We start from the raw sequence: 72,089 nt of genomic DNA, 5'->3' as shown, positions 1-72,089 counted from the left end.
GATATATGCCCAAGCCTTAAGGATAAATAGCACAAGGCCAATATAATAAAGAGAAGAGTGGCAATGGTCAACTTAACAAAGATAAAAGTAGCAATGACCAACATAATAAAGAGGAGAGTGACAATGGTTAACTCAATAAAAGAATAGTAGCACTGGCTAACTCAACAAATAGATGAGTAGCAATGGCCAACTCAATAATAAGGAGAGTGGTAATGACCAACTTAATAAAGAGGAGAGTGGTAAGGGCCAACCCAATAAATTGATAAAGGCAAGGGCATGGCTTGTATCCATGACCCCACATAAATTCATAAAGATCACTTGTAATCAACATTATACTATAACCTAAAAGGGCAGATAATTGATGGTAAACCATATAATTGCAGGGAGAATTCACAGTAACACGAAGGCATGTAAAAGGTAAGATAAATATAACAACTTAAATTAATGTAAGCTTAAAGGATAAACTATATCCTTATAGAGGTGAGCGTCTTACCTTGTTCAGCTCTTGAGCATGGAAGCCTAATTGTTAGAGCTATTACCTGAGAATTTTTGACTAGTACTCGCCTTTTCGACAGTTAGACCTGACTCGATCTCAGACCCGAATCAGGGACTCAGTGAGTCACCATCTCATGCACAATACCCAATTCCTCTCTCTTTCTTTTCTTCTTTTCTTTTCTTTTTCTTTCTTTTCTTCCTCTTTCTCCTTCTTTGTTGTGGTTGGGGTGCTACTGATGGTTGGCTGAGCTCCCTCAACTACTCTTCCTCTCTTTCCTTTTCTTTCTCTTTTTCCTTTTCCTTCTTTCTCTCTCTCTCTCTCTCTCCCTCTCTCTCTCTCTCTCTCTCTCTCTCTCTCTTTTCTTCCCACATTTCTCTCTCTCCCTCTCTCTCCTTTCTCCTTCTCGTTTTTCCACCATCAGACGGGTGCACACTTTATAAGAGGAGAGAGTCTCCAGACTCTTCTAGGTGTCCCCGGCATAAACCTATTTACGCAGTAAGCGTACGGAACGTCCTCTCTACGTAGCTCCTATCGCATAAGGTTGTGCGCTACTGCATGATGTCATTTATTTCTCTCCCTTGATTTTCCTTTATTGTGATCCTCGAGTGACCATCAGACAGCAGTTCTTCCTCGTTGAAACTGCTCATCCAGATCATAGCCAGCCCTCTAGTGTCAGTTGATGGATATCTCTGTTTTGATGGCAAGTTTAGCCATGATTGTGTTTAACCCAATCAGATCCCCTTAGATAGCGTTGATTTGTTGTCTGACGCTCTCCAGCCCCTAGGATTGGTGGGTCCTATGATGGTGCACTTCGTCATTTTCTCCATGGCTTACGGAAGGATTCTTTGCTCCTAAATTTACGACATTCTTTCCAAAAGTGCCGCCTACATAAGAGAAAATGGTGAAGTGTCATTTCCTTTCCTTCTTTACGCTCCTTTTGGACGACGTGGAGGGGGTTAGAAAGACCTCTCCTTTGTTATGGATGGTCCTGATTTCCCAGATGGTCAATTAGGGTGGGCTATAGAGATCGCAATTGAATGCTATCCATTCGAGTTCTTGCAGGTGGAAAATTAGGGAACAGAGAGAGTTCTCTCTTTCTCTTAGAAGGCATGGATCATGATCTGCATGGGATTTTATCGGAGGTGGCCGTTGAGTTTAATGGACATTCTAGATCAATCTGTTACTGTCATGCTAGTGGGTCCCGCCACGTCCGAGGTCACCTCCTGTTTGAATTTCTTAAACGAAAAAGGAGGGAAGGAAGAGAGGTTCCCCTTTTTTGGGATTTCATAAGGTCAAACCTAGTTTGACTCAATTTTTTTGGTGTTGTGTACAGTGGGTGTGCGCCCATCGACTGTACTTGGCAGATGTGGGCCCCACATGGATATCTTTAACAAATCCAGTCCATTAGTTCATTTGTAAGATTATATTAGGGTCGAGGATTGAAGATGGGGCAAATCTAAAGCTTAGGTGGACCATATTGGTCGTAATATGGCCATTAAGTGCCAATTATTCTTGATCTAATGGTTGGATCGATTCTAGTTTGTATATTAAGGGTATTAGTAGTCCACTTTTAGTACATTTTAATTTACCTACAATTGTCTTTGAGTTTATTCTTATATTAGAGTGTTTTGATGATGATTGGTTGTATTCTAAACCGTCGATTCAGGATAAGTCATAAATCAATGATCAACAGGTTCCTTAGGATTTCAAGGCATAGGTGTACCGTTAGATTGTTTATGAATCATTGATGTATCATCTTAGGATCTCTTAGAATTATTTAGGTAAATTGAATGATTGATTTAGTAGTCTTATGGTTGGTTTGTATGGCTTTAAGTGGATTATCAATGGTCATGATGAAAGTCAACTAAAGAGTTGATCTTGTGGCTCAAGGATGGGTAGCTTAGTCTATCTAACAAGCATGGTTTGGACTTTCATTGCCATTGGAGTCCTAACAATGGTTTTCTAAAGTTCTATGTTGGTTTAGGATGATGTGCTTGCCTATTTTAAACATCGATAGTAGAATGGCTCAGTCTACAGATGGGAATTTCCTCTTGTGAGGTCCGTATCATAGTCCGTACAGTTTCGTAGGGCTTCCACGGTCCTCCCGGTCAAATTTTGGTAACCCTTGACCTATATCCGACATTTGCACATGATCCTAAGCCGAGTCCTGCATACCAAAGTCGGCTTGACTCGAAACTTGTACCCTAGCGACCACGCTATCGCCACGGTTCCAACGTCGCGACTCACACATCGATCTGATACCCGGGCTAGGAGTTATGGGCCTACGTTCATTTCAAAGAAAACACCACACGTTGTGAATTTTGAGAGAATCTCTACGACCCGTCACATCAAATTAAGTCAAGTACACCACCCATACCCTATTCACCTCACCCTATCCCAAGTATAAGAACCCATTCTCTCTCTTCCCCAAGTCAACTCTCTCTCTCTCTCTCCCTACCCATTCCTCTTTTACACAATTTTCAACTAAACCCATACCTTCCCATCCCCATTCCTTACAACACCCATTCCACCATTCTTTATCAATCAATCAATCCTCTCTCTCTCTCTCTCTCTCTCTCTCTCTCATTCTTTAAGCAATCTCCTAAATCCCAGGAGAGCTTCTAACGTCCAAACTCCCCAAGCTTCCCAAAGCCTAGTGTGGCCCACCCTCTCATCTCCCATCTCAACCATTCATTCTTCATCAACCTCCATTAAAATTGAAGGCACGGAGCATATGAGTCCAAGGAACTAAAGAAGAAGGCCGATAGGTGGGTGATCCACCGTTAATTTCAAATTTTAGGGCCCACTTGATGTGGGACCCATTGATGCATGCATTTATTGAGAGGGCTCAATGGTGGCGGGGTCCCACTCCTTCACATCTCTTTCTCTCTCTCTATTATATGTTGTAGAGGTGTGTGGCCCACCTGGTGTGTGTGTGCGTGTGTGTGTGCGGCCCACCATGAAGTATGTGGTATATCCATGTCGTCCATGCGTCGGATCTACCTTATTGGACTGTCCAGTGGGCTGGATTGTTACTCGTCCGTCTGGACAGACTTGGTTGAAGGAAAAACACAAATATCAATTGGATCTAGAGTAGGTGGGCCACACCACGTGGACCCACCTTGATGCTATGGCCCCATACCGTCCAGATCACCATCCAGATCCCTGGATGGTGGCCTGTTTAGATGCAAGCATCAGCCCAGCGTCCAGCAATCTGGATGTTGAACTATTTTGTTTTAAAAAATAAAATAATAATAATAATGATAATGATAATAATAATAATAATATATGCATGCATATATATATGTATGTATGTATGTATGTATATATAATATAAAATATAAAGTATATATATACATATAATAGTTATATATTATATTATATTGGGTGACGGTGGGGTGGCCCATCTACATGGGACCCACCCTGACATATGTATTATATATCCACCCGTCCTGCCCATCCATCCAGACCGTCCAGCGGTCTGGACATGGGACCACGGTGATGTAAAGGTCTCATCCACACCATCCAGCACGCTCGACGGGTGGGACCCACCTTCTATCAGAAGCAGGTTGACTGGCTTACCACATAACAACCATATAGCTGCTGTCTTGACGACACCTGTTGAGGTGGGCCCCACATGCGGTATGTGTTTCATCCAATCGTCCATCCATCTGATGTGATGGGACACATATGTGGACCGCACTGACGTATGTGTTACATCTGAACCGTCCATCCTTTTGGCTAACATGCCTCGAGGCTTGAGAGTAAAAATAAGACAGATCCAGTTCTCTGGTGGACCACACTACAGAAAACAGTGGATTGAACACCCACCATTGAAACCCCTTTTGAGATTACAGAAGTTTTGAACCAACATGATATTTGTTTTTCCTCTAAATCTAGGTTTTTGTGACCTTATGAACAGCTTGGATGGGAAATAAATGCTATGGTGGGCCCTCTAAATTTTTAACAGTGTGAATCATTATCACCACTGCGATTCGTGGTATAGTCCAGATGATCCTTTGGATATGATTCTTTTTTTTATATGCTCTATAATGATCTCTAACAATGGATGAATGGTGTATTGGAATCGGCCCATTTGACCGGCCCATTCGACTTGGCCCATTCGATTTGGCCCATTGATTCGGTCCATTTGAATCAGCCCATTTGATTCGACCCATTTGATTCGGCCTGATGCTATATATATTGGCCCATAAGTGAGGCCCAATGTGACGCGTATATGCCCCATAAGCGAGGCCTATGATGATGTCTATTAGACCCTCGTATGAGGCTGTGGGCCCATTATATGATTGGCCTTATGAGCGTCATTTCTTGGGAGCAAGGTTGGTTAAAAGTCCACATTGATGGGCAATGATGGTTGGACGTCCACATTATGACCATCCCTTAGGCCTTGTTAGGCCCTTTCTCATCATTCTCTAGTGGGTTAACCCAAACGCTTGGGCCCCATTGATTTTAATTGATCCATCATTGGCCATCCATTTATGGACCCTACCTTGTGTCGAGGTTGATTATCGATTGCTGATACCGGTTACCATTACCAATTATAAGTTTATGCCAGCATAGCATCTTGATACATACCCATACACATCATCTGTATGTTTGTTATGAGATGTGATTGGCCATTGCATATGCCATAGTGAAGGTGATTTATGGGACTCCCTGATAGGCGGAGTTATCTCACATGAGCACACGGTATGTGCAGAATTGATGCATGATTGGACTAAGTGACTCATGCACTTTACATTTGTGCGATTGTGATTATTGTACACCCTAGTGACATCAGGGTTGTGGCCTCCACAGGCACATCGTGGATGGCAGGATCGGACACCAGAAATATTGTTACTAGCATTGGGGCACTATAAATGTCTTTGGGTGAAAATCCCTAAACCTGATGGTACCAGAGGATGACTCCAACGTCGAGACAGAGTGGATACATGAGTGCATGAAGGTCAAATACCTGGAGGTCGTGTCTCCCACTATATCGTGGTCGGTTGGAAAGGGGTGTGGCCTTACCCACTCGAGGGCAGGGGGCATTGTTAGGCTGAGTTTGACCAGCTCATGAATGAGTCCGCTATCGATGTGTCAGATAGGTATTGGTAGACTATTGGCCAGGCGGATAGTGAGGTTTCTTATTTGGAGTGTATTAAACCCCAGTGGTTATCCAAAGTGAGAACTGTACTGATATTTGATGCTCTAGTGATGAGTTGCATTGATATGTGGACTCAGATGAGGATTGGTATGCTTGAGTTGTATCTCGCACCACATGGTCTTGATATAGCTGATAACATTCATATCTTACATCGCATAGCTTTGGAATGGCTAATTGCATTCATGTACTTATCAGCATGATTCCACATTATTCTGACATTGCAGTCTGAGCACGCTCGTATTGCACACACACTTACACTGCTCTCTAAGCTTTTTATAAGCTTATAACCGATTGATGCGTGCAGGTGACGTCAGGATGCAGCCGTAGCTTCACCACAGTAGGAGCATGTAGTCGAGCTTCAGGAGTTTTCATTATTATTATCTTGTATTTCTCTTAATATGCATTATACTTTAAAAGCTTTTGATCATAGTGAATTTTGTGATGGTGTTCTTGTGGTTATTGTTCAAGGGTTATGCTTATGGTTATGCTTATTACAAATTAAAATTGATGTTAAAAATCCTCCTTGTAGCATCCTAGAATCGGAACCTTGTGTATGGGTGCCAGGCTTCGAGAATGGAGTACTATGGAGGCTATTGGCACCGGATTCAGCAATCACAAATTTTCTGAGCCCAATTTTTGAGTTTAGGGCGTGACACCTCAGCAGTTAGAATTCGGCTAGAATGGTTGTGAGTGTTCAATTAAGTTAGGTCAATATTCATACTAGTTAGTTTACATGGTAACACTCGAGAACTTTCAATACTCGAGTATTAAAATGTCTGGGGTGTTACAATCTACCCCACTTAAACATAATTTCGATCTCAAAATTTAGTATTTCTATTATACAAGCCATTTTCGATCCTCTAAGGATTCCCTACGTCCTGTGTTCGAGGTAATATGAATAGATGGTTGTAGTGGGTTTGTGCCCAATACACAGATCCTTTGCTTGCTCAATATTGAGATTTGCTGGTGTCAACTCATAATCCCGTTAAATCTTGATCATTTTCTTGATCAAGGCATTGGGATCATTTGAGATTTTCTAGGACTTAGAATTTGAGTTAAACTGTGCAACTTTGCGTAAACATGGTTCCATCAGTCCATAACCTTGATTTTTCTAAACTCATGGGGGACATCACAAAATCTTATATTCTCGTAAGGGATAAGTCTACATGACCCATGAAGCTTTCACTGTAAACTTTCATTATCTAATTCACTACCCGAATTTACCTTCATCATCCTCACTGATTCATTATGTTTAAATTTTCAATGTATTACTCATGAGGTAGGTCTGTATATGTCTAGGTGTATATAATTGAATATATGAATTGGGACACTACAATTAGACTTTTCAATTATTTTTGCCTATTTAAAGTCCTAATTACCTAACTTAAATAATCATTCAATTTAAATCAAGTTAGGCAATATAACTCTAATGACTTCCAAGCCAGTTAGAGGTTCCATCACAAAGGCTATTAAAGATATGCAGAATATAGCAACTAGCCTAGTGTTGTGATCTTGTGTGTGAAATGTGCTTCCTATCAATTCATGGCATTCATTCAATCATGTATGAGAAGTTAAAACATTTAAGCATATATAAGCATGATTAAACAGATGCATAAATAACAATTCCAAACACAAGCATTTATAGTGGTTCGACTACGTGCCTACTCCACTTCTGGCATCCACACTCAATCACAGAGTGCACCGGATTTCACTATCAATGGTTTTAAAACAGGTTCACTAATAACCTTTATAGTCCTACACTAAGGACACCAATTTATGCTCTCTGCAAGAGCAAAGGTCCTACACTAAGAACCCACATTTAGGCCCACCACACTAGGCACATACCGTTTACGCCCACCGGCCAAGGTCCCGCACAAGGCACCTACATTTAGGCCCATTGGCCAAGGTTCCACACAAGGTACCTACGTTTAGGCCCACCAGCCAAGGTCCCACACAAGGCACCTACGTTTAGGCTCACCAGTCAAGGTCCCACACAAGGCACCTACGTTTAGGCCCACCGGCCAAGGTCCCACACAAAGAACATAAATGAGTTTGTTGATAGCAAACTCTTAGCCTTAATTCTACTCGAGAAAAGAGACTAAACTTTGAACCCTTAACTATAACAATTACTTGTTAGATAGAGTTCTCTTTTATAGCTCATTTTGGGATGCTTGATCTTCACGCTCTCATGCTTAAATCAGCTTCCCGGTGCTCCGCTGATCGCGTAGCTTGGATTTACTTGTTTGGTTTGGCTTCATGATCAAGAACCTTGGATAAAATGTACCTATAAAGGTGACAAAGGTAATGGGAGTTGGTTGAATCTCCTATATAGGATAATGAGTGGATTTCCTAAGGGATTCAACCTATGGATGCTCTAGAGTATCAAAATGCAAAGAGTTTTCCTATTGGTTTATTTTTTGTACTCTAGAGAAGGCACGAGTTCATGTTCTTTATTAATAGGAGCTTTGAATGCACATAGGAGTAAATGATCACAATGAAGAGAACATGAAACTCATATGGATAGAGTCTAAATGGGCTAGGATAAGCTTGGGATATACTAGAGCTCTATGATGCCTTTTTCCACTGATTTTGTAAGTTTTTACAAGCTGCTTTTATAGATAAAAAGTTCCAATAGATAGAAAACGGCTAGTTTACGATGCTACCAAAGCCAACTTCGGTATCACCAAACTTGCTTCGGTGGTAGCAAAATATCTTTCGGTAATATCGAATTAATTCTCCAAGTTGTTGATTGAAAACAGTCTCTTTCGGTGCCACCAAACTTTGTTCATCGGTGGCAGTCGGTGACATTGAATTAACATTGTACTCTTGCTTGATTGTTTTGAGCCCCTTCGGTAATACCGAAGGTATCTTTAGTGGTATCGAAGGTGCTATTCGGTGGCACCTTTGTCGTACCGACAGTGGACAGATTTTCCTGTTTTGTCCAATAAATCATTTACCAACTTGGGACTTGCTAAAGCCAAGACTAAAAGATAAAAAATATAAACTTGTAATTGGATTTGAATAGATGAACTAAGTAGGTTTTCCTATATAGGTTGGGATCATCTATTTGCAAGGTTTAAGATCATAGAAGTAGTCATTTCGCTTCAATATGGCTTCGAAGCTTCTGATCCAATTGTGTCATCACTCTTCATTTGCCAAAAACTCATCCGACTATAAGGCACAACTAGTCACATGATTGACAAACAAGTGTGCAAAGTTTGGTGCACTTACAATCTTCTACTTTATCAATTATGTGACAAAAACAACCTAACCTACGACCGTATCATGGTCCATATCAATGACATACCAAAACAATAAGAATTACATATCAAACATAGAAATTTACAACTCAAGACTTGACATGTAATACAAATCCTTGTTGTTCCCCCTTAGTATCTACCAAGGATAACCTATAACAAGGGAAAAAGCAATTTCTGCAAAAAACAAACATTGTTTTTGTGGGTAGGTTTCTTCTCCCCCTTTTTGTCAGTTATTGGCAAAGGATTTACCAGGAAATAAACTAATAACATAAAGATAATAATCTAGAGGGTAAACAAGATAGATCATATAATGATATAAGCATAGGGATCATCATCCAAATAAAATATATATACATAAATACATACATACATATATATATATATATATATATATATATATATATATATATATATCATCACAAGCAGTCAAATCATATGTTAGAAAGAAAAGATGACCATAAAGAGAGTATCTAACATGAGCACAAAAAATACTATCATAAATTCATCAAAATTACTACCTCAAGATTAGATAGAATAAACCATCATCCAAAAACCAACAAGCCCTTAAGGGCATAATTATCTAAAAAGAAATATATTATGATTCAACAATAACACAGTAACGATCATCGGGACGATCCACCCTCATACGGAGGGACATAAGAATGGCGAGTTAAAAGCAATTCAGTGATGTGCTCCCCAGTATGTTGAAGAGTGTCAAGACACAATTCAATCCCGGAGAGTCAATTTTCGCACTGCCGGAGGCGAGCTTCTATATTTGACTGTCCTTCAAGAAGTTGATGAGCTGGATTGTTTTGGTGAAGGAGGCACCCAGTGTTGACAGATAGTGGACTTTGTGTAGGTACTGGGGTGCGACAAGAGTCCCAGCTAGTGGCTATGGGAGTGTCTCGAGCTTCTTCACCGCTCCTGCATTCCTGATTCTCCTCAAATGTAGTTGCAAACACATTTAGTTGAATTAGAGTTTCCTTGGTAAAGCACGCGACAGGATATACCATATCATGCATAGATGGTAGACTAAGGAATTTTGAGAGTTTGCAGATGACACTTGGAAATGGAAGGCTAGTACAATGAACACCCTTGACAACTATGATCAATTGTTTTAAGATAAGGGTCGGTAGGCATATTTCAATCCCCTGAAAGATGTCATACAAAATGTTTAGAACAAATGAAGAGATTATATCTCCAGAGACTTCAGATGGGTACACATTTGTACTCAAAATGTTACACAATACTTTGGTGGTTAAGTCCAAATGCGATGATGAGAGGAAGTTTCTTTTATTCTAGGGTATTGTGGCACCATTACACAGTACTCGAGTTATTTTATCCCAAACTCCAAGACGATTGAGAGAACAATCAGTTGGGGAAGTTTGTGTTACTTTGAGGTGCAATAGTTGACTTAGCACCAAAGGAGTGACCTCCTTGGTTTAGTTCATGAAGTTGATATTGATGGATGGAGGATCATTATGAGTGTGAAGACAAGAATTTAAAAATTGATGAATCACATCGTATTAAACCTCTCCTCCAAAGTACAGTAAATTGTCTCATCCAATTGATCCTAAGTAGAGATCAATCTCATATGGTTCGATGAGTAGGGATCTAATTAGGTTGTCAAAGATTGTTTTGTTTGACATAGCCATTTCAGTGGGGTTGGAATAAAGAGAATGACAAATGTTAGTTTGTCTACTGGAGTGTTCTCCTTTTGCAGGAGCCTTGCCTTTTTCTTTAACCGTTGTTGTGCTGTAATAATATATTGGAAATATTAATGGAAGGATTAACAAATCTTAACATTATGCATATGAAGTTTCATATTTTTAGATATACCAAGAGAAGTAAATGAAATATTAGAGCAAGAATTAGGTCATGCATATGTAGCTTCAATAGACTAAGATTCCAACTATATAGCAAAAGGCTGGAGTCCTCTAATTTTCTTGAAAATTCAGTTATCAAGGAAATGGATGATTGATGCATCAATATGCCCAAAAACAAGTTCAGTTGTAAAGTATAGTACATAGAAAGAAATCTTAAAACAAAATGATCTTAATACACAGTTAATCTAGGAAAGTCCTTCAATAGTTATTTCTTGGGGGCATGACAGATGTGCCACAATCTATTCCATGAACTGTTGGAGTGAGTGGAGCTTTTCTTCCATTAACTTCATCATCTCACCAAGTCTTGATTGTTCCTCCATAATTTGTACGAGAGTATTATTTTGAGAGGTAGAAATTGTAGGAGTAGAGGTTCGTAGATGAGTATCTAGGCCTTCCTGTATTGTCTCATCCTCCTTGTTTAGAAAGTCTTCTTCTATTGGATTAATAGTTTCATGGATAAAAGAGAGATTCATTTTCCTGATACTCTACAAATTGATTTCTGGCGTTGATATTAGATCATTTTCAGGCACCCTAAACCCATATTGATGGGCCAACTTACACAGCAAATGTCCGCAAGGTATTGCTATGGAGTTAGACTCAAATCCTGACACTATTTCATCGTATATTAAAATAGGCAGGCATAATGGTTCCCCTTTACCAATGTGATATAGGGTCTCCACCATGAATGGTGTAAGCTCAGTATGATTTTCGTATCTAGGATAGATGCTGGAAATACAAATCAAATGGAGTATACGATAATTATGGAACATGTTTGTGGTCCGCACTGTGTTCCCATGATGCCAAGGGACATTCTTCCCATTGCACAAAAATTTAGTCCAAACAGTACTTTTTTGCTTCAGTGGGTAGGTTTAATTTAGTGGGTTATTTGGAGCTCAATGGTATTCCTATAAGGGTTGAAATGCAATATGGGGTGATTTTGACTATTCGACCATTACAATTAACTTAAAAAACCCTTAGAGTGCAATGAGACAAGAATGAAAGTACTAAGGTTTCGTTAACGGGCCCTCCAAACGATAGAACTTGCAGCCATCTTTGTCATGAAAGAATTTCTTGAACTTCAAAATTTTCAAGACATTTCACATTTACTCTTCTTTCACATACAATCCTTCTCTTCAAAAATCTAGTAGCAATGGGACTGGTAGAATCAGGGTTTGAAGAGGACAAGGGTCTAGAAGATTGGTTAGAAGATCGTCCATGCTTTGAAATGCAGAGTTTTTGCATAGTTCTAGTTAAATCTTCTCTGTCATGCTTCCTCTTAGATCTGTTTTCTCTAGACGGTGATGACTCCATTTGGGGAAATGAAGTAGAATGACAAAGACCTATCAAGAGAGGACAAACCTAAGATAAATGATCCTATTTTTGAGATGTATAAAGAAAGCACTAGGAAATACCTTGGTTTTTGCTGATTTTGGTTGTACAACACTTCAACCGAACTTGGGAAGAAATAAGAGTGACAGTCTAAACAAAACTGGGCAATGAGAGATTTTAAGTAGTTTGATGCGACCCGATTTCGGTAGTACCGAAGGTAAGTTCAATGGTACCAAAATAATCTTTGAACTTAGAAGTTGCTATAATAGACTTACCTAATATGCATTATATTCATGATATGATCAGGATGAAAAAAAAAATTAGAGACTGAAGTTCCTCAGATATATCGATTTAGCTCAAGTGGACCACTGAGGTTGCTTTTCAGTATTCTTTAGAGGATGCTATAATGTGAGCCAGCAAACTACACATCTGTCTCTCTTCTTTCATATTTATTTGTTTTTCTTCTATTTTGTTCTTCAGTTTGGGAATGGGAGTAATTGTAGATGCCATAAGTATTTTTAGTGACTTTTGGTCATCTTCACTTTCAGATTCATCTGTGTCATCCTATGTGGTTGTCATAGCTTTGCCTTTTGATTTCTTAGGCACTCAGTGGATATATGTCCATACTTCTGGTAATTATAGCATTGGAGTTCTTTGGACTTCCTAAAGGTTTTACCTATTTGCCATCTGTGGTCCAGTTAAACTCCTTTATATTGTATGGTCTCCCACAGTTCTTGTTGAAGACTTTTTTGAACCATTGAGCCAACAGAGATACCTCTTTATCAACATCTTCCTCTTCATTTTCATCTTCCTCTATTGTATTCATGTTGTTAGAGGTTTTGAGAACAATATTTTTAGATTTTGTGGGTGGTTTGAAGTGTAGTTTAAAAGTCTATAGGGAACCTAATAGTTCTTCTACTTTCATTTCTTCAATATTCCTACACTCTTCGATGGTGGTGACCTTAGAGTTAAAATGTTCCAGTAGGGATCTCAGAATTTTTCTACATATTTTGGGTATCGGAATTCTTTCTCCAAGTCCTCCCATGGAGTTATATATACCATTCAGTCTTATGAAAAACTCCATGAACGTCTCATCTTCTTCCATCTTTATGTGTTCAAACGGAGATGTTAGAAGTTGAAGTCTTGACATTTTCACCATGTTTGTCCCTTCATGGGTAGTTTTCAATAACTCTCATGTTGCCTTAGAGTTTGCATACATGCTTATTTGATGAAATACTACTTATGAAACTCCACAGCAAATTGCATTCATGGCTTTGGCTTCACACATCCTTATCTCTTTGTCATACTGGGTCCACTTGACCTTTGGTTTTGGTTTGGTGATTGTTGTACCATCCTCAAGAATAATTTGTTCTATAGGTGCACTGTATCCATTTTCAACAATCTCCCATACATCATCATCTAAGGCCTAGAGAAAAAATATCATTCTGACCTTCTAGTATGCATAGTTTGTACCATTAAAGATGGGTGATCATGAGACGGATGGTCCCTCTCCTTTCCCCATAATTCTTTCTTTAATCAAGATCTTCCTCTAGGTTGTTAAACCTTTTTCAGAGGAACCTTGCTTTGATGCCAATTAAAATTGTTATTTATACCACTGATACTAAAGAAAGAATCTGAGTTAAGCTCCTAGAGGGGGTGAATAGGACTTTTTAATTATTTTTACCTATTTAAAGTCCTGATCGCCTAACTTAAATAATCATTCAATTTAAATCAAGTTAGGCAATATAACTCTAACGACTTCCAAGCTGGTTAGAGGTTCCAATCACTTAACCTAGTATTGTAAACTTGCGTGTGGAATGTGCTTCCTATCAATTCATAGCATTCATTCAATCATGTATGGGAAGCTAAAACATTCAAGCATATATAAGCATGATTAAACAGATGCACAAATAACAATTCTGAACATAAGCATTTATAGTGGTTCGGCTACGTGCCTACTCTACTCCCGACATTCACACTCAATGCCACAGTGCACTAGATTTCACTATCCATGGTTTTAAAATAGGTTCACCAATAACTTTTATAGTCCCACACTAAGAACACCAATTTATGCTCTCCGCAAGAGAAAATGTCTTACACTAAGAACCCACGTTTAGGCCCACCGACTAAGGTCCCACACTAGGCACTTACCATTTAGGTCCACTGGCCAAGGTCCCACACAAGGCACCTACGTTTAGGCCCATCGGCCAAGGTCTCACACAAGGCACCTACGTTTAGGCCCACTAGCCAAAGTCCCACACAAGACACATACGTTTAGGCCCACCAGCCAAGGTCCCCCACAAGGAACCTAAATGAGTTTGTTGATAGTAAACTCTTAGCCTCAATCCTACTCGAGGAAAGAGACTAAGCTTTAAACTCTTAAGTATGACACTTACTTATCGAATAGAGTTCTCTTTTGTAGTTCATCTTGGGATGCTTAATCTTCACGCTTTTGTGCTTGAATCAGCTTCTTGGTGCTCCCTTAATCACGTAGCTTGGATTTACCTATTTGGTTTGGCTTCACGACCAAGAACCTTGCATAAGATATACCTATAAAGGTGACCAAGGTAATGAGAGTTGGTTGAATCTCCTATCTAGGATAATGAGTGGATTTCCTAAGAGATTCAACCTATGGATGCCCTAGAGTATCAAAAGGCAAAGGGTTTTCCTATTGGTTTGGCTTTTGTACTCTGAAGAAGGCACGAGTTTATGTTCTTCATTAATGCTTTGAATGCTCATAAGAGTGAACGATCACAATGAAGAGAATATGAAACTCATATGGATAGAGTCTAAATGGGCTAGGATAAGCTTAGGAGACACTAGAGACTCTATGATGCATTTTTCCACTGATTTTGCAAGTTGCGAGTTTCTATAAGTTTCTTTTATAGATAAAAAGTTTCAACGGACAGAAAATATCTAGTTTGTGAAGCTGCCGAAGCCAACTTTGGTATAACCCAACTTGCATCGGTGGTATCGAAATATCTTTTAGTAGTACCAAATTAATTCCCCAAGTTATTGATTGAAAACAGTCTCTTTCAGTGGCACCGAACTTTGTTTGTCAGTGGCAGTCAGTGTCGCCAAAATATTCAGTTGATGACACCGAATTAATGTTGTAAGCTCGTTGGATTGTTTTGGGCCCCTTCGGTAACATTAAAGGTATCTTTGGTGGTACCGAAGGTGCTATTCGGTGGCACCTTTGTCCTACCGATAATGGATAGATTTTCCCGTTTTGTCTAATAAATCATTCACCAACTTGGGACTTGCTAAAGCCAAGACTAAAGGATAAAAACTATAAACTTGGAATTGACTTTAAATAGATGACCTAAGTAGGTTTTTCTATTTGGGTTGGGATAATCTATTTGTAAGGTTTAAGATCGTAGAAGCAGTCCTTTGTCTTCAATATGGCTTCGATACTTCTGATCCAGTTGCGTCGCCGGTTTCATTTGCCAAGAATTCATCCGACTACAAGATACAACTCGTCACATAATTGACAAACAAGTGTGACGTTAGATGCACTTACAAAGTTGACATAATCCAAAATATCCCTAGTATGATAAACATAGCATTGAAACTCACTTTACACTACTTTCAAAAACACAATGCTCATAAAAGTCCAACTCGCAAGACTTTTATTCCTTTCTAACTCTACCGAACCGCACTCACTCATGTGATCTAAATACGTACCATAAAGTGTCTGGTCTGCATTACTTGTCATGGCCTCTGTTGCTCCATCTGAAATTATATTCCCTAGAAATTCATACAATCTACCCACTTTTTTTTTTCTTTCATCACAATAAACACCCCTTTTATAATTTTCTTAGCATCACATTCTGTTATTATTTATAATTTTTGGAGTGACGTGCACAGCTACACTTATAAATGTTCGATGCCATCATCACAAAATGAAATATCCAAAATAAAATATCAAAAGGTTAAATAAAAAGAAAGAGACAAGATGCATATAAATTTATGCAGTTAGGTAATATATCTACATCCACAAGACAATAACATAGATTTTTCTTCTTCACTAATATAAGAGAAACTAAATTATAAAGTTTACCTCTTACTCCCACTCTTCACTACATAAAAATTTTCTCACTCGTAAAACCTTTAAAAATACCCTTTCCATCTAGCCATGTTCCCCTCATACAGAAAACACCACAAGAGAGAGCACTTGAAAAACCCGGGAAAGTTCATGGTAGGCGACGTGTAGATATATTACACCATGAGGCATGTAGACATCTCTCACTAAGAGACGTTGCTACCACAATAAAATCCATTTGATGTGCGTTCGTGTTCTTCAAATAGTAAATCTATGAAACCTATCTTATTTGATCATCGGGTGGGCTACACATATACATACTAAATTAACATGAACATGATAGGACACAAGGAATTCTATGCAAAGTAATGCAAAAGAAAAATGATTCACACTACAAGAAATATGGTTTTTATCGACGAAAATAATTTTCGTAGGTAAAGATGACTTTTACCGTAAGTAAGTGTTTTGAATTTTTCAAAATATAAAAATCGAAAACTTTAGATTTCATAGGCAAAAGCCATCTTTACCTACGAAAATTTTCGTAGCTAAAGGGTGTTTTGAATTTTTCTAAAAACAAAGAATCGAAAAGTTTACTTTTACCTAAAAGCCATCTTTACCTATGAAACCTTTCGTAGGGAAAGGGCATTTTGAATTTTTGAAAAAGCAAAAAATCGAAAAGTTTACTTTTACCTAAGCCATCTTTAACTACGAAAAGTTTCGTAGCTAAATGGTGTTTTGAATTTTTCAAATAACAAAAAATTGAAGTTTTCTATCTTTACCTACGAAAATTTTCGTAGGGAAAGGGTGTTTTCAATTTTTGAAAAACCAAAAAATCAAAAAGTTTACTTTTAAAAAGCCATCTTTAATTTTCGTAGGTAAAGGGTGTTTTGAGATTTTCCAAAAGCAAATTATCGAAAAGTTTACTTTTACTTACGAAATCTAATTTCATTGGTAAAAGCCATCTTTACTGACGAAAGTGTTCGTAGGTAAAGGTTGTTTTGAGTTTTTGAAAAAACAAAAAATCCTAAAGTTTACTTTTACCTGCGAAATTTAATTTTGTACGTAAAAGCCATCTTTACCTACGAACATTTTCGTAGGTAAAGGATGTTTTGAATTTTAAGTTACTTTTACCTACAAAATCTAATTTCATCGGTAAAAGCCATATTTACCGACGAAAGTTTTTGTAGGTAAGGGGTGTTCTGAGTTTTTCAAAAAATAAAAAATCCTAAAGTTTACTTTTACCTACGAAATTTACGAAAGTGTTTGTAGGTAAAAGGTGTTTTGAATTTTCAAAAAAATAGAAAATCGGTAAGTGTTAGTAAACTACTTTTACCAACGAAAATATTCGTCGGTAAAAGTATTGTATTTTTTTCCAGAGTATTTCACAATACTTTTTTTGTAGGAAAAAAATTGGATGAGACTTTTACCTACGAAATATTTCGTAGGTAAAAGTCTCTATTTTTTTATTATTACTTTTTTTGTTTAAAATCCCCTAGCACAAAATTCTTGATATACACCTGTTACAATATATTCTTCCTGATATACACCTGTTATATAATATATTTCATCATATTCACATTCATATCCATCTAAACCCAAACTAGGTAAATCCATCCAAACAAAAAATACATTCATCCAAACAATCCTATGGAAATAAAACAAATGAAAAGAGAGACAACATATGAGAGGTGATCCTTATCTCCTTTAATGGATTCAAGCTGCATGTGCCCTACCCAACTTCCTATAAGGAGAAGTTATATGGGTCTTGGAATAATGTTGGTGACAAATCCACCTTGTCTATTAATATTATCATATTGTGTTAGGACATGACTCTAAAAAAAAGATAAATCCAAATCTCAAATAATTTATGCTATAAGAGATAGTGGAGATGGAAATAGATGCATTGTGATGCTTGAGTTCGAGTATGCTTGCCAACAAAGCAAGATTTTCTTGTTTGTTGCCATGTCATTGGGCTACATTATTACATCAATTGGGTTCAGGTTCGAGATCGAGTTTAGGTTTGGGTTTTTAAGTTTAGGTTTAGGTTTAGGTTAGGGAGTTGAGATTAGGATTAAGTGTAGGTTTAAGTTTAGGGATTTGAGAATACATTTAGGTTATAGGTTATAGGTTTAGGTTTAGGTTAAAGTTAGGTTATAGGTTATAAGTTTAGGTTAGGTTATGGGTTATAGGTTATAGGTTAATGTTTAGGTTATAGGTTTAGGTTATAGGTTTAGGTTTAGGTTTAGGTTATAGGTTATAGGTTATAGCTTTAGGGAATTGAGAATAGGTTATGGTTTAAGTTTAGGAAATCGGGTTCGGGTTCGGGTTCGGTATCGGGTTTAGGTTTAGGTTAAGGAGTTGAGATTAAGATTAGGTGTAGGTTTAGGTTTAGGGATTTGAGAATACATTTAGGTTACAGGTTTAGGTTTAGGTTATAAGTCTAGGTTATAAGTTTATGTTTAAGTTAGGTTATAGGTTAAGGTTTAAGGTTTAAGGAATTGAGAATAGGTTAAGGTTTAGGTTTAGGAAATCGGGTTGGGTTTAGGTTTAGGCTAAGGAGTTGAGATTGGGAATAGGTGTAGGTTTAGGTTTAGGGATTTGAGAATACATTTAGGTTTTAGGTTTAGGTTTAGGTTTTAGTTTATAGGTTTAGGTTATAGGTTTAGGTTTAGGTTAAGGTTAGGTTATAGGTTATAAGTTTAGGTTATAGGTTATAGGTTATAGGTTAAGGTTTAGGTTATAGGTTTTGGTTTAGGTTAAGGTTATAGGTTTTGGTTTAGGTTTAGGTTTAGGTTTTAGGTTTAGGTTAAGGTTATAGGTTTAGGTTATAGGTTTAAGTTAGGTTTAAGTTTAGGTTATAGGTTATAGGTTATAGCTTTAGGGAATTGAGAATAGGTTAAGGTTAAGGTTTAGGAAATCGAGTTCGGATTTGGGATCGGGTTTAAGTTTCGGTTTTCAAGTTTAGGTTTAGGTTTAGGTTAGGGAGTTGAGATTAGGATTATGTGTAGGTTTAAGTTTAGGGATTTGAGAATACATTTAGGTTTTAGGTTTAACTTTAGGTTTTAGTTTATAGGTTTAGGTTATATGTTTAGGTTTAGGTTTTAGTTTTAAGTTAAAGTTAGGTTATAGGTTATAAGTTTAGGTTATAGGTTATAGGTTAAGGTTTAAGTTATAGGTTTAGGTTAAGGTTTAGGTTATAGGTTATAGGTTATAGCTTTAGAGAATTGAGAATAGGTTAAGGTTTAGGTTTAGGAAATCGGGTTCGGGTTCGGGTTCTGTATCGGGTTTAGGTTTTGGTTTTCAAGTTTAGGTTTATGTTTAGGTTAGGGAGTTGAGATTACACTTAGGTGTAGGTTTAGATTTAGGGATTTGAGAATACATTTAGGTTATAGGTTTAGGTTTAGGTTTAGGTTATAAGTGTAGGTTATAGGTTTAGGTTTAAGTTAGGTTATAAGTTAAGATTTAGGGAATTGAGAATAGGTTAAGGTTTAGGTTTAGGAAATCGGGTTCGGGTTTGGGTTTAGGTTTGGGTTTTCAAGTTTAGGTTTAGGCTAAGGAGTTGAGATTAGGATTAGGTGTAGGTTTAGGTTTAGGGATTTGAAAATACATTTAGGTTTTAGGTTTAGGTTTAGGTTTTAGTTTATAGGTTTAGGTTATAAGCTTACGTTTAGGTTTTAGGATTAGGTTAAGGTTAGGTTATAGGTTATAAGTTTAGGTTATAGGTTATAGGTTAAGGTTTAGGTTATAGGTTTTGGTTAAGGTTTAGGTTTAGCTTATAGGTTATAGGTTATAGCTTTAGGGAATTAAGAATAGGTTAATGTTTAGGTTTAGGAAATCGAGTTCGGGTTCAGGATCGGGTTTAGGTTTGGGTTTTCAAGTTTAGGTTTAGGTTAAGTAGTTGAGATTAGGATTAGGTGTAGGTTTAGGTTTAAGGATTTGAGATTATATTTAGGTTTTAGGTTTTAGGATTAGGTTAAGGTTATGGGTTTAAGTTAGGTTTAGGTTTGGGTTATAGGTTATAGGTTATAGCTTTAGGGAATTGAAAATAGGTTAAGGTTTAGGTTTGGGTTTTCAAATTTAAGTTTAGGTCTAGGTTATAGGTTTAGGTTTAGGTTTTAGGTTATAGGTTATAAGTTTAGGTTATAGGTTATAGGTTAATGTTTAGGTTATAGGTTTTGATTTTGGTTATAGGTTAAAGGTTTTGGTTATAGGTTATAGCTTTTGGGAATTGAGAATAGGTTAAGGTTTAGGTTTAGGAAATTTGGTTTGAGTTTGGGTTCGGTATTGGGTTTAGGTTTCAGTTTTCAAGTTTAGGCTTTGGTTTAGGTTAGGGAGTTGAGATTAGGATTAGGTGTAGGTTTAGGTTTAGGGATTTGAGAATAGGTTAAGGTCTAGGTTTAGAAAATCGGGTTCGGGTTATAGGTTTAGGTTAGGTTTAGGTTTAGGTTTAGGTTATAGGTTATAGCTTTAGGGAATTGAGAATAGGTTAAGGTTTAGGTTTAGGAAATCGGGTTCGGGTTATTAGTTTAGGTTAGGTTTAGGTTTAGGTTATAGGTTATAGGTTATAGCTTTAGGGAATTGAGAATAGGTTAAGGTTTAGGTTTAGGAAATCGGGTTCGGGTTCGGGATCGGGTTTAAGCTTGGGTTTTTAAGTTTTTGGTTAGGTTTAGGCTTTGGAGTTGAGATTAGGATTAGGTGTGGGTTTAGGTTTAGGGATTTGAGAATACATTTAGGTTTTAGGTTTAGGTTTAGGTTTTAGGCTATAGGTTTAGGTTTAGGTTTTAGGTTTAGGTTAAGGTTAGGTTATAGGTTATAAGTTTAGGTTATAGGTTATAGGTTATAGGTTGAGGTATAGGTTTTAGGTTAAGGTTATAGGTTTTGGTTTATGTTTTAGGTTTAGGTTAAGGATATAGGTTTAAGTTATAGGTTTAGGTTAGGTTTAGGTTTAGGTTATAGGTTAAAGATTATAGGTTTAGGGAATTTAGAATAGGCTATGGTTTAGGTTTAGGTTATAGGTTATAGGTTTAGGGATTTGAGAATACATTTAGGTTATAGGTTCAAGTTTAGGTTTTAAGTTTAGGTGAAGGTTAGGTTATAGGTTATAAGTTTACGTTATAGGTTATCTGTTATAGGTTATAGGTTTTGGTTAAGGTTATAGGTTTAAGGTATAGGTTTAGGTTAGGTTTAGGTTTAGGTTATAGGTTATAGGTTATAGGTTATAGCTTTAGGGAATTGAGAATAGATTAAGGTTTAGGTTTCAGAAATCGGGTTCGGGTTCGGGATCGGGTTTAGGTTTGGGTTTTCAAGTTTAGGTTTTGGTTTAGGTTAGGGAGTTGAGATTAGGATTGGTGTAGGTTTAGGTTTAGGGATTTGAGAATACATTTAGGTTTTAGGTTTCGGTTTAGGTTATAGGTTTAGGTTTAGGTTATAAGTGTAGGTTATAGGTTTAAGTTTAAGTTAAGTTATAGGTTAAGGTTTAGGGAATTGAGAATAGGTTAAGGTTTAGGTTTAGGAAATCGAGTTTAGGTTTAGGATCGGGTTTAGGTTTGTGTTTTCAAGTTTAGGTTTAGGCTAAGGAGTTGAGATTAGGATTAGGTGTAGGTTTAGGTTTAGGGATTTGAGAATATGTTTAGGTTTTAGGTTTAGGTTTAGGTTTTAGTTTATCGGTTTAGGTTATAGGTTTAGGTTTAGGTTTTAGGTTTAGGTTAAGGTTAGGTTATAGGTTATAAGTTTAGGTTATAGGTTATAGGTTTTAGTTTAGGGTTAGGTTTAGGTTTAGTTTATAGGTTATAGGTTATAGCTTTAGGGAATTGAGAATAGGTTTAGGTTATAGGTTTAGGGTGTGGTTTAGGTTAAGGGTGTGGTCCCTGCAAATACATATATAAACATGGCCTGTCCAAATGGCTAGGCTACTCTAATACTATCCATTGGAAATGGACAGCTTCATCATGTTCATAATAACAGTTCCCACCTTTCAGGGACCCCCGCTCAACATCCGGATAGATCTGACGCACATCCGCATCTACTTCATCAATTTCGAGCTAATACATAAACACGGCCTGTCCAAATGGCTAGGCCACTCCGATGTTGTCCATAAGAAATGGATAGCTTCATCATGGTCATAACAATGGTTCCCACCTTCCAAGGACCCCCTATCTAATCCGGATAGCTCCGACGCACATCCGGGTCTGCTCCATCAATTTCAAGCTAATGCATTTAAAAACAATCTAGGCATCTATTTTTTTGTGAATGAGAACCAATCTTGCAGACTATTCATCAGGTAGTCCCTGCAATGGAATATTCCATCTATACAGATGAGGTTGAAAAATGTATAGTAGTTAGACATTGAATGATTAAAAGCATTAACCACTTCTGTTGCTTTTCTGCATATACACAAGATTCATAGGCTGAAAAATTGCCATTGAGTTCGTGTTTTATGTTCGGTTAGTAGAGAAGGACAAGCTCTTTATACCAGATGACTTACAGCTAATGAAAATTTCTGAGTAAATTGTACGAGGTTTATAGTAATTTTAAAGTGCAGAAAATTTCCAAGTATGTGCATTTCAGTCTGAGTTATTTCTCTAATAACAATAGCCTTGGGAGGGTTGATCCGAGGGATGGGTTAATTGCAAAAGGGCTGATTAAAACTACATTGGGTTATCTTGCCGAACATAATGATTTTAAGACCAGCAAGATAACCCAATATAGTTTTAATCGGCCCTTTCGTAGTCAACCCATCCCTCTGATCAACCCTCCCAAGGCTATCGTGATTAGAGAAGGAACTCGGACTGAAATGCATATACTTGGAAATTTTCTGCACTCCAAGATTACTGTAAACCTCATACAATGTATATTTAATGATGTATATAATACAATGTATATAACATGAAATGGTACATGAGTGAGACAAGACAACGTTACCTTTTATATACAAGTTAGAAATTGATAGGTTAAGATTGTCTTATCGAGGAGATTCTTAGGCGTAGTCCATCTGCTGTTGGGACAAACAGGCATGGGTTTGGATTATTAGACCATGGACCCCACTTGTCATTAAAAACTAAGGATTAAAATCAGTGTATTGGGTATCATATCATTCACCACCGATAAGGCGGCCAATACTTCAAACCTTATTCAAAACTATTTTATTCTGTGTAAAGATGTAAACATTTCTACACGATACTTGTGATTGTGGTTTAAATCCAATGTTTGTTGCTACGAAGTGCTAAATTGTGCAGCACATCCATGTACATAGACACCATCTCATAGAAGTTCACCCTTAACCCTCAATGATTGATCATAGCTAATAAAAGAAACAATTTATATGTAGTAAGATATATATAAATCCCTTGTGTAGTATTTGTGGATAATGTGTAGTTGTGTACTATCATTTATACAAGGACATTGCCTGACATAAAAACAAAGAAAATGGAAAATGACCTTTTTGATGAAACATTCACATGTTTCCATACAAATTTATGCCAATGTCAGAATCAAACATATCGAGATGAAGAGGTTTGCTGGAATACATCCCAACTCATTGCAATGTGATGCATCAGGATTTTATCCTTTGAAACTGGATTGTCTTTAAATGGTCCAAACCATTCATACAATCAGCCTCAAATTGTATGGTGGATAGACAACAAATAAAATCTCCTATATTAGATTATTTCAACCATTTGAAATTTGAGTCTTTTACTTTAAAAATGGACAATCACCAAAACCTTTGTGTAATCGAAGAGTTAAATATTCAATCTGATAAACTTTTCAAGCATTCCTCATCCAAGGGGAGCCTAATCACACAAATGGTTTGGGTCATTAAAAAACCTAATTTCAATGGATAAAATCTCGACATATCATTTTGCAATATGCAGGATGCATTCAAGCCAACCTCTAAGACAAAAATATGAAAATGAATCCATTTCTAGAATTTTACATGCTTGAGAAGTTACTGGATCATTTTATAAAAAGTAACAAGGGTAAAAGATGGTAATCTGAAGTCAAAGTGGGATCCACATGAGAAAGATGATAGCTATTTACCATAAAGACAGTATAGTTAAAAAAACAAAGGGAAAATATAAGATGGCTTGAGATGCCTGACTTTATGCATAGCACAAGTTGGAGGCATCTAAATATGCTAAGTTCAACAAAATGAAAGTTAGAAAAAAAAAAGTCTTCTCATAGAAGTCAAAGAAGAAACTAGAAAGGCCAGGCAATTAGACCTCCACTACCACATCATTACTATGGGATTGGGGTCCCTCACTAGTCGCTACTGCATATCAGCATATTATTAACCAATAAACATGATTGTCAATTCCCGATTTCCTAAACCTAAACCTTAAACTATTCTCAATTCCCTAAAGCTATAACCTATAACCTATAACCTAAAACTAAACCTAACCAAAACCTATAACCTAAGCCTATAACCTTAACCTAAACCTAAAACCTAAACCTAAACCTAAACCAAAACCTATAACCTTAACCTAAACCAAAACCTATAACCTATAACCTAAACTTATAACCCATAACCTAACCTTAACCTAAACCTAAACCTAAATCTATAACCTAAACGCATAAACTAAAACTTAAACCTAAACCAAAACCTAAAACCTAAATGTATTCTCAAATCCCTAACCTAAACCTAAACCTAAACATGAAAACCCAAACCTAAACCCGAACCCGATTTCCTAAACCTAAACCTTAAACTATTCTCAATACCCTAAATCTATAACCTATAACCTATAACCTATAACCTAAACCTAAACCTTAACCAAAACCTATAACCTTAACCTAAACCTTAACCTAAACCTAAACCTTAACCTTAACCTTAACCTAAACCTAAACCTATACTTATAAATCCTAATTTATTATATAAAAGTTCATTTACGGTTAAGTTATTTTCTTAATAAGTTTAATGCCTTAATCTATTATTTACGAAACTGCAGGATAAATTTGACTTAGATTTGAGTGTTCCGCACATTTCCTATACTGTCGATGACATGATTAAGGAACAGTTCAAGGAGTACCGCTCCTTATTACATAAGCGGTATAAGCGGTGCATGAGCCAGGAGGAGGGCACACTGTCCGCATGTGACTCGTGATGACTGGCAAATACTCTGCAATAGATTTTCATCTGATTCTTTTCATATAATATTTACATATTTATGATATCTTAAGGTAATAATTAAATTCGTAATTAATAACAATGTATTATGAATAATGTGTTCAGAAGAGGAACAAAATAAATTCTGACAACAGGGGAAAGTTAAAAGTGAACCACGTAGCTGGTTCAAAGTCATTTGTACAAATTCATCACGAGAAATTACTGGTAATTATTAAGTTGATATATTCTTTCCATGCATTTATATTAACTCTATTGTCCTTTCGATTGCGCAGCGAGATTCCGTCACTGGCCAGGAGCCCAAACCAGTAGACCTCTACAGAGGGACTCACTGTCAGCAGGCGACGGGATCTTGGGTAAATCCTAGAGTTGACGAGATTTGGGTAAAAATCCTTACATTGTAAAATTTAATTGCATTAAATTATAACAATGTCATTATTTAGAGAAAATTCATATGTTTTCATTATAGGCGGCGATGGACACCTTACGCAGTTAGCCCACTTCCGATGGTACTCAGCGGAGTGAGCTAGAGATCTTGAGTGAGGTGCTTGACACCCGTTCTGGATATCTGCATGGGCTTGACCATGGTGCCAAGCTTAAGGCACCCGCTAGAGCTGCCTCCAGCTGATCCATCGTTGTTGGTGAGAGCGCCACCTGCCGAGTTGATGTCGCAGAGAGGGAGGTTCAGTAGCTATGGGTCGTCGTCCATGATATCAGAGAGCAGCTAGAGAGGAAGAGTGAGTAGCTGGAGAGGTAGATGGAGGAGTAAGAGAGGAGGATGGAGGAGCTGACGAGGCAGAGGGAGGAGCAGGAGAGGAGGAAAACCTAAACCGAAACCTATAACTTATAACCTAAACCTATAACCTATAACCTTAACCTATAACGAAATATTTGAAATGTTTCAAGCTCTCGCTGCACGCTTACCCATCGATGCCCCACCAACTTCGCCTTCATCTTTGTGATTTTTTGTATTTTATTTATGATGTTAAACTTATATGTATTTATGCGTGATGTAGTTTATGTTTGGATGGATTTACTTATGTACTTTGGGTTTAAATGGATGTGAATGTGAATATGATGAAATATATTACATAACAGGTGTATATTAGGAAGAATATGATGAAATATATTGGAACAGGTGTATATCAGGAAGAATATGATGAAATATATTATAACAGGTGTATACCAGGTGTATATCAGGAATTTTGTGTTGGAATATTAAAAAAAAGACTTTTACCTACGAAAATTTTCGTAGGTAAAAGTCTCAACCACGTTTTTTACCTACGAATATTTTCATAGGTAAAAGTCTCATCGATGTTTTTACCTACGAAAATATTCGTAGGTAAAAGTTCTGTAAATATTTTTAGCTATGGAAATATTCGTAGGTATATGTTTTGTAAATATTTTTACCTATAAAAATATTCATAGGTATATGTTTTGTAAATATTTTTACCTACGAAATAATTCATAGGTAAAAGTTTTGTAAATAGTTTTAGCTACGAAAATATTCGCAGGTATATGTTTTGTAAATATTTTATCCTACGAAAATATTCGTAGGTAAAAGTTTTGTAAATTTTTTAGATACGAAAATATTCGTAGGTAAAAGTTTTGTAATACTTTTTAGCTACGCAAATATTCATAGGTAAAAGTTTTCTAAATATTTTTATCTATGAAAATAATCGTATGTAAAAGTTTTGTAATAATTTTTACCTATGAAAAAATTCGTACGTAAAAGTTTTGTAAATATTTTTAGCTATGAAAATATTTGTAGGTATAAGTTTTGTAAATATTTTTACCTACGAAAATAGTCATAGGTAAAATTTTTGTAAATATGTTTACCTACGAAAAAATTCGTAGGTAAAAGTTTCGTAAATATATTTAGCTATGAAAATATTTGCAGGTACATGTTTTGTAAATACTTTCAACATTCGTAGGTAAAAGTTTTGTAAATATTTTTAGCTACGAAAATATTCGTACGTAGAAGTCTTGTAAATATTTTTACCTACGAAAATATTCATAGGTAAAAAGTTTTCTCAATACTGTTAGCTACGAAAAAATTCATAAGTAAAAGGTTTTGCCAACGAAGTAATTCGTTGGCAAAAGTCTTACTTTTGCAGACGAAATTTTTTTTTGTTGGTAAAATTTTTTCCCCTCGGTCTTTTAGCGACAAATTTACCGATGAAAATTTTCGTCGGTAAAAAGTCTTTGCCTACGAAAAAAAGGCTTTTAGCGATGAAAATTTTCGTAGGTAAAGGTGGCTTTTCTTGTAGTGGCTCAACTGGCAGACTAAGTGGAGATACCTCGTTTCAACACTTAAGGTCTTGGTATCGATCCCTAGCGGGGGTGGCTAGCATGGAGTGTGTGTACTGACATGGGTGTGTACTAACAAGCTAACCCATATATATATATATGTGTGTGTGTGTGTGTGTGTGTGTGTGTGTGTGTGTGTGTGTGAAAGCATGTAAGAGATCCAGGCCATCCATTATATTGTGCCCATTGTGAATAGGGAAATTGACCGTACTCGCCTCGAAGTTTGGCCAAATTACCTCGAATGCTACGACACTATATATTCCCTAAAGGGCCTTCTGACATCTTTTGGACTTTGTTTCAGACGAAAATGCCCCTGACCTTGGTTCAGGACTTGTACGGTCTTGGTGTGAAGCAGAAGTCACCCGCTATTACAACCCCCAAGAAATGGATGGATCGACTACTCCCTGGGACACCGGCCAATAGCTAGTGCTTGGCGCTCTGTGGGCCCCACCACCACGTACGTGTTTCATCCATGCTGTCCATATATTTCTCCAAATCATTTTATGGTAGGAGACGAAAAATGAGCATAATTTGAAAAATGAGCATAATTTAATCACGGTGGGCTCTAGGAGGATTTTAATGGTGGATATCCAATAATTATTATTTCCCCGCAGTGTGGTCCAGCGGAGAGTTATATCACTCTCATTTTTCGGTTCAAGCCATAAAATGATATTTTAAACTAGATGAATGGCCTAGACGAAGCACATACATCATGGTGCAGCCCATAGACCACCGATCACCTGCACCACGAGATTCGGAAGGGGCAAATGTTGCACTTATGTACATTTAAAAGACCCTCTCCTTCCTCTTCTTTTATTTTCCTACAGAAGCTAAGATCCAGGGACTAATAGCGAGAGAGTGACGTTGTTTCTCCTTGTCATTTCACTCGTCTGAAAGCCTCTTCCACTATGAGGTTTGTATTTTATTTTGTTTCCACTATAGGTAGGCATTTACCAAGGTAAAGGAAGGACAGAGTCGAGAAGCCGAGGGCTCCAGTTGTCACGTGAAACCAGTCAATCCGCATTCATGCATTATTTGCTCTTTCATTCAAAATAATGGAGTAGATATTTGAAGAAACCATAGAGCCCCTATCGTGTTCTTCCTTTATTCGTGATCTATTTTGTTTCCTCAGTAACGTTCACGATCTTCCTGAAGCTCAACGGCCTCCATAAGAAGTTCTGAAGACAATTTCCGAAGTTCGCCGAATCGACAATTTCAATGGGCACCCAGCCAGTAGAAAAACATTAGCTACTTTCATTTCCTTCTGCCCTGTCCTTCGCAACTCTTGCGTTTCTTCGAAATCATCACCGTTGAGCTAAAATACTTCTCATACAACATGACAACCGCGACCGCTGTAATAGGACATCCAAGACCATAATCACAATACAATAGGAAGAACATTCTCTTCAACCATCGCTGGTTGCCAGCTGAAGGGAGATCTTCTTCCCACTGTAAATGTCATTATGGTCGTAGTTGTCATGTTAAATCAGTTGTGCCTGTCTTGCTGGAAAGGATGCCAAGATGCATTTATGGTGTTTATCATGTTAAATGGGTCATGGCTTGTATGCTACATGTGACGCTTATTCCGGACGGTCTCTCTGAATCCAAATGAAAGGGTCGTAGTTTTTAACCACCGAAGATGAGAGTGAGGAGGATGATAATATCATCATTTGCAAACTTAGGTGGAAGAAACTTGCAGAGTCTTCGCTTGCATGCCGAGCTTCTCTTTTGAAAGTCACTGTATTATATGGGTCGTGGTTGTCATATTGTATGGATTGCAATTTGTCATGGATCATTTGTTTAACTTTACAATGGATCGTAATGTTTAGGTTATATGGGTCAAGCGTAGCTTGCCCCAGTTTAGCCGCGTGCGTATTGTCCTCATCCACCTGTTCAACATGAGCCTTTATCGTTGTCAGTTTGGACTTAGCCGAGTCCAAACGAGACTGAATTGGCCTTCTCCTGGAGCATCATGTCCCTTAGTTGGCCTTCTCCTACCAGGCCCTTAAGCTTCTCCAGTTCCTTGGCAGAAGTCTTCAGGAGCTCTTCTAGCCTGGCCTTCTCCTTTCAATCTTAGTCATCGCCTTTAGCTTCTCCCGAATTAACAGAAACATCGGCTGCGCCTGAAAAAGAAAAGAGTTGAAAATTATAAATCTACAATCAGAGCCAACAAATTGAGTAAGCTTGAGAGCTTACCGTATAACAGACCGAGGCGTAGTCGTTGATGTAATGACCCTGAAAATTTTGTGCCAAGACCCGAGTACTACCTCTATTTTCCTTAGAAGTTGTTTTGGGGTAATTAGCGCTTAACTCGATTGTTTGTGAAATTTGCATCAATCACTTTAATCTGGATCTGCATGACTCAAAATCTGTAGAACGGTTAGCGCTATGTTACTCTGAGATCTAGGATTCATCGCTAAATCCGTTTGCTCTTGAAAATTTTTGGAAGCTTTGGATCAGACTTGGACCGCGTGTCAAAAGTCCAATAGCGATGATCTTAGGCAGTTTTGGTCACCAGGTTGGACTTGGCCATCACCTCAAAAATCAAGTCCAGATGTTGTTCTGGGTCGATTTGATTGAGTCCGGAGTGAAGAGTGTGAGAACGGTGAGAAATTAAATAAGCTTTTACGAAATCTGAGTCGCGTCGCTTACGCGACGAATTTAAGAAATCTGACCGTTGGATTCTGACCCAATTTTACCCTCGGATCAGGGAATGTGGTCCAGGCATGTCCTTGTGCTTGTGGACCTGATCGAGTTTCGGTGACCATTGAATTGAGTGTGGTTCGCCATGGCTGATCTGAAGATCTGATCGGTACGAAAACTCAGCTTGACCTAGATCCATGGTTAGTGAGCTTAAGTCCGACCTTTCGTGGTTATAGGCCCACCGGAAGTGCTCCGTTGGATCGAGAGAAGCCTGTTTTGGTTATACCCTAAGTATACCTTGGCCCTGGGGTTATTTTCATCAATGTTAGGCCTATATATAGACCTTAAAACCCTAACTCTCTTTTCCATACGAATTTCCTAACCCTAGCTAAGAAAGAGAGAAGAAAAGAGAGAAAAAGTGAGAGAGAAGTTGGTGAATCATCTTAAATTCTTTCCTGTTCTTCTTCATCCTTAAACATTCACTTTTGAATTGTTATTCCGGCGATTCTGAGTTCATCTTTGGGTAAGTTAATCTAACCCTAATCTGTTTTATAGCTTAGAATAATTTGTGTGTTGTTGTAGCTCATTTCTATTCTTGCCTTAGGTTATCCTATCACCGTTGACGAAGACATATCGTCTGAATCAGTTCGGTGTTCTATTTCTGGTTTAAGGCGCGGACTTTAATCGTATAGGTTATGGTTTTCAAGGCTTTCAATACCAGTGAATGGTTTATTCTTGTTATGGATGAGATTTCACATGCCAAATGTTATGTTTATTTTGCATTCCTGATATGCTTGTGTTATATTGAAATTTGTGTATTCTATGTATATGTAGAAAGTACTGTATACGTATAAAATATGAACATATGTTTGCCATGATTATTTGTCGTGTACTTATGCTAATTGTATGTGCGACAACTCCTTGGTAAAAGCAGTTGTCCAAATGTGTGTATTTCAACATACATCATGTATGTTGAACTATGTATTTTAAGTGTTTGTAGAAATGCCTGAATGAACTAAAGTGTAATATATTATCCTAATTGTGAGCATTGAGAAGCGATTCTCAACACTCCTATTGATGTGTATGATTTCCTACATGCAAGTCATATTCCTTGTTGTTTAACTTCCAGCATTACTTGTGTGTAAATCCAAGTTAAGTTCATATTCTTCAAATACTCATATGCTACATGGTTGAAATTGTTGTTCCATTACTATTCTAAATTTACTGATATCAATATCTATTGTAGTGGAATGTGTTTGGGACTATGAATAGTCCAGGAAATCGGTAATCGGCCTTGAGATCGTGGCTAAGGTTGCTTTCGCCACGAAGGACGTGACTAGACGAACCCGAGTCGTATTAGGGTTGTTGACAGTGGTTTGGCCACGCGGAGTGTTTGCGCACTCTATGTCATTCAACCCAACGTGTGCTCGTGCTAGTCGAGTTTGTCAAGTAACCTGATTGTCCGATGTATGTTCACCATGTATGAACGCTATTGTTTGAATCTAGGGTACCAAACTTACCGATGAAATCCTATTAACCATTGTACCTTGATCCGCTAAGACTCATGAGCTGGACATGGTGGTATGGGATACCATGGTCGAGCTGTTGGCCTACGCTAGGATGACGAGCCTCTCCGTAGTGACCAGTGAGCAACCAAACTCGTGAGCCAATTATGGTGGTATGGGACACTATATTCGTGCTGTCGGCCTACATTGATTGGTGATGAGCCCTTTGTAGTGACCTCGAGCATGCCTGGATACCACATTGAGGTGACGAGCCTTATTGGGGTAACGAAGGTATAATAGGTGTGCATTGATTGGTGACGAGCCTTTTACAACAACCTAAAACCATATGATCGTATGAGATGCCTAGGACTGACGACCCTAGAATAGATCACTGTTAAGATGGTGATATGAGGGAGGTACCTTAGCTTCCCAATCCTGCTGTATGAAAAGGACTAACAACTTGGTAATCATGTTCATGCACCGCATTTGCATGTGCTTGGAAGATGTGGCGCACTTTGAGGCGATGTCATGCGTAACGTAAGATGAAGACGCTGAGGGTGTACGCACGAGGGCACGTATCATTCTTCATACATCCTTGCATTAATAAGAGTACTTAGGACATGTTTAATTGTTTAGCTTTATCATTACTGCTTGATTGAATTGATAACATGTTAACCTTTACTTTATTGTTCCACTGAGTTGATCACTCACTCCCACGTTCTGGGCGGTGTTAAACACCCACCAGACTCTGTCTTAGTTACAGATGTTGATGAGACCTCTGAGGCAAAGCAGGAGATTGAGGATGATGAGGCTGCATTTTCCTTCATGCAGTTTTCAGGCGGGTTCTAGTGAGCCTTATTTTGATGCGCGGGATTCTGGGATTACTTTTGGGTTTAAATGATGTAATTTGATACTTATAATTTTGATAGCAACACTTGTAATATGACCTGGTATGTATATGTATTTCAGGGATTTACACATGTACACATATATTTCTTTAAGTCTTCCGCTTGCTTTCTTCACTTATCCCTGGATTATATCTGCAATTTGGCTTAATCTATTCCATGTTCTATGTACTAATACAGACAACATACATCCATCATTAAATATGTTGCATAAGTGATGTTTTGGAACTCGGGAGCTGAGTTATGCTCGACCCCCGAATTTCAGGGCGTTACAGTTGATGAATGACGCAGGAAGGCAAGTAAGAGTATTGGCAATTGATTTGCCACCCAGTTGACTAGGAGAGACATTTGATAGCCAGGTGAGTGTATCTCCGATCCCAATGGGGGTCGTGGTTTGTAATGTAATATGGGATGTATTTGTCATGTCATATGAATAATAACAATATTTTCGAACAGGCCCCAATGAGGTTTGGTCGTGGTTTGCATGGCAAGTTGGTCGTGAAGATGACATGGGTCATGGTTCATATGAACAATGAGTCGTGTTTGTCACTGCATATAGGTCGTGGTTGTAATTTAATATCAATGATCCACTATTCATAATAACCACGACATAACGCAATGCATAATCACGACCCATTATTGATCAACGTTTCATGGGTCGTTATATCCTTTGATATGGGTCGTGGTTGTAATGTTGTATAGGTCTTGGCTGTGATGAAATTTGGATCCTTCCTGTAATTATTAAAGGGTCATGGTTGTTCTGTTATATGGACTGTGATTTTTGTGTAACATGGTTCGTAGTTAATGTGAAGCATTGATCGTAGTTGTCATTTTGAAATGGATTTGTGTTAATCGTTTTGCATTGTCGTTGTTGCCTTATTTCATGTGTCGTTGTTGACAACCACGACACTATTTTTTTACACTACCCATTTACATGACAACTGGCTTAGATGCATAAAGGCTCATTATTATCATCCACCTTGGGTCGTGGTTGTCATGAAACATGGGTCGTGACTGACATTAAATAGGTATTGGTTGTCATGATATATGGAACCGACAATGGATTGATATGTAGGTTGTTGTTGTCATTTTAAAATATACGTGAAGCATTGGTCCTAGTTGATCTGGGTCGTGTTTGTCATGTTAAAATGGTTGTGTTTCACAGTTGTAATGGTTCGTGGTTGTAGCAAACACGACGATCTTACGAGAAACACGACCCGGGCAATATGAGATCACGATCCACCTGTCATAGGTGCCATGACCAGTCACTAAGCTCACCATTTCCTTTATGGGTCGTGGTTCAAATGCACAAGAATTCATGGTTATCATCCACATTACATCGTTGTAAACAGGCACCAAGGTTCATGAATCAATAAGAATATATATTACAGTTTAAATTACGTCATCTCAAACATTACAAAAATAAATCATGACCCAATCATCACGACAACCATGACTCGTATAACATGACAACCACGAACCCATATCGAAAGACAACTACGACCAATGCTTCACGTCAACCACAAACCATATAAGACATCAACTACGAATTTTATTAGACGACAACCCCGACCCATATATCATTACATTCAGCATCCATATTTCACGACAAACATGACCCATACAACATTTCAACCATGACCCATATACAATGACAGTCATGACCCATGTATCGCCTCTCAAGCGCGATCATAGGGCTTGTCTCTATCTGAGCACGACCTTATAATCTGAATCCTTCCGTCCCAGCTTTTCCGAGCTCCATGCTGATTTAAAGGCCCTACAAAAGAACTTGATATTTTGTTGATGAGCACTTACTCAGAGTTGGTGGACCTAGTGTGTAATGGCTTGTTCAAGATTTTAGGTTGATGTAATCTGTCTTCTTCTGGGTTCCAGCCTGAAGTGAAAGCTCTACAAAAGAACTTGTTATTTTGTAGCGTGACAACAACGATCTGTATAATATTAGAACAACTATCCATAAAACATGAAAACCACGACCCATAGCAACCGACACCACGATCTATGTAACGTTTACAACCACAATCCATATATCATAACAACCACAATCCATTTTACATGAAAAATATGATAAAAAACAGAGAGTAAACAACGATCTGGTGCCTGGGTCGTTTCTTGCCCACGTGAAGGATCGTGGTTGTCATCTACCAAGGGTCGTGTTTGTCATTGTACAAGGTAGAGATGACTTTAAGCAAGTTGTGACAACCAAAGCCCTCACCATATCTTGTTTAAAGCCCAAGTCCTTGGCCCACATCTCTGTATCGTGGTTATTATGTTATACGGGTCGTTGTATTAATGTTCGATGTGTTGTAGTTGACATGACGATATATATCATGGTTTTCATTGTATATGGATCGCGGCAGTTATGGATCGTTGTATTCAAATTTTACGGACCAGTATGCCCTCGACACATAAACAGAGGTAACGATGAAAGGTGAGGTCGACACCGTATTTGTGTTGTGCTTGTATGTCTCATAAGATTTTGGTTATCTCTCAGCTGTGGGACAGATCTTATGTAAATTTTCAATCTACGCTGATTGTTAGTTATTAGAGTATGTACTAATCTTTATCCAAAAATTTGAACCTTACAGGTGTAGTTGATCACACTGAAATAAACGGTTATAAGGCGTTGAGAACTATGTGGGTCATACATTCGCCTAATCAAACTTATTTTCATGCTATGCCTTTATATACATTCATTACATACGATGGTCAGTTTAAATGACATATATATCATTATGGACCCCATATATTTTGGTTCGTATCGAATGTGTCGCAAGTACATACATTATGCGTGCTAAAGGCGGGAAGTTCGCTTACGGTTCCAAACGTAGAAGAACAATCATCGATCATCTGGTTCAAATCTATGGGCCCATCATAAATCAAATCTAATCTGTTGGAATTGTTCATGGATGATGGATTCCCTAAAAAAAAAAATTTAGTGACACGTATCGAGCCATCAATGGCCCACACTACATAAAGATGACAAATTATGGGCTTTTACGGAAACTATTGGTTGAACTGTTATGGTCCATTGGATTCGAATATTTTGTCCATTGTTTGGGTTTCAAGATGTTACAAATTAAATGGATGGTGAGGATTAGAGAATATCTATAGTTCGATGTGACTTACGGAACACCGACTATATCTTGGACGCTTACGGATGCTTTTACGGACGCTTACGTTTCCAAACGTAGAACATCAACAAGATGTCCCCATACAGATCACTGACTATATCTTGGAGCTTCTTCTCTGGGACCCCTTCACTTTACCCCTTCACTTTATCCCTAATCCTTATTTTCTATTTTTACTAGTTTTGAATCTTCTTCGTTAGGCCCCTCCATCGCCACTCAGCGAGCACATCTACAAGTGTAGTGTATCTTAGTGTAAAGCAAGGTAATGGTTGACGGAGTTGGTGTATGGTAGTTATTATGTTATGTGGGTCGTGGGTGTGAACCACGACCCAATGCATATGACTATAACGAAATGTATAGCATGACAATCAACACTGAATGGATCATGGTTGACATGGTCACTGGTCAGTGTATCGTGGCCCACATGTTATGTGGATCGTGGCTGTGAATCACGCCTCAATGTAGATGATGTCAATGATATGTATGGTATGACAACCACGATCATGGTCGTGATCGTGGTTTGTTGCATAATAGATCGTGGTTGACATAAGAGGCGTCGGGTACACCCACGAAGAGAGTCAAACACTAATTTGATGTTGACTGATGAATGGATTGGTGCATTCAATGTTTCTTCTGCTTATTATCATCTATAATGGGTTGGTGAATGAGATGGGTCGTAATTGTTCATGAACAATTCGAAGTTGTATTACACTTAGGGTCGTAATTGTTCGTGAACAATTCGAAGTTGGTTGACATGCACAATGGATCGTTGTTGTATAGGGGTGGTTGAATGTGGATGCCAAACAAGATCCATATATCATGACAACCACAACCCCTGTAATATCAGAACCACGACACATATCATCTTACAACCACGATCCGTCTAACATCATAACACAACCCATCTAAAATGAAAACCACGGTCTATAACAACAATGACACAGTCTGTATGACAACCACAAAACTGTCACGTGATCTGATCCCTTTGTTCACATGCATGTTAAATCATGGTTATTGTCCACATTGGATCATGGTTATTGTCCACGTTGGTTCTTGGTTCACAACCACGGCCCTAGTTCAATCCCCTGAAAAGCATGCATGATGTGTATACGACATGGCTCATGGATAGCTTGGTGCTTATCTGTTTTGCCCATGACATACATAATTGATGCCCTGCCATACACGTTGAAATAAAAATAGCGATCCAGGCAACATGACAAACACGATTCATATAACATGGCTAATACAACCCATATAACATTACAATCACGACCCACATAATATGACAAACACGTTCCATGCAATATGGGACTACGACCCAAGCAATCCACGACCCATATAACATGAAAAATCATGAGGCTTATAACATAAAACCCACGACCCAAGCAATCCACCACTCATTGACATTCAAGTTAAACGTCTCCATTCCATCCCTCATTATCTTCTGCTTAATTCCAGGTGTCCTTCTTACAATCACGATCCATGTAACACAATGATGACCCAATGTTCAAGCGAACCACAATAACAAGAAACGATCCTTGTTGTCATACACATTGGGTTGTGATTCCCATACACGATCCATTGTGGAAGACAACCACGACCCTTTGTTCATCCCATCCACGACCATTCCCTTGGAATTCAGCGTGACCCTCCGGAAACAGCGCCACACTCTTCTAGTTCATAAAACCACTTTAAACTCGCTACTTCCTTGTAATTCATTGGGCACCGAGCGTGACCCTTCGTTATCCATGTGACCGTACCAAATCTACATGACCCTTCGGAATCGGTGCCTTATTCATTGAATGGCCAGCCTATGAGAGCGGTACTTTGGTGATACTTTCTGCCTAGTTGCGTTGATTGTGTAAATTTCGAGGACGAAATTTGGAGAGGAGAGCTGTAAGCCCCGTATCCTAGACCGTACCGTTCCATAGGCTTCCGCGGTCTTCCCAGCCGAATTTCGGTAACCTTCGACCCTTAACCGATATTTACGCGCGACCTGGATTCTCGTGCCATCAACCCGAGTCGACTCAACCCAGGGCTTGTACCTTAGCGACCGCGTCGTCACCGCGGTTCCGATGCCGCGACTCACGTGTCGAGGCGATACCCTGGTCGGGAGATGTGGGCTAGCGTTCGGTGCGAGGAAAACACGGCGCGTGTGAATTTCGAGAGAATCTTTATAAGGTATCACATTAATCAAACAACCCATCAATCCCATCATGTCAAGTACACATCACCTTTCACCCTTTCCCAAGCAAGCCCCAAAAGTCAAAAAGTTTCTTACAACCCATACCTCTCTTACAACTTTTGCCAAAAAAGTCAAAAAGATCCTCTTACACCCATCACCACCACATCCATCACTCCATCACCCATCACTCCCTCTCTCTCTCTCCCTTTACAAGTCTCTCTCATTTTCAAACTCTCGCATAAGTAAGAAAAATCCATACGTATGAGCCTCTCCCCTTATCTCCCAAGCTTCAAGTGTGGCCCACCTTTCCTACCCCTTCATCTCTCATCTCAACCATCCATTTCTCATCTTCCTCCATCAAAGAGAAGCACAAGGAGCTAAGGAAGCCAAGGGAGCAAGAAGATCAAGCGGTGGGTGCCTTGATAGGGTAGTTTTTGATGTTTTTAAGATGGGCCAAGTGAGGCCAACCGATCAATGGTTTGGATCTCACTTTGGACCCTAAGATGTGGCCAATGGCCCACTTGGATCATCATGATCATTCCATGATGGGGCCATTCTCCATGGACCCCATCATGATGTTTATTTTCCTTACATTCTTAGGGTCATGTAGACCGTCTATTTTAGTGGAGAAGGGATCTCCACCGTTGGATTTCGATTTCATGGACCCACTTGATGTATGATTTAGTGCAAGGGAGGGCCCATAGTGTCGGGGTCCCTCCATCACGCGGGTCTCACTCTCTATCTCTCTCCCTTTTATTTACTTATTTTTTTTTTTGTTATGATAATGGGGTTGTGTGGCCCACTTGAATGGACCCCACCACAAGGTATGTATCCCATCCAAATCACCTACAAGTGGGGCCTACTTTACGTGTCTTGTACCCACACCATCCATCAGTGGTGGCCCACATGAGCAGGCCCACCTTGCACGGCCAACAGTCTAGCGTCCACGGACGCTGGACGTTTTGTAGAAAAAAAACACAAATTTTGGCTTGGTTCCAAGCCAATGGAGGAGGCCCACTCATTTTGGCCCCACCTTGATGTATGTCTTCAATCCACGCCGTCCATTCCCCTCTCAATCTCATTTTAGGCGTTGAACCAAAAAATGGTATCAACCCGAGGTCCTGACGGGCCATACCGTAGCAAATGGTGGTCTTCACCATTAAAACCTTCCCTATTGCTTTTATACGGCGAAACATGCCCAATATTGGGCTTGTTTTGCTTGTCTGGAGCCATGGAGGGCCGTTGGACGGAGTAGATTGTTTAGATGTAGATCCCACCTGTAAAAACCACAGCAAAACTGAAATCAGAAAAAAAAAATACCAACACAGCAGCTGCTGCTGCAGGCGTTGCCTGCGCACCAGTGCCCGGACGGGCGGTCGGGCAGCCACCCACGGCTGTAGCCGTGGGCCCCACCTTGATGTTTATCTACCATCTAATCCGTTCATAGGGTGGGCCACTACCTGACGTGGGCCCACCCCAAAAATCAGCTTGATCCAAGACTCAGGTGGCCCACACCGTAGGAAACAGTGGGATTGAACCTCTACCTTTGAAATCCTTTTAGGGTCCACAGAAGTTTTGGATCAGGGTGAAATTTATTTTCACCCTTCATCTAGGCCCACGTGGCCTTACCAACGGGTTGGATGGAAAGCAAACATTACGGTGGGCCCCACATGGAGCCCACAAGGATGTATGTGTTTCATTTCCAACGTCCGCCTGGACGGTAGAGCCCACTGTGATGCTTGTAATTCATCCCCACCGTCCAGGGACGGTGGGTGGGTTCTTATGCGTGCGTGTGTGGCTGTGTGCGTGTGTGTATATATATATATATGTACATATATATAATATTATATAATATTGTATGTATTGTATATATATATATATATTATATATATTATATTATATATAACTTATTGATGGTTGAGGCCCACTTTGATATATATATGTAAGGCCCACTTCAGTTTACTTGTGGCCCATAGTTGAGGCCCAATTTGATATATATGTAAGGCCCACCTCAGTTTACTTGTGGCCCATAGTTGAGGCTCACTTTGATATATATGTAAGGCCCACCTCAGTTACTTGTGGCCCATGATTGAGGCCCACTTTGATATGTATATAAGGCCCATGGGTCGAGGCCCATTGATGTATTAGGGGCCCATGGGTTACGCCCCATTAAAAATGTTTTGGGGCCTATGGGTTGAGGCCCATTTGATGTACATTTGGGGCCCCATTGGGGTGGCCCATTTGTTACACATGAGGCCCATAAGATTAGGCCCATTTAATGCATTCTACGGCCCACGGGTCATGGTCCATTGCAATGCACATAAGGCCCATTAGTGCGGCCCATTGATGTGGCCTACTTGATGAATATAAGGCCCATCTGATATGGCCATTTGATGTATTTAAGGCCCAATGGGATGTACCTAAGGTCCATTGCAATGTACAATCCCAACATGGGTTATGTAATGATGTTTACGTCGGGCTATGCCTTGGGAACAATGGTGGTTTGACGTCCACATTGCAAGTATAGTGTGGTTAAATGTCCGCATTATGACTTTTCCTAGGGCCCATTGTTAGGCTTGTACGTGTTATGTGTAGGCCGTCTAGGCCCATCTTCATTATGAACATCATCCATCCCATATAACATGTTTAGTTCCATGATTCATGATCATATGTATCATACATATGCTTGATATGAGAAATGACTGATCATAGCATATGCCTTTGGGCAGATTGTTTAGGGGCTCCCGTACAGAGGGTGTTGCCCAACATGAGCGCACGATACGTGCAGGATTGTTGTATGACTGGATAGTGTGATTCATGCATTCGCATTATGTGTTATGATTACTGTACACCCTAGCGACATTAGGGCCATAGCCTCCACAGACGTATCATGGTTGGCAGGATTGGATACCGAAAATACTGTTTTACATGGGGTGCGATAGATATCCCTGGGTGAAAGTCCCTAAACTCTTATGGTACCAAGAGGTTGCTCCAACGTCTAGACCAAGTAGGTGCATGAGCGCTGAGTGCCGATTACTAGACGGTTGCGCTTTCCACTGTGTCATGGTCGGTTGGAAGGGGGTGCGGCCTTACTCGCCCGAGAGTAGGGGGCAATGCTAGGCTGAGTCTGACCAGCTCGAGGAATGGGTCCGCTATTGACAAGCCGAGCTCAATATTGGCAGGCGGATAGTGAGGTCTTTTCCACTCATCTTATTGGGCGCGATGGGGTGACAATCTGGCTTGGAGTGTACTAGACCCCGGTGATATTCCAGATTTGAGCCGTATTTACATGTGGACTTAGATGAGGATTTGTATGCTTGAGTTACATTTCACATTTGCATGGCCTTGGTATGGCCAGCATCATTCTTTGCACCGCATGGCCTTGGTACGGCTAATGGTATTCTTGGCATTCATCAGCATGTTCCGTATTACTCTGATACTGCATAGCTGTATTACCACCGTGAGCATACACTTTCACCACCCTCTAAACTTTCTATAAGCTTATGCACGACCGTTGCATGCAGGTGACGTTGGATCGCAGCAGCGCTGAGGCTTGGACGCGTGGTAGATCATTTTGGAGCTTTTGGTCTATCATCATTATATTTCCCTTTATACTCATTGTACTTGTAAAGTTTTTTATCTTAGTGGAAATGTGATGGAGTTTTTGGTTGTTGTTTGTGGGTTATACCTTTGGTTATGCTTATTATGAATCAAACTGATGTTGAAAATCCTCCTTGTAGCATACCAGGATCGGAACCTGGCGAATGGGCATTGGGAGCCAAGAATGGGGTTCTACGGAGGCTGTCGGCGCTGGATTCGGCGATCGAGAATTTTATGAGCCCAGTTTCTGAGTTTGGGGCGTGACAGAAGTTGGTATCAAAGCATAACTAGGGAATAACTAAAAACAACATTACATGTCTGTTATGAATGATTTAAGTCCTTAGTTCGGATAGCCTAACGATCTTCTATTACCGACCCTTAATGAGCGTGCCTTCGAGAGTTTTCAAAGTTGATAGGCACCTTCACTCTTTCCTGTAGGACATGCCGCCGCGTAGGAGAGTGACTCGATCGACTCTGACTCCACCACCTGCGGCCCCCGCACTACCACCTACGATTCCTGCTCCACCACCCGAGATTCCTGCTGCCCAGCCTGAGGATGCCGCTCCTTTACCAGGGATTCATGCTGCCCAGCCTATGGATGCAGCTCCTCCACCAGAGACCGGTGCGGAGCCGACCATATCCGTGAGTACTTCTCAGTTACAGCAGATAATATAGGCTGTGACGGCCGCACATCAGGGGCAGGGCAGACACCCTATCGTTTCACCAGCCCAAGCAGACTAGGAGCGCGCGAGTGCCCTCCTTCGAGAGTTCCGACGACTCGATCCCCCGCATTTCCAGGGTGAGCCAGACCCGACCGTAGCTGAGAGATGGCGCGCCGATGTAGAGAAGATATTTGAGACGATGGGATGCGCGACTGAGCGGCGAGTCCGATTAGCCGTATTTCTTCTTCATGGTGAGGCTGAGCACTGGTGGGCGTCAGTCTCCCGAGCAGCAGGCACTGACTTTGTATAGACCTGGGAGGTTTTTGTGGATCGGTTTGACCGACAGTATTTTTTTGATCACATCCGGCGACAGCGAGCGTTGGAGTTTGAGGCCTTGATGCAGGGCGATATAACAGTGGCTCAGTATGCCGCTCGTTTTGTAGCACTGTCCAGATTTGCACCATACTTAGTGGATGATGAGAAGCGGAGAGCCCGCTGATTTGAGGGCGGCTGACGTTACGGTCTTCGAGGCCGTGTTATTGGGCTTGAGCTCCCGACCTTCAAGGAAGTGGTGCGGAAGGCCCAGATTTTTGAGGCTAAGTGGGACGGTTCTCAGTCTGATCGTGGTCAGAGGAGAGACAGGAAGAGGCAGGCTCCTTCCAGTGATACCCAGCAGGGTCGACCATAGCAGAGGTGCACAGGTCGCCCAGCCTTCCGAGCGCCAACAGCACCTCCAGCACCACCACCAAGACAGTTCACCGGCACTTGTTTTAGGTGCGGTGCGGCAGGACACCATATGTGGGAGTGTCCTCGCCCCCACCAGCAGCAGCAGAGAGGTCCATAGCGGCCTCCACCACCGCAGCAGTAGCAGAGACCCCCACAGCAGCAGCGACAGCAGCCCCCATCACCGAGACCACCTCAGCAGTAGCATCAGCACTAGCCTCCGAGGTCGCAACAGCAGAGGCAGCAGTTTCGACCGCCTCAGCGACCCCAACAGCAGCAGCACGCTCAGAGGGGACAAGCACCTCCTTAGCCAGCTCAGGCTCAATTCTATGCGGCCGAGCAGGATCCTCAGTCATCTGGAGGAGTCGTTGAGTGTATACTTTCAGCATCTGCATGCATTGCATGTGTGTTGTTTGATTCTGGTGCATCTCATTCTTTTGTGGCCGAGAGTTTTTACCGATCGACTGGTTTACCATTGGAGTCTGCTCGTGAGGGGTTGACAGTATCGACTCCCTTGGGGAAGACTGCAGTGATGGGCCGATTTTGCTCGTCTTGCCCCATTCTGATTAGAGATATCTTTTTGCCCGCTGATCTGTTTGCTTTGCCGATGTTTGAGTTCGACGTCATCCTGGGCATGGATTGGCTTGCCAAGTACCACGCCATATTGGATTGCTCTGCGAGGACAGTCACATTTTGTATACCTGGCTTGCCGCAGTTCCAGTTCATTGCTGAGCCTAGAGGAGAGCCGTTATCTTGTTTGATGTCGTGTGCCATAGAGGAGCCCATAGCGGTGAGCATCGACCAGTTGCCTGTGGTTTGCGATTTTCCAGATGTGTTTCAGGAGATTTTGGGATTACCGCCTCGTCGACTCACCGAGTTTCAGATTGATCTCGTGCCCGGTACTGTGCCTATTTCAAAGGCCCCATATCGTATGACACCATTGGAGTTACGAGAACTGTAGAAGCAGTTGGACGAGTTGCGTGAGTTGGGCTTTATCCGTCCGAGCAGTTCGTCGTGGGGAGCGCTGGTACTCTTTGTGAAGAAGGATGGCTCGTTGAGGCTCTGCGTAGATTACCGCGAGCTCAACAAGGTCACGATCAAGAACAAGTACCCGCTCCCGAGGATTGATGATTTGTTTGATCAGCTGCAGGGTGCACAGTTCTTTTCGAAGATTGACTTGCGTTCCGGTTATCATCAGATTCGGGTCCGAGAGGAGGACATTCCGAAGACAGCATTCAGGATGCGTTATGGTCATTTCGAGTTTCAGGTCATGTCCTTTAGACTGACCAATGTGCCAGCAGTGTTCATGCAGTTGATGAATGAGGTCTTCCGTCCGTATCTCGATCAGTTTGTTGTAGTCTTCATCGACAACATTCTGATTTATTCACGAATCCGTGAGGAGCACGAGCAGCATTTAGTGGTTACATTGCAGACCCTCCACGCACACCAGTTGTATGCGAAGCTGGAGAAGTGCGAGTTTTGGCAGGAGAAGGTGAAGTTCTTCGGTCACGTGGTGACGAGGGAGGGTGTTGCAGTGGACCCCTCGAAGGTTGAGGCAGTGCGTCAGTGGGGCCAGCTCACGACTGCGTCCGAGATCAGTAGTTTCCTTGGTTTAGCGGGCTACTACCGGTGTTTCATTGAGGGCTTCTCTCGTATTGCAGCCCCGTTGACCAGGTTGACTCGGAAGGGCCCAGAGTTTATTTGGAGTGACGCCTGTGAGCGAGCATTTTCGGAGTTAAAGGACCGTCTAACGTCTGCTCCTGTCCTCACTCTTCCCTCTGGGAGTGACGGATTTATTGTATTTACTGATGCCTCGCATATTGGTTTGGGTGCTGTCCTGATGTAGCACGGTAGGCGTGTAGCCTTCGCGTCTCGCCAGCTCAAGGTCCATGAGCTGAACTACCCCACGCATGATTTAGAGTTGGCTGTAGTTGTCTTCGCACTGAAAGTGTGGAGACACTATCTCTATGGGGTTAGGTTCGAGCTCTTTTTTGACCACAAGAGCTTGAAGTACCTCTTCTCGCAGTCTGAGTTAAATATGAGGAAGAGACGCTGGATGGAGCTCCTCAAGGACTATGATTTCGATCTCCAGTACCACCCAGGTAAGGCGAACGTGGTGGCGGATGCCCTCAGCCGTCAGCCACGAGGCCTGATGGTGCATATGATGATTCAGGAGTGGCGGATGCTCGAGGATATAGCAGAGTACGACTTTGAGTTTGGCTTGCAGTCTTCTATTGTGCAGTTATCAAGCCTATCGATTCAACCCTCTCTTGTCGCAAGGGTGATCGAAGCTCAGCAGGCAGACGAGTCGTTACAGGATTACCGAGCAGAGGCAGTATCTGAGAGTCAGACAGATTGGCAGATTGGTTCTGATGGTGGACTTCGCTTCAGAGGCCGATTATGTGTCCCGGATATTCCTGAGTTACGTAGAGATCTTATGACCGAGGAACATTGATCGCGGTTTTCTATCCATCCTGGCTCGATGAAGATGTACCGCGATATAAGGCGACAGTATTTTTGGGCGGGGATGAAGTGCCAGATCGCCAGTTTTGTGGTCAAGTGTGACACATGCCAGCGTGTCAAGGCTGATCATCAGAGACCCCCTGGTCTATTGCAGCCGTTGAGTGTCCCAATGTGGAAGTGGGAGCACGTATCTACAGATTTTATTATGGGCTTGCCAAGGACTTAGCGCGGTCATGACGCCATCTGGGTTGTTATGGATCGTCTGACGAAGTTGGCACATTTTATTGCGATATGTGCGACTTGGCCTTTGGACCGGCTTGCTAGATTATTCATCGAGGATATTGTGAGACTACATGGCGTTCCAGTCTAGATTGTTTCTGACCAAGACCCGAGGTTCACATCTCAGTTTTGGAGGAGCTTCCAGAGAGCGATGGGTTCTGATTTGCAGCTCAGCACCGCGTACCATCCGTAGACCGATGGCCAGACCGAGAGGGTCAACCAGATCCTTAAGGATATGCTTCGGGCCTACCCGATTGATTTCGGGGGTAGCTGGGATGAGCATATGCAATTGGCTGAGTTCGCATATAATAACAGCTATCAGGCGACCATCGGCATGGCCCCTTTTGAGGCACTATATGGCAGACCATGCAGATCACCGAGTTGTTGGACCGAGGTTGGAGAGCGTTGTCTCCTAGATCCCGAGCTTGTGCAAGAGATGTCAGAGGCTATTGATATCATCAGGCAGAGGATGTGCACAGCTCAGAGCCGGCAGAAGAGTTTTGCTAATCGTCGGCGTTGTCCCTTGGAGTTTGATGTAGGGGACCATGTGTATCTCAAGGTCTCGCCCATGAAGGGCGTAGTTCGATTTGGAGTGAAGGGTAAGCTTGACCCGAGATTCATAGGACCTTTTGAGATCACTGGGCGCGTTGGCGCCGTGGCCTATCGGCTTGCCTTGTCATCTCAGTTATCTGGCATCCACAACATTTTTCATTTCTCTATGTTGAGGAAGTATGGGTCAGCCATCGTTCCTGTTATCGATTGGCAGCCATTAGAGGTTCGTGAGGACGCTTCTTACATCGAGCAGCCAGTCCATATCCTTGATCGGAAGGAGCAGGTCTTCCGGACCAAGGTCATTCTGTTGGTGAAGGTTCAGTGGGGTCACCATTCTGTTGAGGAGGCTTCTTGGGAGTGCGAGGCTGAGGTTCGAGAGTGTTATCCTCATTTTTTTGATGATTGATCATGTGTTGTATGTTGTATGTTATCTCTGATTTTATATAGTGATGTTATGTTTCTTCTCCCTCTTGAGTTCTGCCTAGTTGCGATGATTGTGTAAATTTCGAGGATGAAATTTCTATTAGGGGGGAGAGCTGTAAGCCCCGTATCCTAGACCGTACCATTTCATAGGCTTCCGCGGTCTTTCCGGTCGAATTCCGGCAACCTTCGACCCTTAACCGGTATTTGCGGCGACCCTGATCCTCATGCCGTCAACCCTAGTCGACTCAATCCAGGACTTGTACCTTAGCGACCGCGTTGTCGCCGCAGTTTCGATGCCGCGACTCGTGCGTCGAGGCGATTCCCTGGTCGAGAGATGTGGGCCAGAGTTCGGTCCGAGGAAAACGCCGCGCGTGCGAATTCCGAGAAAATCTCTACAAGGTGTCACATCAATCAATCAACTCATCAATCCCATCATGTCAAGTAGACATCACCTTTCACCCTTTCCCAAGCAAGCCCCAAAAGTCAAAAAGTTTCTTACAACCCATACCTCTCTTACAACTTTTGCCAAAAAAGTCAAAAAGAGCCTCTTACACCCATCACCACCACATCCATCACTCCATCACCCATCACTCCCTCTCTCTCTTTCTCTCCCTTTACAAGTCTCTCTCATTTTCAAACTCTCCTATAAGCAAGAAAAATCCATACATATGAGCCTCTCCCCTTATCTCCCAAGCTTCAAGTGTGGCCCACCTTTCCTACCCCTTCATTTCTCATCTCAACCATCCATTTCTCATCTTCCTCCACCAAAGAGAAGCACAAGGAGCTAAGGAAGCCAAGGGAGCAAGAAGATCAAGCGGTGGGTGCCTTGATAGGGTAGTTTTTGATGTTTTTAAGATGGGCCAAGTGAGGCCAACCGATCAATGGTTTGGATCTCACTTTGGACCCTAAGATGTGGCCAATGGCCCACTTGGATCATCATGATCATTCCATGATGGGGCCATTCTCCATGGACCCCATCAGGATGTTTATTTTCCTTGCATTCTTAGGGTCATGTAGACCGTCTATTTTAGTGGAGAAGGGATCTCCACCGTTGGATTTTGATTTCATGGACCCACGTGTAATGTATGACTTAGTGCAAGGGAGGGCCCATAGTGCGGGGTCCCTCCATCACGCGGGTCTCACTCTCTATCTCTCTCCCTTTTATTTTATTTTTATTTAGTTTTTGATCATAGTGAAAATGTGATGGAGTTTTTGGTTGTTGTTTGTGGGTTATACCTTTGGTTATGCTTATTACGAATCAAACCGATGTTGAAAATCCTCCTTGTAGCATCCCAGGATCGGAACCTGGCGAATGGGCGCTGGGAGCCGAGAATGGGGTTCTGTGGAGCGCTGGATTCGGCGATCGAAAATTTTATGAGCTCGGTTTCTGAGTTTGGGGCATGACAAGATATGTAAAGAAACAATAGAGCACCTATCGCGTTCTTCTTTTATTCATAATCCATTCTCCTTCGTCAGGGATGTTCACGATCTTCCTGAATCTCAACGACCTCCACTGGGAGTTCTGAAGACAGCTTTTGAACTCCGCCAACTCAATAATTTCAACAGGCACCCAGCCAGTGAAAAAATGTTAACTACTCCATTTCCTTCTGCCTCCTCTCTGGCAGCTCTTGTGTTTCTTCTGGATCATCGCGCGTATAATAAATACTCCCCATACAACATGACAACCAGGACCCCTGTGACATGACAGCTAGATCATGATCAGTCTCTTCATCGGGACTCGAGGAGATCCGCTTAAAAACATTTGCGAGTATGTCTTGTTTAAGCCTAACCTTCTCAATAGAGTTTTTTGTTCGGCCTAAAACAAGTCATCCTCTACAGAGTTTTCTGCATCACTGGTTGCCGGCTGAAGATAGATCTTCTTCCCAATGTAAATGTGATTATGGTCGTATTGGTCAAGTTAAATCTGTCGTGGGTGTTTTACAATGGATTGTGATTTTTAGGTTATATGGGTCCTAGTTTGTAAGGTAATATGGGTTGTATTTGTCATGTTAGATCGTTCGTGGCTGTCTTACCATTTACAATTGTCTTCAACGTGCACCCAACGAGGTTTGGTCGTGATTTACATGGCAAATTGGTCGTGAAGATGACATGGGTCGTGTTTCACATGAATAGTTGGTCGTGACTATCAGGGCATATGGGTTGTCATTCTTCTTTGACAATAGCGATCCACTATTCATCATAACCACGACACAATGCAAGGGACAATCACGACCTACTATTGATCAAAGTTTCATGGATCTTGGTAACATTTGATTTGGGTCGTTGCTGTAACGTTGTATATGTCTTGGTTGTGATGAAATTTAGATCCTGAATGTAAGTATCAGATGGTTGTGGTTGTCTTCTTATACCGAACATGGTTATCATGTAATATGGTTTATAGTTGATGTGAAACATTGATCGTAGTTGTCATTTGATATGATAAGATCTTAGTCTCTTACACTGATTTTTTTTTGCACTATTCATTTACAACCATGGTCATTATATCATGAAAGGCCCATGATTATCATCCATGTTGGGTTATGTTTGACATGAAACATAGGTCGTCACTGTCATTGGATAGGTCATGGTTGTCATGATACATGGATCCTGAAATGGACTGATACATAGGTCGTTGTTATCGTTTTATTTTAGTTGTGTTATATGTGAAGCAATGGTAGTAGTTGATCTGGGTTGTCGTTGTCATGTTAAATTGGTCATGGTTGGCAATTGTAATTGTTTGTAGTTGTCGTCCATGATGTTTCGTCATAAACAACAACGATCTTATGAGAACACGGCCCATATAACATGACAATCATAGTCCACCTATCATAAGTGACACGACCCGTTGTTAAGCTCACCATTTCCTCTATGGGTTGTGGTTCAATATATATATTACAGTTTAAATGACATTATCACAAACAATGTAAAATATAAATCAACATATTAAGTCATCATCAGCCTCGGCCTCAGCCAGCAGGGATGAAATATCATTGACGCCAGTTGTGACCTATTCATTTGCATCTAGAACATTTAGGTGTTATCCTATCTTCTGTGGACCGTGGCTGTGAATCATGGTAGTAGTGCTATATGGGTCGTAGTTATGCCAACATAGATCACAATAACAACCACAATATCGTTATTGTAATTATTTATCAATATTCTGATTTTTTGTATTGTTAAAAACTGAGTGTAGATATGTCGTCATCTTACCCATCATCAGACATTTAAGACTACGCTTCCCTTGTTGAATCACCACCAAGGTCTGAAAAAATAAAGATTAAGTGTGGTTTTTGTGGTGCAAAGTTTGTGAACAATACTAATCGATTTCGGTTACACTTATCATGTTGAGTTGGTGATGAAAACCATACCCCAATGCCCCCAATGATTTCTGAATTCTTTTTCAAGTCCTGTTAGATTCGAATAGAAAAACTTCCACTTCATCCAAACAATGTGCTTCTGGATCTAGTACATGAATGACATCCACAAAAAATGCAAAGGAGGATGCCAAATTAAAATCTTTGGAGGAAGAACAATTCCAACTCTCCTTAAAACGCAGTATGGAAGAAGTTTCTAGACCTCAGCGATATTCAAGTCAAAGACAACACGATGTTGAAGCTAGATCGAGTGTGACAAACAAGAAGAAGAAAAGGAGTAACAAATTCAAATTCCTGACCCATCTCGGTGAATTTTATAGGGCATTGGGTACTAAATACAATTCTTCACATAAAAAAAAAGTTTAAAAAATCTAGCTCAAAGTGTAAAAGAGCATGAAGGAAATATCTCTTCGCCTTCCGACTTGAAGGAAGTGAACCAATATGTATATGAAACATAGGTAGTAGTTCTGATGGATCAGATGACAATATAGGAAGGCACTCCTCCTATGGAGGTTATTAGTTGTAAATTGTCATTTTGAACAATGTAAATATGTAATTATGGAAGTTTATTAATCATAAATTATGCATTATATATATATTTATATATTATCGCTTTTTTTAACTTCAAATTTGACAATCGAGTGGTTAATGTCAGTAGGATGTTGTGCGACTATTGGTTTTTCGATGTTAGAAATACCATTTTTAAAATTGTAACTACAAACCACATAGTATTACAATCGCGATCCATATAACATGAAAACCACGACCCTTATGGATCCTGGTTGTCCATACATGACATTCTACTGCACCCAAAAATCACATCATTCGTGAACTCTGCAAGATGACTATAAATTCAACCAGTGAACTTTTGTTTAATTATAAGAATAATAGGACAATGAAGAAGAATAATGACTGGATGGGAGCTACAGGTGGGCCAATTTGAGCTCTTCAAATCTTTTAACAGCCCTAGCTTTTACTTTCATTGTCGCATCGTACCTCTCAATCCAATGCAACCTTTTCTTGTTAAAGTCCTGATCGCGAGACCAGGCGGAATGACACCGCTCAATTTCTATGTCCGCCATAGAAAAATTCTCTACAAGTTATCGAAGTTCTGAAATTGTCTTTAGAATTTCCTGTGGAGGCCATTGATCTTCAGGACGATCGTGAACGTCCTTGAGGAAATGGAAGGAATCTCTCATAAAGGATGAACGCGAGGACTTGATGCCTTCTTCGAATATCTCCTCCACTATTTTGATTGAAAGAGCAACGAAATCCATAAATGCTTAAGGTGTTGCAATAAGGATTTTGGTTCGAATTGTCTTATGAAAATTTTAAACCCAAGTACCACTTTTATAGGCTGGTTAAACATTCCGAAGGGTCGTGTTGATTCCAAAGGGATTAAGGGGGAAGTAATGACATTAAAGAAAGTAATTAAACCCAAGTACCACTTTTATAGGCTTGTGAATGAGTGGTTAATGTGAGTACAATATCGTGCGACTATTGGTTTTCCAAGGCTTGTGGTTGTCAGCCACGTTTGTTGACAGGCACAATGGATCGTTGTTGTATATGTGTAGTTAAACGTGGATGGCAAACATGATCGATATATCGTGATAACCACGACCCCTGTAGCACTATAACAACAATACATATCATCTTACAACCATGATCTGTTGAACATCATAACTACAACCCGGCTGAGACGAAAACCATAGTCCATAACAACAATGCCACTGTCTGTATGACAACCACGAAATTGTCATGTGATTTGATCCCGTGGTTCACGTGCATGTTAGATCGTGGTTATTGTCCACGTAGGTTCTTGGTTCACAACAACGACCCTAATCCAGTCCCCTGAAAAGCCTGCATGATATGTGTACACCACATGGCTCATCTGCATTGTGCTTATGTGTTTCATCCATGACGTACATAATCTATAGAACATTACAATCACGACCCATATAACATGACAAACATGTTCCATGCAACATGGGACTACGACCCAAGCAACCCACGACCCATATAACATAGAAAATCACGAGGCACATAACATAAAAAATCATGAGGCATATAACATAAAACCCACGACCCACCACTTAGTGACAAGTGTTCTTCTTACAATCATGATCCATGTAACACAATCACGATCACACGGAACAATTGTTGTTGTCATACACATTGGGTTGTGATTCCCAACCACTATCGATGTGGAAGATAACCACGACTCTTTGTTCGTCCCGTCCACGACCATTCCCTTGAAATTTAGCGTGACCCTCCGAAAACAGCGCCACATTTTTATTCTTCACAAAATCACACTAAAGTCGCTACTTCCCTGTAATCCATTGGGCACCGAGCGCAACCCTTCGTTATCCGTGCGACCGTACCGAATCTTAGGGACCCTTCAAAATCGACGCCTTGACCATTGAATGGCCAGCCTATAAGAGTGATACTTTGGTGATACTTCCACAAGCCAATTCATGCATTTCTTTGCCCTCTCATTCAAAAAAATGGAGCAGATATTCAAAGAAACAATAGAGCCCCTATCATGTTCTTCCTTTATTCATGATCCATTCTCCTTCCTCAGGGATGTTCACAATCTTCTTGAAGCTCAACAGCCTCCACAGAAAGTTTTGAAGACAATTTCAGAACTCCGCCAACTCAACAATTTCAACGAGCACCCAACCAGCGGAAAAATGTTAACTAGTTCATGGCTTTTGTTCATGTAACAGAAATTAGAACAGTGGCGTTATGTTCCCCATTGTATGTTAAATGGTTCGTGGCTTGCATGCTACATGTGGCGCTTACTCTGGATGCTCGCTCTGAATTTGAATGAAAGGGTCATAGTTTTTAACCACCGAAGATGAGAGTGATTATTAGTGAAATTGGTTGTGGTTGTCTTACAATATTCGTAGTTTATTTGTTAAATTGGTCATGACTGTCTTACAATGGATCATGATTTTCAGTTTATATGGTTCGTGGTTTGTAATATAATATGGGATATATTTGTCATGTTAGATCGGTCGTGGTTGTCTTACTATAAACAATTCTCTTCAACGTGCACCCAGCGAGGTTTGGTCATGGTTTGCATGGCAGATTGGTCGTGAAGATGACATGGGTCGTGTTTCACATGAATAGTTGGTCATGACTATCAGCGCATATGGGTCGTCATTCTCATTTGCAACAGTGATCCATTATTCATCATAACCATGGCACAACGCAAGGGACAATCATGACCCACTATTAATCAAAGTTTCATGGGTCGTGGTATCATTTGTATGGGTCGTTGTTGTAACATTGTATATGTCTTGGTTCTGATGAAATTTGGATCCTGAATGTAAGTACGAGAGGGTCGTGGTTGTCTTCTTATACCGATCGTGGTTTTCGTGTAATATGTTTTGTAATTGATGTGAAGCATTGATCGTAGTTGTCATTTGATATGGTAAGATCTTAGTTTCTTGTAATGATTTTTTGCACCACCCATTTGCAACCACAATCATTATATCATGAAAACCATGACCTATTATTGTGTACACTATTTTCACCGTTCTGTTTATGGCTCAGATGCATAAAGGCCCGTGACTATCATCCACGTTGGGTCATGGTTGACATGAAACATGGGTTGTGACTGTCATTAAATAGGACTTGGTTTTCATGATACATGGATCCTAAAATGGATTGATACATAGGTCATTGTTATCGTTTTATTTTGGTCGTGCTATACGTGAAGCAATGGTCGTAGTTGATCTAGATCGTAGTTGTCATATTAAATTGGTCATGGTTTGCAGTTGTGATTGTTCATGGTTGCCGTCCATGTTGGATCGTCGTAAACAACTATGATCTTATGAGAAACACAATCCATAGAAAATGACAACCACGGTCCACCTGTCATGAGCGTTATGACCCGTTGTTAAGCTCACTATTTTCTCTATTAGTCATGGTTCAAATGCACAAGAGTTCGTGGATCGTGGTTAACATGCAGCAAGGTTCGTGAATCAATAAGTATATATATTACAGTTCAAATTACATTATTGCAAACAATAAAAATATAAACCAGATTATTAAGTCATGATCATGGTAGTTATGCAAATATGGTTCATAGTAGTTATGCAAATATGGTTCGTGGTTCACATGCACGGTATATTGTTGCTCACATTTCACGTGGGTCGTGGCTGTGAATCATGGTAGTAATGTTATATGAGTCATGGTTATGCAAACATATATCACAATAACGAACCATATAGCATGACAACCACGATAGTGGTTGCTTCTCTTAAGGTCGTGGTTGTCAACAACGACCCAACATGGATGACAACCACAATCCATTACAACTGTGAACCACGACAATTTTACCATGACAACCAAGACCCATATCGACCACGACCAATGCTTCATGTATACTCCCCCCCTCCCCCGAACCATACTACATAAATCAGCAAATGTAATGTGCACATACATATGACAATAACGGAGGTAAATTTAGTATATATTACACTACTCATTCATAGGACAGTAACGTAGGAAATCAGGTGAGAACCACAACCCCTGTAACATGATAACCACGATACATGAGAACTACAACACATACAACATGAAACCATGACCTGTTCATTCTAGGTTGCCTCGCTCACTTTCTAAATCCAATGTTTGTTTCTAGTACAATTTCCTCCCCCGACATCGCATTTACAGAAAACTTGGTTGAGAAATTATCTTATGAGCAACAAGTGTATGGAAGCTCCACTTGTAGTTGCTTACTTTCTAAATCCAATGAAGAATTTTATACAGTGAAGCTTCCATTTCCCTATCTGCATATCTCCAAAGGAAATGGTTTCTTTTCTGCTGGCTGGGTGCCCGTTGATATTGTCGAAATGTTGGAGTTCGGAAGATGTCTTTAGAACTTTCTGTGGAGGCCGTCGAGCATCAGGAAGATCGTAAACATCCCTGAGGAAAGGGAAGGGATTACACGTAAATGAAGAACACCAGAAATACTGGATGCCTTCTTTGAATATCTCCTTCATGGTTTTTTTAAAGATTCTTGAAACCCAAGTACCACTTTTATAGGCTGGTCAAATAGATGGATCAACATGCCAATTCCAAAGGGTTGCGCATTTTCTGAATGGTAGCAGGTATTCCGAAGGGTTGCGCTCGATTCCCAATGGATTGGTTGGAGGAAGCGACATTAATACGACTTCCTGAAATGACCGTGGTGGTTGTGGCTACTTTGTTACAAGGTCGTTGTTGTTATGTTATATGGATCATGGTTGTTACGTTATATGAGTCATAGATGTCATAACATAAAACACAATACATATAAAGTAACAACTATGATCCATAAAACATGGTTCGTGGTTCTCATGTTATATTGGTCATTGTTATAATGTTATATGGGTAGTGGTTGACATTCTTTTTTCAACAATCCATGATCAAGCGTTGGAAGACAACGACAATGCAACGTGGATAAAAACCACGATCCAGTGCGCATGAGAACCTCGATTGGTTCTGTTTCTAGTCCGAATTGGCTCAAAACCTAATTACCACATCTATGTCTTGTCATTCAATGGTCAAGGCTCTGATTTCGAAGGGTCACGCATGATTCTGAATGGTCACTGGTTCCCAACGGATTGCGTGGAGGAAGCGACATTAACTTGATTTCCTAAAAAGACTGTGGCGGTTTTGGTTGTTACATTGTAGGGGTCATGGTTGTTATGTTATATGAATCGCGGTTATTACACTATATGGGTCGATTGTGTCATAACATAAAACCACGACACATATAAAATAACAACCACGACCTATATAACATGACAACCACGACCATTATTACAATACAATATGAATAATGGGTCGCTTCAATGGGAACGTAATGAGCTTACAAACACTGTTGAGAAGGTCCATATAACAAGGGTCATGGTTCTCGTGTTATATTGGTCATTGTTAGAATGCTATATGGGTCATGGTTGCCACATCTTCTCCCAACGGTCCATGATCTTGTGTTGGATCATAACAACGATGTAACGTGGATAAAAATCACGATCTAGTGTACATGTGAACCATGCTCCACTATGTAGATAACCACGACAAATTCTCATTCATATCCATGATCCGTCCCTTAAGATTAAGCACGATCCTCTGGAAATAGCGCCAAACACTCTACTTTATTAGGAGAGGACATTAAAACTCGCTACTTTTCGTAATCCCTTGGGCATCGATGCAACGTGGATAAAAAACACGATCCAATGTGTATGTGAACCACGATCGGTATGGTTTTCGGTTCGAAATGACTCAAAACCTAATTACCACATCTATGTCTTGTCATTCAATGGTCTAAGGGTCATGCATGATTCTTAATGGTCGCTGGTTCCCAACGGATTGCGTGGAAGAAGCAACATTAATGCAATTTCCTGAGAAAACTGTGGCGGTTGTGGCTGTCAGGTTACATGGGTCGTGATTTGTTTGTTATATGGATCACGGTTCTTACACCATATGGGTCGATAGTGTCATAACATAAACCCACGACACACATGAAGTAAGAATCACGCCCCATATAACATGACGACCATGACCATTATTAGAATACATATGAATAATGGGTCACTTCAACGAGAACCCCACTTCAACGAGAACCCAGGGAGCTGACAAACACTATTGAGAAGGTCCATATAACATGGTTTGTGGTTATCATGTTATATTAATCACTGTTAGAATGTTATATGGGTCATGGTTGCCGGTCCTCTTTCCAATGGTCCATGATCTAGCGTTGGATGACAACTACGACGCAAAGCGGATAAACACTGCGTTCCATTGTGCATGTGAAACATGATCCAATGTGTAGATTGAGCGTGAACACGACATTAAAAATCACAAGGTGGATGAATCAGTACGAATGGTTTGATAGAAAAAGGAAGAGAACACGTTAAAAACCACAACCACGATCAAGAAAACATGACAACCACGATCCATATAACATGACAACTACAAACCATACAGTATTACAATCACGACCCATATAACATGAAACCACAACCCTTACAGAATTGCAACCACAACCTATTTAACACAGTAACTGCCAGAAGTGAAGCTCAGTGATGCGCAAGACTCTGCAAGTTTCTTCTACTTAAGTTTGCAAATGAGGATATTATCATATTTTATTCCTTCCACTTCGGATTCAGTGCGACCCTTCAGAATCAGTGCCACATTCAGCATACAAAAGACGACCCTCTCGATGTTCAGGGCACCATGATAAAATTTATCATGTAGCGCACTGATTCTAAAGTGTAGCGCTGCTGTCACGCTGAAGGTAATTAGTTCTATGTCATTGTAGAGAACTATTCTTCAAAAATGTTTTCCTCTAACTGGGTGCCTGTTGAAATTGTCGAGTAGCCAGAGTTCTGAAATTGTCTTCGAAACTATTTGTGAAGGCCGTTGAGCTTCTAAAAGATCATTAACATCCCTGAGGAAAGAGAAAGGATCACTAATAAAGGAAGAATGAGAGAGGGACTCAATGGCTTCTTCGAATATCTCCTCCATTATTTTAATGAAAGAGCAAAGAAATCCATGAATGCATAAGGTGATGCAATAAATAAGGATTCTGGTTCGAATTAGCTTGTGGAAGTAATATAAAGCCCAAGTACCACTTTTATAGGTTGGTCATTCAATGATCCTCCTCCATTATTTTGAATGAAAGAGCTACAAAATCCATGAACGCATAAGGTGATGCAATAAATAAGGATTCTAGTTCAGATTGGCTTGTGGAAGTAATATGAAGCCTAAGTACCACTTTTATAGGGTGGTCATTCAATGGTCAAGGTGCTGATTCCGAAGGATCACGCTAAATCTGAACGGTCGCACCATTCTGAAGGGTCACGCTGTGTTACCAACGGATTGCGTGGGGATGTCATAATATAAAACTACGACACATATAAAGTAACAACCACGACCCATATAACATGGTTCGTGGTTCTCGTATTATATTGGTCATTGTTATAATGTTATTTGGGTCATGGTTGCCATTCCTTTTTCGAATGATCCACGATCCAATGTTAGATGACAGCCACGATTCAACGTGAATAAAAACATGATCCAGTGTGCATGTGAATCACGATCCATCATGGAAGATAATCACCACCAATTATTGGTCACATCCATGACCATTCCCTTCAAATTGAGCGCGATCCTTCGGAAAAAGCGTCACATTCTACCTTTTTAGGAGAGGACATTAACTCACTACTTCCTCGTAATCCGTTGGGCAACAAGCACGATCCTTCCGAATCTGCGTGACCGTTCAAAATCAGTGCGACCCTTCAGAATCGGCGCCTTGACCATTGAATGACTCACTACTTCCCTGCAATTTGTTAGGCACCAAGAGTGATCCTTCAGAATCCATGTGACTGTTCAGAATCAGTGTGACCCTCCGGCATCGGTGCCTTCACCATTGAATTGACTTGCTACTTCTCCGCAATCCTTTGGGCACCAAGCGCAATCCTTTAGAATCCGCGCAACCATTGAGAATCAACGTGGCCCTTCGAAATCGGTGCCTTGACCATTGAATGACCACCCTATAAGAGCGGTACTTCATCCACAAACCAATCCAGACCTTATTGCAACACCCTTCTCATTAATGTATTTTCTTCGCTCTTTCATTCAAAATAATGGAGGAGAAAGTCGAAGAAGCCATCAATTTCCTATCGCCTCCTTCCTTTAATGGTGATTTCATCTCTTTCCACAGGAATTTGACGATTTTCCTACAGCTCAACCACCTCCGCAGGAAGTTCTAAAGATGATCTTCGCAGCTCTTTTAACCCTTAGTAATCAGCGCACCCCATGATAATAACTGCTTCTCATACAACATGACAACCACGATCGCTATAACATGACAATCAGGACCATAATCACAACACAATAGGAAGGATAATCTCTTCAACGAGACCCAGCGAGCTGAAAAACACTGGTGATAATGTCTTGTTTAAGACTGACCTTCTCAATAGAGTTTTAGATCAGGCTAAAACAAGACATTCTTGACAGAGTTCTTTCCACTATCTGAGTACCCGTTGAAGAGATCCGCTCTTCGGATTGTCACTGTGGTTATCGTCTTGGTTGTCATGTTAAATCAGTCGTGGTTGCTATACTTGAAAGGGCGTAGTCTGATGATTCATTTATCATGGTTGTCATGTTAAATGGGTCGTGGCTTGCATGTTGCATGTGACGTTTATTGCGAAGGGTCGTGGTGAATACAAAGGGAGTGGTTGTGCTGAATTCGAAGAGAAGGTCGTAGTTATTAACTAGTGATGATGAGAGTGATGAGGATGATAATATATCCATTTGTAAGGTTAAGTGGAAGATTCTTGTGCATCACTGAGCTCCTTTTCTAGTAGTAACTGTGTTATATGGATTGTACTTGTCATGGATTGTTGTTTTAATGCTATACTGGTCATGATTTTCATGTTATATTGGTCCTTGTTTGTAATTTTACATGGTAGTATATACTAACAATGTTATGAAATTATAAGGATTGTGGTTGTCGGCCGCTATTGGTCATGGTTTGAATGGCAGAAGTGTCATGAAGATGACATGGCTCGTGGTTGTCTACTTATTTCGTGTGGTGCGACCAGCCTATATGGGTCATGGTTGATGTATTATATTGGTCATGCTTTTCATGTTATATGGGTCGGGTTTGTTACCCTACATGGGTCGTCGCTGTCTGCTGATTTCATGTGGTGTGTTACACCTTATATGCTGGTCAAACCATAGGAAATCTGCCGACAACTAAGGAAATATAACGTAACAACCACCACCCACATAGCATGACAACATCTACCATATAACACTAGAAAATGACCCATATAACTTAACAAATACGACCCATTTAAATGGGTCATGGTTCTTGTCTTATATGCGTCGTGGTTGCCTTTCCTCTTTACTCAGATCCACGATCCTGTGTTGGATGACAACCATGATCCAACTGGATAAAACCACGATTCACTATGTATAAAACCACTATCAAAACTTTATCTTATTACAACACCTAACATAATTTTTTCAAACTGCTTTGCTCGATATTCAAAGAAGGCAACGAGTCCATCTCGCTTTCTTCCTTCACGAGTGATCCCTTCCCTTTCGTTAACGATATCCAAGAGGATCAACTACCTCCACAGGAAGTTCTGAAGACAAATTCTGAGCTCCGGCAACACGACAATCTCAACTGGCACCCAGCCAGCAGAAAAATGTTGCTAAAGAACAGGACTAACTAACTACCTTCTATTTGGCAGCTCACAATGTGATAATAACTACTTCCCATATATATTCACAACAACGATCCATTATGCTTGTTAACCACGAGATCCAATTACATGGTCGTAGTTGTTCTTGTGTACCACGCGATCCAACGATAGGGTCATGGTTGACATACACAATGGATTGTGTATTCCAACAACTATCCATCATGCATTACATCACCATCCAATATTCGTCACATCCACGAACGTTCGAGTTTGTCGAGGTTGGTATGGGTCGTGGTTCTAATGTTACGTGGGTCGTGGCTAACACGATATATGGATCATGCTTGCATCCACGTTCAACCACCCATATACAACAATGATCCATTGTGGATGTCAACCAACCTGGCTGACAAGCATGATTCATTGTGCATCTGAGTCACGATCACAGAACGGGGTCATTGTTGTCATATAAACTTGGTAATGGTTTCCAATCACGATCCATTGTGAATGTTAATCACGATACATTGGTCGTCATATCTATGACCCATCTCATTCACTAAACCATAATAGAAAATATGTAGAATAAACATCAAATACATCAATCCATTTAACATTTAATTACTAATCAATATTTGACCCTCTTCGGTGGTCTACACATCATTTCATCCTATTTTTTTGGGTTAGTAGCCTCATCTTCTAACTTCTTGAGCTTCAGACAGTCGTATGCAATTGTCTTTCGAAATTTAGTAATGTCCTCCTACAAAAAAAGAATGAAGTAATATTAAATCAAAGGATAGACCAATCAAGATTTAACGTAGATGAATATATAAATATACACTGACCTTCGTCAAGTCAATTTTGCGCATGCTGCTCAAGAAGTTTATATTTTTCAACATGAATATGCCACAATCATCTGAGTTGTCTTGCCCAAGTCTGTCACTGATTATTTTCAAACTCCATGGCTTCTCCCAGTTCTTAGATCCATTATCAAGAATATGGAATAGTCATCTCAGTCTGTCCATTACCCATGCGACAATTAACTCATTGTTCTCTTTCAACTCGGTACTCGGGCTGTCATACAAAGTGACATCTCTCTTCTTCGGATTAACAACAGCCAAGAACCAATGCTGGCCCCTCGCGTTGGGTGGGATGTATAACTGTCAAGTACAAGAAATATGACAATAGTTAAAAGACTTGCCTTTCCAAAATGAATAATATCATTTAAGTTCATGTATATGTGCAAGTAAATAAGCTCTTACCACTTCATACTTCCATAGAGGCTTCGATCTACCTCGATCGTCGACTATTTCTATAAGCATTTCATTTAATTTGCCACTCTTGATGATGGCCTGTCGATCCTTATGGTTGTCAACTCCATAAGTTTGCAAATCGCTAAGTTGGACTTCCATGATTTGCTATTGATATATTGGAAAGGGTCAGATACATAAATAATTAATGATGTTTTAAAGATAACTATGGTCCTCAAATTCACATTACCGTAAATATCAACGGGACGAATGCGCAATCCTGTCTACCTCATGGTCTCTTTTCCTGACACACTAATAGGTAGTGTAGGTAATTATCGATGGCCTACACAACGAGGAAGTCATGTGATATAATTTTCGTACATCAATATTAAATAAAAAAAGAAAGAAAGTCAATATTTAGAAACTTAACTCAGAGTCGACCCATGATTTTAGGTCATAGATGCTCTTCAGTCAGATAGGTGAATCTGATGATACCCTGACAAATATCAACTCGTTGTCTTCGGCTTCAGTTAGAGCTTGGAGCGGATCCACATACCCCTGATGACTCTCCTTTACAGGTAGAGCTTGGTGGTGTTCTGCTGCATCGCGGTGTGGTCTCCCTTCCTCACACACTTGCGAAGTACCGATGTTGAGTTGTAATAAAATGATATATCATCTATGCAATTCACAACATAATGTCCATTAAAAACCATGATCCAAATGCAATTTCACATACAATTGTCATATTAGCTTCATCCTTTAGTGGATTCATATCCTGGATCAACGCAGCATGGAGCTCCTTCAAATTCAAATTTTCTTCTTCATTGCTTTGCACCGAAGTGATTTTGTCCTGTAACACATGAATATTATTTGATTTTTACATATTTCAACACGTCACATAGTGAAGTCATGCTGTCATCCATGCAGTGACGTGGATCGTGGTTGTTGTCCACATAAGGTTGAGCTTCACATTTGAACTGGTTCGTGAATCGTGTCTGTCATCCATACTGTGTCACTGTTCATACATGATCTACACTGGGCGATATCCATGAACAATTATTGCACGATAACTATGACCAATAGACGATAACAACGACCTGAAATGTGGCCATAACAAAATAGTCATCATTGGATCGTGTTTGTCATCCAAATTGGGTCGTGCACCAACCATCCACGACCCACTGTGGCTGAAAACCACGATCCACTAGTGAGCTGGCTCATCCCAGCCTCAATGGTGGAGCTATTGACCTGTTATAAACCTGTATAGCATATGACATTAGACTCAATCTGACCTGTTAAATATTAATAATCCAAAGGCAAACCATGTACATATTATCCTACATCGTCAACATTGGGTCGTAACGTCAACCACAACCCATATGGATGATAAACACGACCAATCACGGATGGTAACAACAATCTAACCTTCATAATGACCACAATCAAACGTGGAACATAACTACGACCCAAATTCAATTTCATATACCTTTATTGCTTGTATCTCCTCTTCAATATGCTTCATCTGCTCATTCATATACATATTCTCTTCCCTGATATCGCCCACTGAATGGACATGAGACTGTCACAACGACCTGCACTGTATCATAACCATGACCTAAAGAGGGACACAACAACGACCACTAAGATTCAGGAAAAATTCAACTTCATATACCTTCATCCCCTATATCTCCTTTTCAAATTGCTTCATCTGCTCCAGCAGCGAAGCATTTTCCACGATCGAAGGATTGGTCAGAGGGACATTGTCTTATAATAAAATCATACACTAGAAATAAGCCAAAACGGGACATAACAATGACCAAATAAGATTTAGGATAAATTGATAAATTTAATTTCATGTACCCTCATTGCCTGGATCTCCTTTCTAAGTTGCTTCACCTGCTCATGCAATGAAGCATTCTCTCCTACGAGAGGGCAGATCGAAGTAACGAATTCCTATAATGGAGTACTATATTATTGTGTATTTCCCATGTATAATAATCACGACCCATAGTTTATAGAAACCACGACCCATTTTACACGAAACCACGACTCTCGGCTGAATTGTGGTTGCCACCAATGTTGGGTCGTGTATCAACCATGACCCGATGTGCATGGCAGCCACGACCTTTACTAGATGGTAACAACAATCATATGTGGATGATAACCACGATCCATTTTTCATTTACCTTCATTGACTGAAACTCAACTATAAGCTGATTCATCTGTCCCCGCAGTGAAGAAATGTCATCTTTGAGATGACTCATCCCATCTTCAAAACATTTGAGATGGTACATCCCATCATCAACAGTTATTATTGTTGTTGTTGTTGTGTTGTTGACCTGTATTAAAATCATTATATAAGACAATACATTCACAGAGACCTATTAACGAATAGTAAAATAAGGCAATTTCACGTGCATATTTTATATTAATATCATCTCTCAATGACTTCACTTCTTCGCGTAAAGAAGCATTATCCGCCTTGAGGTTCTTTATTTCTCCACTAAACTCTTCCTCTATTCCTTTCACTTCGGTGATAAGGAACTTAATCCGCTTATTAAATTTCTTTATTGCGGATCTTGATTTGTTATTATCTCTTAATACGTTGCTAATATCTTCCTGGATGGAGGTTCTAACCTCAGCCCCAAATTCATTTCTCATTTCTAACAAGGAGGCTTTAAGATCAACCTCCACTTTATTTCTTATTTCATCCTCCTCCACCACCGTTGTCTCTGGCATGTGTGCTGCCCATCAAGCCTTGTCATTCGTATAAGTCTCATCGGTTATACTCCTGACAACCTCGGTCTTTGCTTCTTCGACCGTCAGTTGAAGCTCTGAAGCTAGCATCACCTACATGGGTAAAATTGATTTATTTATTAATTATCAACACATTACATAATTAAAATACACTACTATTTAAATAACTCTTACCGGTACAGCTGTGAAGATGGGGGATATGGGGCAGTATTTGCCTGATTTCTTCAGATTCCAGTTTAGGATTTGAGGAATCATTGTAGGCAATCTTCTATCTGCCCACCCACTGTCACCAATGAGTTTTGGGAATCGTTCGTAAGCCTAGATCTGCTTAAGATCAATTATCATGCATTACATATTGATTAATATGTATGGAGTAAAAAATCAAACTTAAATTATGAACTAGGATAAGAATAACGTACTTGCAGGGCAAACGCGCATCCGCATATGTTATATGATTTGGGGTACCAGCCAGTCGCCCGAATAATGCCAGACGCAGTGTTAACCCCTTTCCTCAAATAATCATACCCCACACTGCCCTATTGGTAGTTATTAAAATAATCTAAGTCATCGACCATATCAATAAACGTATCAACATAGTTATTCTTTTGTGGAAATCCAACTAATAGATTCTCAACGCAAATTATTAGAGCCAACTTCACCGCGTCCATATGTAGTCTTTATCGGTGAGTGACAAATAGGCTTGTCTCAGTCCTTTTTTACTAAGACTACCTGCTTTCAGGTAGGTCTCCCTAATACCTCTTCATCCCTCTACTCTTTCGGCCTTGGCACGACCGTCACCATCTATCCTAACTGGTCCAAACTTAAAACCCATTATTAAAGCAAAGTCGAGCTCAGTAAATTTTATGTTAGTGCCCTAAACATCGAATTTTAGATCACCAACATGCCTTTGCATTAGGCAATGCAAGATTTGGAAGTGTGCCCTAAATCCAGTCAATGGAAAGTGAAGAAGAAATCCAAAATAGTTGTCCCTAAATATGTTTTGTCTATCAAGATTCTTCTCCATATCTATAATCATATGCTCCAAAAAACTGATGAAGCAGTTGGGAGAGACTCGTGCCTCTTTGAAGTCTAAGCACGTGGTCATCATTGGCTTCCCTCAACCTGCATTCCAATATGGTCATTGACTGTTAATCAATCAATAATAAGGTCTTGCAAAATCTAACCCAATCGTAAATGAACTACATAGTTGATCGCTGATGTAACCAACAAATGGTCGTGGTTATCACGTATTCTAAAGGATCGGGGTTGTCATGCAACACGGTTCATTATTGTCATCTACTCTGGGTCAAGGTCAACGGTCAAGACTACCCACCCACAATGTGATCCACGATCCATCGTGCTATCAACCACAATCCAATAGGCAAACTAACCACCCACCCACGATCATGTCAACATGATCCATTGGGCATATTAACCATGATCACAACTCACCACGATCGTGATTGTCATGCTATACATATTGTTGTAGTCATATACAATAGGTCGTGGTTCACATCCACTTCAGACATAAATTGTCCCTGCAAACCATGATCCATTGAGTTGTGGTTCACATCTACGACCCACATAACATGTGAGCCATGATCCATTGGGCACATTCACAACAATCACAACCACGATCGTGATTGTCATGTTATACATATCGATGTTTTCATTTATAGTGAATCGCAACCATAATCGTTGCTGTCATGCTATACGGTTCGTTGTTGTCATCTATGTGGGCATAACCACTAGCCATATAGCGTGACTACCATGACTCACAACCCCGACCCAAATAACATGTGAGCAACGATCTATTGTACTTATCAACCACGATCCATTGAGTTGTGGTTCACATCTACGACTTACATAACATGTGAGTCACAATCCACTAGGCACATCAACAACGATCACAACCAAGATCATACTTGTCATGCTATACAGATCGTTGTTGTCATTTACAATGAATCGCAACCACGATCGTGGTTGTCATGCTATATAGTTCCTTGTTGTCATCTAAGTGGGCATAACCACTACCCATATAGCATGACTACCATGACTCATAGCCCCGACCCAAATAACATGTGAGCAATGATCCACTATGCTTGTCAACCACGATCCATTCGGTATATCAACCACGATCACAACCACAATCATTGTTGTCATGCTATACAAATCATTGCATCATATACACTATGTTGTGGCTGACAGCACTACGCAAGTAACATATGAACAACAACATACTGTCCATGTCAACCATTACCTTGCTTTGCCATTTATAAGAACTGAGCTGCACTCAAATTATATAGATGTACTCACTGAATGGCGATGGAGGGGCCTAGTGAAGAAGATTCAAAACCAGTAAAAACATAAAAGAGTAGGGATAAGAAGTGAAGGGGTCCCAGAGAAGAAGCTCTAAATATATAATTATATAAAATATATAAAATCGGTGTTCCATATGGGGAGAAGCAGTTGCTTTACACTATACACATTCCAAGCTCGGTCGTTTTTAAGTCACACCAAACTGCCTTTTCTCTTATCTGCATCGACAATTCTATTTATAACGACAAGAAACAGAATTACCCAATGAATGATCAGAATATTTAAATCCAATGGACCACAATAGTTCAAACCAACAGGTTCTGTAAAATCCCATAATTTGTCATCTTTACGCAGTGTGGGCCACTAATGGCTCGATAGGTGTCACTATTAAACTTATCGAAGGAATCCATCAGCCATGAACTATTCCAATTGATTAGATCCGATTTATGATGAGCCCATGGATTTGACAAAGATGATCGACGATTGATGTTATGCGTTAGGAATCGTCAGCGAACCTGGTGCCTTTTACACACCATTTTAATGTAATGTATGTACATGCGACATGCTTTTTCAGTACAAAGTAAGTTTGTGGGTTGTGGCCCACCGTGATGTTTGTGAGAAATCAACTTCATCCATCCGTTTCTTGAGCTCAGTTTAGGGCTTTGAACCATAAATGAACCAGATCTGAGGCTCAAATGTGCTGAAAACATGAGGATTGAACTTCCACAGTTGAAATATTTATGGGGCAACCAAAGTGTTGAGTCAGGACAATATTTGTGTTTTCAGTTCATCCCATTAGGAAATACATTATGAACGGTATGGATGGCATGTAAACATAACTGTCTACCCCAGGGAAGTTTCAATGGTTGGAATTTCCCTACCCACAGTTTCCTTTAATGTTCTCCACCTGAGTCATGGATCCTACTCACTTTCTGTCTCAGGCCCTAAATTGATCTCAAAAAATGGATGAACGGGATAGATTTCTCACAAACAACAGGGTGGGGCCCACTCGGGATTCTAGCGAAGGAACTTCCTGTTAAAAGCACTCACAAGAAAGCACACCCGCGCCGACCTTACATTTTCATCATTACATCTTTTTGCATGTCGACGATGTATTGGTCCATAAAATTCGAATACACGATCCATATATCATGACTACAATGAGCCATATACAATGAAAACATGATATAAATCGTCATGTCAACTACGACCCATTGAAAATTAACACCACGACTATATAACATAGTTACAAAGTTATGGGCCAAAGAATTGGGCTTCAACATGCCCCCCTGAACATGGGTCGTGGTTGTGTCGGAATATGGTTCGTGGGTTCTAGTAGATATGGTTCATTCATATCATGTTATATGAGTTGTGGTTAGCATGTTGGAACGGTTGTGATTGTAAGATGACAACCATGACCCATTATCAAGACAACCACGAACCCATTAACATGACAACCATGAATCCATTCACATGACAACCACGAATCCATTCACATGACAACCACGACTCAAACTCCATCATACAACGACTGTTTCCCCATACCTGGAATGTTCTGGGAAAAGGAAAACTACTGTCCCCCATACAGGGAATGTAATGCAGTGGATTTACCAGTGGAAAAGGATCGTTTCCCTATATGGGGGTGTATTTATTTATCAGACCTTCTTGTAGATACTTGCTACGGATCGCGAAGATCAAACATGGTATGGTGAGGGCTTTAGTGGTCAAAGTTATCTCAACCTTCCATGCTGATAAACATGACCCTTCGTATATGACAACCACGATCCTTCACTTTGGCAAAACACGACCCAGACAAAGGTAAAGGATCATTGTGTACAGTTTTTATTTATCGTGCTTTTCATGTAAATTTAATGGTGGTTGTTATGATATATGGATCATGGTTTTCAAAATAACATGGGTAGTGGAGTCGGTTGCTAAGGGTCATGGTTTTCATGTTTTATGGATCATTGTTGCTGTATTGTACGGATCATTTTTTTCATGCTACAAAATAAGGAGTTCTTTTGTAGAGCTTTGACGTCAACTTGGAACCCGGAAGAAGCCAGGTTACATCAGCCTAGAATCCCGAAGAAGCCCTTACACACTGGGTCCCCCAATTGCGATTAGGTGCTCATTGATAAAATTTCAACATCTTTTATAGGGCTTTTACATCAACCTAGAACACAGAAAAGTGAAAGAGGGAACAATTCAGATTATAAGGTCGGGCTCGGACAGAGACAAGCCCTATGATCACACTCGAAACACGTATATGGGTTGTGACTCTCATTGAATATGGGTCGTGGTAATAATTTTGTATAGGTCATGGTTGTTATGAATTATGGATCATGAATGTAATGAGAAATAGGTCGTGGTTGTCATGTAATAAAAATCGTAGTTGTCATGTTATATGGTTTGTGGTTGACGTGAAGCATTGATCGCAGATGTCATTTAATATGGTTGTCATGTTATACGAATCGTGGTTGTTGTGTTGCATGGGTCGTAGTTGACATTTGGAATGCATCTTCGTTGTCATTGTTTGGGTCATGTTTTTCATAAGATCGTGCTTGTTAGCAATGATCCATGCAACAGGACAACCACGACCATGCAAACAATTGTCATTGACATAAAAGAGGTCCATTTACATCAAAAATAAAAAATAAATTTAAAAATTTAAAATTAAAAGAATAACGTAAACTTGTTATCCCCTTTGAGCAGAGGGAGGGCTGAGCATCGACGACAACCTCAGTGACAGGGGCATCTTGAGCAATCTCCACAGCAGGAAGGGCGCTCTTGGGTACGTCTGCCAAGACATGCTCGGTGTCACCGGCGGTGTCTGCCATGAGGGCGTCAAAGTTAAGGGTTGGGTAAAGCTTCCTAACTTCGACCAGGCAAGCATCAAAGCCAGTGTCATAGCTAAAATAGTATAATTTATCCAGCTCCTTAGCCCTCTCAGCAATGTCCTTTTATTCCACCACTGTGCGTCCGCCTGTGAGACCGCTTAAGCCTCGAGCTCTGTTCATAAGGAAGCCTTCTTCGCAGACGTAATAGACTCAAGGATCTTCCGTTGCTGGACTAGATGGTTTGTCATCGTCAGTCTCTCTGAATCGAGCTCCTCTTTCGCCACTTCAATCTCTGACTTGACTTCCAAGGCCATGAACTCTAGGTCCTCGTTAGCCCGGCGCAAACTCCTGACTTTAGGCTCAGCAACATCCAAGCAAGCTTGAAGTTGGTTGACTTCACCTTGGAGCAAAAGCTCTCTCACCCAGCCTTCCACAACAGCCTTCCTCAACTCCTCCAGCCTCTTCTCGATCTCTCTTCGTTGAGCATCTTGCTTGGCCTTCTCCACCACAAACTTGGCCCGCTCAGCTTCGAGCTAATCCATCTCCTTCAGCCTCTCCTTCACCTTCAACATCTTCAACAGCGAATTATAACATACAGCTGTAAAATAATCCATGAAGCTGACGTGGCGACGGGAAAGGGTGTTGGCAATCTGCACCTCTGGTGCATGCTTAGTTGCCCAAGGATTCAGCTGAGCCATGTGAAAATCAGGCAGCAAGACCCTTGAAGAGGGTGAGGAAGCTCCTCCCTTTGGAGAGGATGCAGAAGCTTCCCCCCTTGGAGAGGATGCGGAAGCTCCTCTGATCCCGCTAGCCACAAAAGCATGGACAACTACCTCAGGTGCATCTACGTGGCCGACTATGGGATCAGCATCAGCATGAGGACTCGCAGATCGCAAAGAGGCTACTGCGCCGAGGGTCTCCCCAACTACCTCCCTCTTCGACCTAGAAGGACCCGCCTTGGGGGCTTATTCATCCGCAGAATGCAACGAAATGGTGATGGCCTCGACTCAAGCAGGAACTCCAACCTCCTTGACTCGGGTAGGAGCTCCAACCTCCGAAGCCTCAGGAAAGGGGGTCAGAGCAGTAGCAGGTGCAGCCTCCGAAAGGACTGCAATAGGCATGGTCCTAGCCGAGTCTACAATTGGAGTGGCCTCAGCCTCATCCTCAGGAGCCTTCCTCTTCTTTGAGTCGCTGCCATCCTTGGCTCAGAGGAGAGGACGACGTCCATCAGAGGGTGCAGAGCCCGCCTCCTCTTTGAGGCACATACCACCATCCCTGCAAAAAAGAAGCATCGGTGCCACGGGACACGTGGAATGGTGAATATACCCGAGCTCTGACGCGGATTTCCTGCGAAAGCCTTTCGCAGGAAGTTCATGCGCTGGGAAATTAGGCATGGCGCCATTCCTTCACCTCACTGTCTGTAAAGCGTAACTGTCACCACATGTCCTTTCCTGAGAGGACAGAATCGAGGGGATTCAGACGTTGCACCGCACGCGAGGTCAGAGAAGCGAATCGCATTAATTACACCCCGATCATCCCGGATGCGGATTGGGCCCTACCCTCGCCCAGACGGTAATCCGTCCGGGCAGGGATCTATGGGGCCCACCCTAATGTGAGTGTTTTATCCACTCTGTTAATCATTTTTTCAGATTATTATAATGTGAGATACAAAAAATGAGGTAGGTCCACAAAGTGGGGATTTAACGTTCACCATTAAAAGCTTCTTGGGATTTGGAGAAGTTTCGGATCAAGTTGATATTTGTGTTTTCACTTCATCCACGTCTGCATGACCTTATTAATATGTTTGATGGTAAAAAAAAAAATCACAATGGCCCTTAGAAAGGTTTCAACGATGAGTGTCATTATCACTGTAGATTCCTTTGATGTGGTCCATTGGAGCTGTGTATGTGCTTCAATTTATGTCTTATATCTTAAAATGATCCTATAAAAGTGATGAATAGCATATATAAAACACTTACATCATGGTGGACCCCACAGATCCCTACCCGGATGGATTACCGTCCGGGCAGGGGTAGGACTTAATCCACATCCGATCATCCCAATCGATAACAGGGACACGAAGAGGTCGTCTTATTTCCCCAGGCATTTACTCTCTAAGTCCAAGCTCGGACTAGAAGAGTAGGGGGCTTCTCTTATGGGGTAATTGAACTCAACGAACCATAAAACATATGAGCCACGATCCACTGCGCACATCAACAACGATCACAACCACAAAACATAAGAGTCATGTTATATGAGTCATGGTTTGCATGTTGGGTCGTGGTAATAATTTCGTATAGGTCGTGGTTGTTATGAATTATGGATCATGAATGTAATGAGAAATGGGTCGTGGTTGTCGCCTAATAAAAATCGTAGTTGTCGTGTTATATGGTTCGTGGTTGACATGAAGCATTGATCACAATTGTCATTCGATAAGGTTGTCATGTTATATGGATCGTGGTTGTCATGATACATGGACCCTGAATGATATGATATATGGGTTGGTGTTGCCGTGTTATATGGGTCGTGATATACGTGACGAATTGGTCATAGTTGATATGGGTCATGTTCTCATGTTAAATTGGTCATCATTCACAGCTGTAACGGATCGTGGTCCTCGTCCATGTTGAATCGTATTCGACAACAACGA

General features: G+C 40.5%; 1 protein-coding gene across 1 annotated transcript; it reads right to left on the bottom strand.

The window, feature by feature from the left end:
- Positions 1–29,681: 29,681 nt before the first annotated feature.
- LOC131254308 (uncharacterized) lies at positions 29,682–64,265 on the bottom strand. The gene is made up of 10 exons (XM_058255300.1): positions 63,981–64,265; positions 63,713–63,865; positions 63,387–63,479; positions 62,263–62,376; positions 61,539–61,694; positions 61,305–61,436; positions 61,122–61,253; positions 60,981–61,036; positions 54,849–55,006; positions 29,682–29,731 (listed from the first exon to the last, which is right to left on the bottom strand). The coding sequence occupies exons 1-10, from the start codon at positions 64,263–64,265 to the stop codon at positions 29,682–29,684; spliced, it is 1,329 nt and encodes a 442-aa protein (XP_058111283.1).
- Between the last annotated feature and the right edge of the window lie 7,824 nt (positions 64,266–72,089).

Source organism: Magnolia sinica, chromosome 8 (genome assembly GCF_029962835.1).
Source record: "Magnolia sinica isolate HGM2019 chromosome 8, MsV1, whole genome shotgun sequence".
Taxonomy (NCBI): domain Eukaryota; kingdom Viridiplantae; phylum Streptophyta; class Magnoliopsida; order Magnoliales; family Magnoliaceae; genus Magnolia; species Magnolia sinica.
The sequence above is the reverse complement of the archived record's forward strand: the minus strand, read 5'-3'. Positions and strand labels throughout refer to the sequence as shown.

What these genes read in the sequence shown, in the direction of transcription:
- LOC131254308 (XM_058255300.1), bottom strand. Translation starts at nt 64,265, where the DNA reads ATGCCAGAGACAACGGTGGTGGAGGAGGATGAAATAAGAAATAAAGTG. An exon ending in AGGAGATCCAGGCAATGAGG is followed by an intron (nt 62,377 to 63,386) that starts GTACATGAAATT and finishes CATGTGTTACAG; the next exon opens with GACAAAATCACTTCGGTGCA. An exon ending in ATGAAGCTAATATGACAATT is followed by an intron (nt 61,695 to 62,262) that starts GTATGTGAAATT and finishes ATATATCAATAG; the next exon opens with CAAATCATGGAAGTCCAACT.